This window comes from Musa acuminata, chromosome BXJ3-11 (assembly GCF_036884655.1).
Source record: "Musa acuminata AAA Group cultivar baxijiao chromosome BXJ3-11, Cavendish_Baxijiao_AAA, whole genome shotgun sequence".
NCBI lineage: Eukaryota > Viridiplantae > Streptophyta > Magnoliopsida > Zingiberales > Musaceae > Musa > Musa acuminata.
The window spans coordinates 19,374,266-19,446,354 of NC_088359.1; positions in this window are offsets into that span (position 1 = coordinate 19,374,266).

Here is a 72,089-nt window from a genome sequence, read left to right on the forward strand (position 1 = left end):
GGATAATTTAATAATTATTTTATATTCAATGAAATTATATTAAAAGTTTATGGCTAGGGACCTAAGAGTAAATATTAGAAGTTTGATATAATTTATGAAAGATTCATATTTAAGTTAAAACAAAAAAGAAAAAAAATATAGTGGACATGTGTCACTAGCTAACCTAAAGTTGATGCCACTTATCTTTGCTCTAAAGATGACACCTAGCCCCTTTCATGCATGCATGACACCTTGCAACTTTTGCATTAGCCAAAACCTAAATAATTAGATGAAAGGTTAAAGAAAACAAACCTGAAGAGTTGCAGCCAACGTGAGTTTGAGAGAAGAAGAAGAAGAAGAAGAAGAAGAGGAGCTTGAGGTTTTTCATCAATTTTCTCACATTTGGGATTCAAATAATTTTAAGGCAAGTGTTCTAACCCCATCCCACAGTAACCTTAATCTCTGTTTCTATTTTTATTCTGCAAAATTTGAAAGATTTCAACTGAGAACCAGACCTTCTTTCGTTTTGATATAAAGCTATGAATCTGTAATTTTTTGGTAATCTGACCTCTATGCAATGTTTCGGTCATAACATTTTGTAATAAACTCTGATTTAGACAAGACCTATTCCATTTGAAAGTAGACAAAAAAATCTTTATTTTGATACTAGTATCGAATGATTTAGATTTTAAATACCTACTAAGACTTCTATTTAAATTAACCCTACAGATTCTGCAAAATAGGGACTGAAATTTCTGACCTCTTGTTGCTTAACTACTTATAACTTTCTGCTGTGAACTCAGATTCGTACAAAGTATGATTTATTCGAAGCTAGACTCAAAATTCTTTTTGTATATTCCTGATTTGAAATTTTTGGAGTAAAATTGCTAACTGAAACATCTGCTTTCATCGACCCTATGGATTCTGTAAAACAGAGCTAATATTTTCAGACCTTTCGCTACGAAATTATCTGTAACTCCCTGTTGTAAATTTTAATTCTTGTTAAACTTGATTTGCGTAAAACTAGATTGACAATCCTTTCTAATGACACCTATTTTTGTATAAATTGGAGCATAATTGGTTATCCAAATAGTTCATAAAATGTTCCTATCAAATTCTGCCAGAATCGAGCTTTGGTTGATTTCGGCTTTCCTTGTTTATTCTCTTTGGAAATTGATTTCAGCAAAAACTCTTACTTCAGTTAAGCTTTACATTATTGTCTTAAATTCCTGTATACTTTTGTCCTCTATTTATTTGTACATCTGCAGCTATCATCTAAAGATCATGTTTGCATCGTAATGATTCGGCACATGCATCCCATTGTTCCACATTTGCTTTCGATATGTGCCTCTTCCAATTTCATTTCTTTGGATATTGAATTTATCTAACTTTCTTATTTCAATTGAGCTATATATGATTTCTTGAAAATCCTTGTATGCTCTTGCTTTTGTTTTCTTTCAAATCTGAATACATTTATGAAAGATTATGTTTGTATCGTATTGACTCGAAAGGCATATGTACATTTCGTTGTTCCACATATGCTTCCAATATGTCCCAAATAATACCACATATGAAAGATTATTCATAATACCCTTTTGTACTCTGGTGTTTGTGGGATTATTTGGACCTTTGCTAGAAATGGTAAAGGGTATGTGCTTAGAGCCCGCGATGCTCTATATTATGTTTGGTGGTCATTCAGAAATGGATGGACCATATTATGTTTGGAATCCCACTTCACCTTCTATCTGTTTGATATGAAATTTAGAGCCGACCTAGCACTTGGGTAGGGTGAGAGGGCTCGAGTAGGAAAGGGCTATCCGTGGATGGAATCGAGAACTCATCACGGCGTGGAGCCACCACTGAGTTAAACCTCACATGCACTATGCTAGAGTACGACGTCTGAGATTTTATTTCATATTTGTTCTTTGATATGTTCTGAAATGCTTCTTATGCTTCCAAAATATTTCCATATGCCATTGATATGTTCTAAAGCATTTCATTCACCATTGATATGTTCCGAACTATTTCATATGCCATTGATATCCAAAATGCTCCTTACGTCTTTGTTATGCCTTGAAATTACCATATGTCATCGGTATGCTCTTTATGTCAATGATATGCTCCAATTATCTTTCCTCGATTGTATGAACAAAACGTGCTTCGAACGAAATGACATCATAATTCTGCATTCATGATGTCCAAAATGCTCCTTACGTCTTTGTTATGCCTTGAAATTACCATATGTCATCGATATGCTCCTTATGCCAATGATATACTCCAATTATCTTTCCTCGATTGTATGAACAAAACGTGCTTCGAACGAAATGACATCGTAATTCAGCATTCATGATGTCCAAAATGCTCCTTACGGGGCAAATATTTTGTACTTGATAGATTGATATTGTATAAGTTCTTTTTGGGAGTAATGAAATATCAATGACAAATCTAGATTGATGTATCTGGTAAATATTTGAAAAGTACCTCTTACGTCAGGATTTTGGAAATGTTAAGTCTAAACTGTGGTTTTGTGATTGCATTAATTGTCGCGCTTATGGATTGTAGAGATGAATGACTTGAATATTTTTCTTAGTGACCTCAAATGTGTGATTGGATCCTAGATTGTTTGTTGAATCATAATATTATCAATCTTGAGTTAGGTTCACACCTCCTGAATGAAGATTATATTCGGGGGGGCGTGACACCAACTAGCCAATAATTCCATTTTGGTCCTTCAACCACGGACCAAAATGCTTAATCGGGAGTTAACTTAGTACACTCATCAGGCCCTTATAAGCTAATCTTACGCATTGCCCACTTCCGATGTGGGACTAATGGGATGTTATAGTACCGCCCAGTGTCAGATTGCAGGCGGTGGTACCGCCTGTACCTTGAAATTTCGGTGGTTTGAATTTTGAGCTCTAAATTTGAATCCATTTGAGGCATATAAATACCCTAGCTACTCCTGCATGGATTAGCAAGAAATATTGAGCAAAACCCTATGATTCTAAAGTTATAAACCTTAGAAAGTTAAGTTTCCTCCTCCCAAAGCTTAGAGAGAGTTCTAAGTGAGGTGTGAGAGGGATACCTTGTAAAAGAGGGTTATAAAAGGTTGTCTCCTAAACCTGTGAAAAGGAGAAGAGGGTTGTAAAAGGGCAGTTAGTCTTTGCCCATTGAAAGAAGACCAATAGTGGATGTTGGTGGCCTCGACGGAAGAGGAATCAGTGAAGTGGTTGTAGGTCATTACGATCGAACCACTCTAAAATCTAGTTTGCTTTATCTTTGAGCAATTTACTTTAAACTGCAAACTATTTTACTTGCTTACTACTTTTAGTACTTTTACAAACATGCTTTCAAGTCAAGCATATTTTCGAGATCGGTTTTCCATGAACGAGAAAATTTCAGAACCGATATGATTTTTACTACTGCACTAATTCATCCCCCCTCTTAGTGCCGATTGCTTTCTTAACAATTTGTTGAATCTTAGATTTTGATAATGAAACCAATCAATATATGTTTATGTTTTAATCTATGTTTTGAGTGATGCAGGATGCTTCGATCAGGATGAGACAATTAAAGCAGGAAAAATCATGTTGTGTCGGAGAAAAATATGTCAAAAGATTGGACGTCGGATCGGTGGATCGGTCGACGTATCGACAGAAGGCTTTGGGCCGTGGATTCGGGCATTAGGCTAAGAAGAGTGGATATTGTGCCAAGGATATCGGAGTTGCGGAGTCAACTGGTTGATTGTGCAATAGGCCGCAAGAGAGGATGATGCGCCGAAGAATCGGACGAAGCATCGACGAACCCAATGACGTGCCGAACAACTTGATTAATGCTTAGTATTAATTGTCTCGATCAAAGTGTATTACATGTGCAGAATTAACTATGATAGCAAGTCATATAGCAAAATGAAGTCCTGGAGTCAAGGACGCGATTTCGTTAGGAGTTCGAGAGTTCGTCGGAAGTCCAGACGTTCGTCGGAAGTTCTAGTGGAACCAGCCGAGAAGTCTTGGACCTTGCCAGAGAAGCTCATCGAAACTCACCAAGAAGATTATCGTGAAGTCTAGTAGCTTACCTAGATTCCATCAAAACATTATCGAGAGATCATCGAAAGATCGCCGAAAGAATAGACTTACGAACTTATTTATGTTAGGATCAAGAGCACTAAGAGGGGGTGAATTAGTGTAGAGGAAAACTTTCGTTGGTTAAAAAGACTTTCGTATGAAAACCATTTCGGAAAGAACTTTAACTTGAGAGTAAACGAAAGTATAGATGATGTAAAGTAAATGCAAACCGAGATTTAGAGTGGTTCGGTCAATCTTGACGTACATCTACTTTTGGCTTCCTCCTCCGATGAGGTCACCGACATCCACTAGAGGCCTTCCTTCAATAGGCGAAGGCCAACCACCCTTTTATAGATTTTCTCCTTTTGACGGGCTTAGGAGACAACCCTTACAAGTTTTCACTCCTCTCTTGAATGATCAACACTTAGAAAGAAAGAGGGAGAAGAACTCTATCTTTTACAATACTTTTAAGCTCTCAAATACTCCGAATAAAATCAAGCTTTCGGTTGTCCTTTTATGCGGAAAGGGTGAGGTTTATATAGGCCCCAATTAGTTTGAATTTGGAGCTCAAAAGTATCATCTCTCGGATTTCCGGGGTCCTGGCGGTACCACCACCAGAGCTGGGCGGTACTACCACCTGGCATCTGACACTGAGCGGTACTACCACTCAGTCTGGGTGGTACTACCGCTTGTCATTGCTTGGAGACCGAGCTCAAGCGGTACCATCGCTAGCAGTAATAACTGCCGACGGTACCACCTCCTAACAGGGGCGGTACTACCACCCAGAATTCCTTGGAGACCAAGTCTCCTGGGCGGTGCCACCGTCGGCCAGGAATTCTAGGTCCAAATGGGCTGATCCATTCGGCCCAATTTGGGTCTACCAAGGGCCCAATTGATCCCAAATTAAGTTAATGGGATCACCTCCCAATCCTAACTTAATCTACATGTTAACTATGACAATTAAGACATCAATACTGCAGATCGTGTTCTAGTGCGTCAATCGTTTCTTCCGACGAGCTTCCGGCAAACTTCGGGCGAACATCCGACAAACCCTCGGCGATGCTTCAGCGAACTCCTGGCAAACTTCTAGACTTACGACGATCCTCTTGGTGAGTTCCGATGAGCTTCTTTGGCAAGCTCTTGGACTTCTCAAATTGTTCCCGTAGAACCTCCGACGAACTCTCAAACCCCCAGCGTGATCTTGGTCTTGACTCTGGCTCAACACCTGCTGCATGTCTTACTGCCATCGTAGTTAATCTTGCACACTTATTTCAAAATATGGATTAGATAACCAAATGACAATTGACTTCATTATCAAAATCCGAGATTCAACAATCTCCCTCTTTTTTATGATGACAATCAATTGATGACGGAGTTAACCTTAACTCCCCCTATCTATATGCCATACTTGAGATAAATCATTCTTGAATTCAAGGCCTTTGAATTTAAGAGACATATTGATAAGTTTATTTAAACTTATCAATACTCCCATCATGATTCCTACTATAATGTATCTCTCTGAAAATGATGTCAAGACTTGACATCCATTTTCAAGTCTTACATTTCAAAGTCTTGCTATCCTTCATATTTGTAATGTAAGACTTGAAAATGGATGTCAAGACTTGACATCCATTTTCAAGTCTTGATATCTAATCATAATGCAAATATGGTATTCATAGCAATTCATTCTATCATCAATTTACCACATATTTAATCTTCATCATATAGCAAGTGTATAGCAACTCATTCTATCATCAATTTACCACATATTTCTCCCCCTTTGTCATCAACAAAAAGGAGAACAATTCAAGCGTATTTCAAGAATAGTAATAAGTGTGGTAAAGATTCATGTCATTTTTCAACAAAAAGTGATAAGATACCATTCATACAAAATTTTTAAGCAAACATGACATGGAGATAGCTTTTCATTACTTCTTCCTTATTTGTCATTAATGTTTTGCATTAAGGAGGAAAGTCATTGTGAACTAACTTTGAATGAAGTTAAAAATGATAAAAGATTAAATCATACTTCATTTTTACAAGAATCAAGATATATATGTGAAATTAAATTCTTGCAAGTGTTCATTTTAAAAAAAAGTCTTCCTTCATCAAGAAGGAATTCATTTTATCAAATCCATTTCTCGATTAAAAATCATTTTTCACAAGGTAAATCCATGAGAGATGCATTTGTTAATCAATCATGGAGCATTGATATGAAATAAACTTGATATGACATAGGCTCATGAAAGCTCCATTCAAGAAATACATTTAGTCCGGACGATAAATACAAAATCATGCATTGTTAGGATCAAGAAAATCCGAAAATGAAGTTTAACAAATTCATGCATTCAGACAAAGTTTTGTCATAGCTTTTCAAACATAATCATGAAGGTAAAACATACTTATCATCATGGAAATCAAGACACAATTTCCAACATGTTATTGAAGCATATAGTATTGTAAAATTCATATCATAAGATTTTCAGCATTAAGTGATTGATCATAGAATCAAGAAAGTCCGAAAAACCAATTTAAAAAGTTCAACATTCCTAATTCTCTTCTAATGAAATCAAATTGTTCTTCACTTAAAGGTTTTATAAAAATATTAGCTAGTTTATGTTTAGCATCAATGAATTTTATAATTACATTATGATTACTGACAAGATCTCATATAAACTGATGTCTAATATCAATATGCTTTGTTCTTGAGTGTTGAATGAGATTCTTTGTTAAGCATATTGCACTTGTGTTATCACATTTAATGGGAATATTTTTAAGATAAACTTTATAATCTTCTAAGGTGTTTTTCATCCACACAACTTGTGCATAGCATGCACTAGCTGCAATATACTCAGCTTCGGTTGTTGATAGTGCAACCGAGTTTTGTTTCTTAGATGACTAGGAAACAAGGGCATATCCTGAAAATTGACATGTTCTTGATGTGTTTTTTCTATCTAGTCTACACCTAGCAAAATCCACACCAGTATAAGCAATTAGCTCAAAATTCTTGGATTTTGGATACCATAATCCTAGATTTGTGGCACCTTTAAGATATATAAGTATTCTTTTAACAGCTTTGAGATAAGATATCTTAGGATTCAATTGAAACCTAGCACAAAGTCCTATACTGAACATGATATCCAGTCTAGTTGTAGTGAAGTAAAGTAAACTTCCTATCATACGCCTATAAGTTTTTTGATCGAAGCTTTCTCCACTCTCATCTATTTATAACTTAGTGGAGGTGCTCATAGGAGTGTTGATCGCTTTTGAGCTATCCATATTAAATATTTTTAGCAAATCAAAAGCGTATTTAATTTGACTAATAAAGATGTCATTGCTTAGTTGCTTAATTTGTAAGCCTAAAAAGAAGGTTAATTCTCCCATCAAACTCATTTCAAATTCAAGGCTCATAGCTTTAGCAAAAGATTCACAAAGAGATTCGTTCGTAGAACCGAAGATAATATCATCAACATAAATATGAACAATGAGAAAGTTATTTTCAAAATTTTTGATAAACAATGTAGTATCGACCTTGCCTTTAGAGAAATTATTTTCAATAAAAAAAGAATTAAGTCTCTCATACCAAGCCCTTGGGGCTTGTTTTAAACTATAGAGAGACTATTATTCTCAAATCCGGGAGGTTGTTCAACATAAACTTCTTCGGAAATAAAGCCATTAAGAAAAGCGCTTTTAAAATCTATTTGAAACAACTTAAAATTATCACTACTAGCATAGGCAAGGAGCATCCTTATGGCTTCTAATCGAGCCATAGGAGCGAAGGTTTCTTCGTAATCAATACCTTCTTCTTGGTTGAAACCTTTGGTCACTAATCTAGCCTTGTTTCTAACCACGATACTAGATTTATCTTGCTTGGTTCTAAAGACCCATTTAGTACCAATAACTAAATGGTCATTTGGCCTAGGAACAAGCTTCCACACCTCATTTCTCTCAAATTGATTTAACTCATCTTGCATTGTGATAATCTATGAATCATCTTTCATGGCTTCGTCAATACATTTAGGTTCAATTTGGGAGAGAAAAGCGGCGTTGGCACAAAAATTTTTAAGAGAAGAACGTGTTTGAACCCCATTAGATGTGTCTCCTATGATTAGCTCCTTAGGATGAGCATCTACATACTTCCAATCATTGGGTAAGGATGTTTCGGAAGTGGATGCATCCAAGTTACTAGTTGGAGAAGGGGTTTCAATTAAATTAAAAATATCGAAATTAACATCATCATCAAAATCGTTTTTCTTAATTTCGGAAATCTCATTGAAAACAACATGAATGAATTCTTCTATAATTAAAGTTCTCTTATTGAAGATATAAAATGCTTTAGAAATCAAAGAATAACCAAGAAATATTCCTTCATCGAATTTAGTATCAAATTTTCCTAATGCATCTTTTTCATTCATGATAAAACACTTACACCCAAAAACTTTAAAATATGAAATATTGGGTTTTTTGTTGTTCCACAACTCATAAGGAGTTTTGGTGAGTAAGGGTCTTAGTAGAACTCTATTCATAACATAGCATGCCGTGTTTATGGCTTCGGCCCAAAAATATTTGGGTAGACTATGTTCATTCAATATGGTTCTTATCATTTCTTGTAAACTTCTATTCTTTCTTTCTACTACTTTATTTTGTTGAGGATTTCTTGGAGTAGAGAAGTTGTGATTGTATCCATTAGATTCATAAAATTCTTAGAAATCACGGTTTTAAAATTCACCACCATGATCACTTCGAATTGATGAAATCATAAAACCCTTTTCATTTTGAACAAGTTTACAAAACTTGGTGAAATATCTAAAGCATTCACTTTTGTGTTTCAAGAAATAAGTCCATGTATATCTACTATAATCATCTACAATAACAAAAGCGTATTTGCTACCTCCTAGGCTTGATGTAGAGATTGGTCCGAATAAGTCCATATGGATCAATTGCAAAGGTCTAGAGGTGTTTATTTGATTCTTAGATTTGAAGCTACCCTTTATTTGTTTTCCTAATTGACAAGCATCACACACATTATCTTTGATAAACTTGATATGAGGAATTCCTCTTACAAGTTCTTTGGATGAAATTTGGGTGATTAGTTTCATGCTAGCATGACCTAATCTCCTATGCTAAAGCCAAGCATCATCATTCAAAACCGAAAAACACATTTCATTGCAAAGATCATTAATGTCAATGGTGCAATGGTGTATACATTATTTTGTTTTAATGCAATCATAAATGTGTTGTTGTGTGGTTTTTCAATAATGCAAGCATTAGATTCGAATTTAACAATATATCCTTTATCACACAATTGACTAATGCTTAAGAGGTTATGTTTTAAACCATCAACTAACAAAACATCTTCAATAAAGAAGTTGGATTTGTTACCTATGGTTCTTTTGCTAATGATTTTACCCATGTTTTTGTCTCCGAAGGTGACATAGCCTTTGTCTATGCTAGTGAGCTTAGAGAATTGAGATGGATCTCAGGTAATATGCCTTGAGCATCCACTATCAAGGTACCATCTCTTGCTCCTAGTTTATCGTGATATATGTTTCTATAAAAAAAGATAATTTTTAGGTGCCTCAAAAACCGATCTAAATTGTTTGTAATGTTACATGGAGTTCTTTATGGTTCCTTTTGGAACCCAAATCAATTTGTTAGGACTAATCTTCTTTAATGGACAATGATAAGTTCTATGTCCATTTTTGTAACAAAAGTTGCACTTGTTTTGGTCTGAAACATGCAAGATAGGGCCATTAATGAAAGTGGTTGGATTTTTGTGTGGACTTCTCACAAATCCGATTCTATTTCTTTTAGGAATGTGACCCTTATTTGTAAGGATCATATTAAAAGACTTGCTACTAACTTCAAATTTCTTCAAGGTGTCCTTGAGTAGCAAGTTCCCCTTTTGGAGAATTTCTAAATTATGACATTTCGTACATGGAGCTAAACTATCATTATATTTAATTTTTAATTTATCAAAATTACTAACAAGAATATTATGCTCCTTTTTTAATAATTTATATTTTCTACTAATTGTTTTGCATTCATCAAATAAATCATGAAAAGCATTTAACAATTCATCAAATGATAAATCCGCATCAATTGAATTTGATACCATCTCTCCGATGGCCATAAGTGTGTAATGATCAACTTGCTCGGTGTTGGACTCCTCTTATTCGGATGCACTTGATGTTGAATCTCGGATTTTGATGATGAAGTCAATTGTCATTTGTTATCTAATCTATATGTTGAGATAAGTGTGTAGGATTAACTACGATGAAAATAAGATATGCAGTAGGAGTTGCGCCGGAGTCAAGACAATGATCACGTTGGGAGTTCGAGAGTTCGAAGGAAGTTCGGACAGTCGTCGGAGGTTCTACGGGAACAAATCCGAGAAGTCCATGAGCTTGCCAAAGAAGCTCGTCGGAACTCACCAAGTGGATCGTCGCAAGTCCAGGAGTTTGCCGGAAGTCCGCAGGAGCATCACCGAGGGTTCATCAGATGATCGACGGAAGTTCGCCGGAAGTTCGTCGAAAGAAGCGATTGATGCACCGGAGCAAGTTACAATAAATATCTTAGGAAAAATCGTAGTTAGCACAATGATTAAGTTGGAAATGGGAGGTGATCCCATTAACTTAATCTTGGGGCAATTGGGCCCCTAAAAAAACCCAAATTGGGCCGAATGGATCAACCCATTGGGACCCTGATTTCTGCCAGGCGGTTCAACCACCTCAGTCAGGCGGTGGCACCGCCTAAGCTCAGTCTTCGAGCTCTGGCAGGAGGTGCAACCGCCCCTGACAGAGGTGGCACCGCTTGGGCTCGGTATCCGAGCTCTAGCTGAGCGGTGCAAACGCCTCAGTCAGGTAGTGGCACCGCTTGAGCTTGGTCTTCGAGCTCTAGCAGGAGGTTCAACCGCCCTTGACAGAGGTGGCACCACCCAGAGGCTCAGTCTTCGAGCTCTGCCAGGCGATGCAACTGCCTCAGTCAGGCGGTGCAACCGCTAGATCCCGGAATTCAGGGAATTGATAGTTTTGAGCTCCAAATTCAAACTGGGTTGGGGCCTATAAATACCCCACCCATTCAGCACTGAAAGGCAGCATACATACACCGAAATCCTGATCTTATTCTGTGATTCTTAGAGTTCAAAATTGTTGTAAAGACCAAAAGTTCTTCTCCCTCTTTTCTTCCAAGTTCTAATCTTTAAAGAGAGGAGAGAAAATTCTGAAAGGTTGTCTCCTAAACCTGTCAAAAGGAGTGAAACTGTAAAATGGTGGTTGGCCTTCGCCTATTGAAGGAAGGCCTCTAGTTGACGTCGGTGACCTCGTCGGTGGAGGAAGCCAAAAGTGGAGTAGGTCAAGATTGACCGAACCACTCTAAATCTCAGTTTGCATTTACTTTGAGCATCTTATCCTTACTGCAAATCTCCTCAAAAGCTTACTGCTTTCTGCGCATATACGATCGGGTTTCAATCTTTGCACTTCCGAATCGGCGTTTAGACGTAAATCAGTTTTATCGTACGATCATCATATTTTAGTTTGCGTTTATGTTTTAATTTCTATCATAACTGCAAACTGCCTTTATATCCTTGCTTTAACTGCATCTCGCTTAATCAAGTGATTTACGAATCAACATTTAGACATGAATCAATTTTTTCGTACGAATATCATATTTCAGTTTGCGCCTACTATCTGATTTGAACCATAACTGCAAACTGCACTTATATCTTTGCTGCATCTCACTTAATCAAAAGTTAAAGTGATTTACGAATCGGCTTTCCTACCGAAATCACTTTTATCGAACGAACGTGATTTTTATCGTAGAAGGTTTTCCGCTACACTAATTCACCCCCCCCCCCCTCTTAGTGCTCTTGATCCTAACAATTGGTATCAGAGCGGGGTTAACTCTCAAACGGATTAAAACCCAAGGGAGATGGCATACGCCGGAAACCAAGAGGGCCATTCTATTACACGTCCACCCATGTTTAATGGGACGGACTACACCTATTGGAAGACCCGAATGAGGATCTTTCTTATTTCTATGGATTTTGAACTTTGGAATCTTGTCGAAAATGGATTTTCGAAGTTTTCTCTTCCAATGATCGATTGGAATGAATTGGAGAAGAAGGCTTTCGCTCTTAATGTAAAGGCTATGAATGCCTTATTTTGTGTGCTTGATAAAAATGAGTTCAACCGTGTTTCGATTTGTGAAATCGCATTTGATATTTGGCACACACTTGAAGTGACTCACGAAGGCACAAGTAGAGTGAAAGAGTCAAAAATCAATCTTTTGTTACATTCTTTCGAACTTTTCCGGATGAAACCGAGTGAGACTATTGGCGACATGTTTACCCGTTTCACGGATGTCGTCAACGGTCCAAAAGGACTCAGAAAAAGTTTTTTGGATTTTGAGCTCGTAAATAAGATTCTAAGATCCCTTCCTAAGAGTTGGGATCCTAAAGTCACTGCTATTCAATAGGCGAAAGATCTAAACAACTTCCCTCTTGAAGAACTAATCGGGTCATTAATGACCTACGAGATGACTTGCAAAGCTCATGAAGAGCAAGAAGACATCCTTCCAAAGAACAGGAAGGATATGGCACTTAGAACTTCAGAAGACCACTTGAGAGAAAACTCAAGTGATGAGGACTGTGACGATGACTTGGCACTTCTAACAAGAAAATTTAAAAAATTCATTAAAAGAAATAAGTTTAAGAATGACACAAAAAATAAACTTGAACCCAAGAAGGACCAATTTATTTGCTATGAGTGCAAGAAGCTGGGACACTACAAGAGTGATTGTCCCCAAGTCAAAAAGAAAACATCAAAGAAGAAGGCGTTCAAAGCAACATGGGATGACTCGAGCGCGTCCGTAGAAGAGGAGTCCAACACCGAGCAAGTTGCTCATTACGCCTTAATGGCCATCGGAGAGGAGGTAACGAATTTAATAGATGCAGATTTATCATTTGATGAATTATTAAATGCCTTCCATGACTTATTTGATGAATGCAAGATTATTAGTAGAAAATACAAATTGCTAAAAAACAGCATTATAGTCTTACTTGTAATTTCGATAAGTTAAAGACTGAATATCATGATAGTTTAGGTTCATACATAAAATGCCATGATCTAGAAACTCTCCAAAAGGAAAACTTGCTACTTAAGGACACCTTGAAGAAATTCGAGGTTGGTAGCAAGTCCTTGAACATGATCCTTGCAAACAAGGGTCACGTTCCCAAAAGAAGTGGAATCGGATTTGTGAGAAGTCCTCACCAAAATCCAACCACCTTTATAAAAGGCCCCATTTTACATGTTCGACACCAAAACAAATGCAACTTTTGTTGCAAACTTGGACACAAAACGTATTATTATCCATTCAAGAAAATTAGTCCAAACAAATTAATTTGGGTTCTTAAAGGAATCATGATAAATTCTATGCAACATGATAAACAATGTAGATATATTTTTGAGGCACCCAAAAGCAAATGGGTACCTAAAGATCATCCTTTCTTGTAAAGACATAAAACATCTTAAGCTGGGAGCAAGAAATAATATCCTGCTCTTTGGATTCTCGATATTCATGACCCGAGATCCAAAAAGAACTCGCGATGCTCTCTAGCCTAAATAACATAAGAGGATTAGAAGGTTAAAATTACAAATGTGATATAGATACAATCCTATTTGATCTCTCAGAATTGGAAACCCATGATTCTCACTTCACATATCCTCTAGATTTTCAAACTCATTGATTTCATCTGTTCGTTACTTTCAAATCCAACTATATCATGAACTTACTAAGTTTGTCATGAACTTGCAAGGTTACCAACCTGAACAATCTGTCACAAACATGTACACGACATTTAGAGTATGCACGTCACAAGATCTATCTTGATCATGCAAAATTTCTTATCTTACAATGAAAATTCTTACGTAATTACGTAAGTAAAGTTGATTGCTCTGAATGAAAATTCTTCTCAAGTCAAAAACATTCAAATCAGATCACATTGCGGTCAGATCAATTCTGCCTCTTCTTAACCCGAGCTAGGGCCGACGGTGGAACCGACCCCAACTCACTCCCTTCCCCTCTTTACTCTTCCAAAGCTTCGCCACCTCCATTTCACCCCTCATAGCATCCCAAATACTCCTCATTTTGAAGCAAAAGATCACCAATCTCTCCTTCTATTGAAGTTCTCACTAAGGTATTCTCTAAGAACCCCTTAAATTCTGTTTTTGATTCATTTACTCTTGCTCATTACTATCCTCTTAAATAGCAGTAGTTATGGGGTCTAGAAGATCCTCAAGGGACAAAGGGAAGAGGAGATTAGTGGAAGATTTTGATCTTACCCTTTTCGATTCAAAATATTATGCTGAAAAGTTTTCCTCTTTCGAACTTAGGAGTGTCAATAAGGGAAAATATGTAGATTTAAATGAAATAAGAGACTTAGAGACAATCCAATGGTTTGCAAACTTAGATCTACTCCCTAGTTTACAAATTAGTGAACCCATCTATCCAAGACTTGTTAGATTGTTTTACAATAATATACAAGTAGATGAAGAAGAAAGAATGTTTACCTATCTCTTAGGACAACTGTTAGAACCCTTGCAGATTCTAAACTTGGGGTTGATCTCTTTAGGGGATCGGCCTCCTTGGAACTCTATAGGGGTTCCTCCCTCCAAGTTGCTGCTCAAAGGCTGCAGAAAAGATTCATCTATTGCTTATGAAAAGAGGTGGAATACATGACTATTTATAGGGCTTCTAAACCCTAACTCATAATAGGACTCTTACTTAAGACTCCTACTTCTAAACAACTCCTAATAGGACTCTTACTCAAGACTCCTACTTCTAACCAACTCCTAATAGGACTCCTACTTAAGACTCTTATTCCTTTACAACTCCCTATTCTTCTCTAAGAAATAACCTCCTAACCCTAGCCGACCTCTTCACCTCTTTAATAGGGGTCGGCTTAGGTAGGTTTTACATGAATGTCCCTCTCAATTAGGACTCTCCTAGCTAGAGTCCTAACAGACCCGCCCTCTTCAAATCAGCCTTATCCTCGAGGCTGACGATTCATGAATTTTGGGAATTTGATCTTCAAGTCATCATAGTTCTCCCAAGTGGCATCTTCTGTTAGTAGGTTTGCCCACTGTATTAGCAATTCAGTAGTGGATCATCGTTGTCGAGTCACGATCCGTCGACCAATAATAGCACTTGGCTGAGTCTGAAATTCTCCTTGGGTAGTCATATTTGGTGGGTGGCTTTGGGCTGTCTCCAAGCATCTATTTACAACTTTCGTTTGGTCGTCGGTTTGTGGGTGATATGCCGTACTCCTTTTCAATTTAGTACCCTGCATATAGAATAACTTTGTCCAAAATCTGCTCGTGAAGATGCAAGTAGAATTTATCATAAGCACAATGCGTCCCTTATAGTGTAATTCTTTTGAGTCCCGATTGTAATGAGCCACGGAGCTTGGTGCTTCCTCTAATTTTTTTTGTATCTTACTGGTCTCCGAATCTTCCTGCCATTCCATCTTAATATCCTCAAGGAAGTCGCTGGTTGGAAGTAAAACAATCAAAAATTTAGCTTGCTCAGGTAGCTGCGAAAGCGCATCTGCAACAACATTCTCTTTCCACCTTTTGTAAGTTGTTTCATAATCAAATCCAAGAAATTTTGTTACCCATTTTTGCTACTCGGGGGAAGATATCTTCTGCTCCAAGAGATATTTTAGGCTTTTATGGTCAGTCTTGATTTGAAAGTATCGCCTGATCAAGTACGATCTCCACCTCGTTGTTGCGTGCACAATGGCGAGCATCTCCTTATCATATGTTAACATGTTTTGATAGGGGGGAGATAATGTCTTGCTAATGTATGTGAGTGGTCGACAATCTTGCATGAGAACGTCTCCCATTCTATCTCCAGATGCATCGGCCTTAATGATGAAGGGTCGGTTGAAATCTGGTAGCGCTAGCACCGGCATCATCGTTATGGCTGCCTTAAGTTTGTCGAAGGCAGTGGAGGCTCTGTTCGACCATTGGAAGACATCTTTTTCCAATAAGGAAGTAAGTGGTGCACTGATCTTTCCATAGTTTTTCACGAACTTACGGTAGTAGCCTGTTAAACCCAAAAAGCCATGTAGCAATTTTATGTTCCTCGGGGTAGGCCAGTTTTGCATTGCTTCAATTTTGAAGCGGTCCACCGTCACACCTTCCTTTGATATGATATGCCCAAGATATTTCACCTTTTGTTGAAGAAAGTAAAAATTCGTAGTGGCCGTTGTGTGTTCGAAAGGCGGTTTTCGGTATGACTTCTTCATACACTCGTATTTGATAATACCCGGATCGAAGGTCTAGCTTTGTGAAGATTTGTGCTCCCTTTCATCTAGCAATTCATCTGCTATTGGAATAAGGTATTTGTTCTTGATGGTTATGCCATTGAGAGCTCGGTAATCAACGCATATTCGCCATGTTCCGTCCTTCTTGTGTACAAGTAGCACCAGTGAAAAGTTGAGGTTGCAACTTGGCCGAATAACTCCTGTTTCAAGCATCTCTTTTAAAATCCTTTCTATTTCATCATTCTGGAGATGTGGATACCGATATGGCTGAGTATTTGCTGGAGATTTGATTGGAAAAATCATTATACAATGATCATGCCGACGAGTAAGAGGCAGGTTGTGCGGCTCGTCAAATATATCTGAAAATTCAGCAAGCAAAGGAAATAGGTTTGGATCTTCAAATTCTATTGGCTCTCCTTTAATTTGCTGCTCAAGTTGTATCAAAAAGCCCCTACATGCTTTATGCAAAACCTTCTCCATTTGTTGTGTGCAAATCATCGTTACGTCGCCCTCACGTTTCCCATGCAATATCACCTGTTTCTCCTTACTGTAAAATTTTATAAATAGTTGCATAAAATTCCAAGAAATATCACCTAATGTCATCAACCATTTAATTCTGAGCATGGCCTCATGATCATCAAGAGGGAGGAGGAAGAAATCTGCAATTATCTCTTGGTCCTGCAGCAACAGTTTCACCTGCGGGCACCTATGATCACACTTCAAAATCCATCCGTTGGCGACCTTAACGACAAACCTGTTGCAATTCTCAATAGGTAAGTTCATATGGACAGCAACCTTACTGTTTAGGAAGTAATTAATGCTGCCCGTGTCGATGAGAACAGTGATTGGTTGTTATTTGAGAAGGCCTCCAACTTTCATTGTTTGCGGGTTTGAGTAGCCAACTAGTGTATGTACCGTAACTTCGGTTGGTTGTGGCTCTTCTTCTATATCTTTTTCTTCATGTTTAAGGCTCTCTTTTGAATGTTCAATGACCTCTTCTTCTATCGGTTCAATCATAGGAAGTCCTCCTTTACTACAGCGATGCTCACGGCTCCACGGCTCATCACAATGCCAACATAACCCCTTCGCATATCGCTCCCGAAGCTCTTCTCTTGTTAACCTCTTTGGTGTAGGGACTTGGTCAATAGTAGGGGGGGCTGAGGGCTTCAATATTACTGGTTGAGGAGTGACCCTAATCCTCTGAGCTTCATGGTTCAATTGCTCCTCTTGATGTCGTGCGAAAGAGATGACTGCCATAAGCGTATACGGTTGTCGTGCTTTAACTTCTCCTCGGATCTTCGGCTTCAAGCCCTCAATGAAGGTCCTCAATAGCTGTTTTTGAGACCAATCATGAGTTTGATTAGATAACCTTTCAAACCTGGTTTGGTACTCCTGAATGGTGGAAGTTTATCGGATCTTTGCTAGTTGTCCATCAATATTCTCGTAATCGGTTGGTCTGAAGCGGATCAGCAGTCCTTCTTTAAATTGTTGTCATGAAAGGACTCCATAAGTATGTTCAAACCAGTCAAACCACTGTATAGCATCCCCTTCAAGATGTATAGCTGCAATTTTCACCATAGATGCATCCGCGGTTTTGTGGTACTGAAAATATTGCTCCGCGCACGAGATCCAACCAATCGGGTCTCCTTCTTCCCATCTAGGGAAGTCCACTCTCATGCATGGATAGTTGGGTTCAGTCATAGAGCCTCCCCTCCCTTGGAACTCATCTCTTCGAACCTGGTGCGATTGGGCAAAGCTCTCTCCGTGATATGATTTTTTCGGGCTTAGTGGTCGGCCCAATCTGAGTTTTGTAAAGAGCGTCTGAATCTTATCCTCCATTCGCTCCTCCAAGGCTTCGAATTTAGCATTGATTGCCTCCTTAGATGCCATAGTATATGCCTCCAAATCTATGATGTTAAGATCTCTCTTTTGTTGTCAGGTTAAAGGCATGTATAGTTGAGAGAAGTGATGGTCGAAAGGATTGGTGGATCGATGGATGTAGGCTACGATTTAGGCTTATTTTGTGGCTCTTTTGGGTGCAGTTTGAGGGTGTGGTTTAGTGGAGTTTTAGGGCTATGGATGAAAGTTTTGGATCTGTGGTAGATGGTAGCAAAGGTTTGATAGAAATCAGTGGAAGTTGCAGCAAGTATGTGTTGTCTTGTAAGAGTAGAATTGTCGTCGAAGAAACAATGGTTTCTCGATGTAATTTCTACCAAAAACTTGAGAGAAATGAGGAGGGAATTGATAGCAAAATCATAGTTTATATGACAGCAAGGATGTCTAATTTAATCAAGAGAATTTCGGCAGTATAACAGCAAGGAAATTGGTGCAAGTTGCGATTGCAGAATTCTCGTCGAAAAATTTCAGCGGGTTATGATGAAAATTTGCAGCAACATAAAATCATTTTTAGAGATGAATTTCATAATAGATTAATCTTAGATGGAAGCCAAGATGATCTATGAAGTGTATAAGAAATTTCATTAGAAAAAGATTGCAAATAGATGGGTTAAGGCAACAATATGCGGCTGAAATTTTCTGCAGCATAGATTTTTAGGTATAGCAGACTGGACATAAAAGATCAGTGGTTTATATTGAGAATTTTTTGATGAAACCAAAGGAAAATCCACTGCTAGGAATTGTCAAAGCTATCATAAAAATTTCGTAGTGATTTGGATAGAAACAATGTAGTATCAAGATCAAACAAACAGTGCTATGCGGCTGAAATTTTACAGTGCAGATTTTCAAGTATAGCAGATTTGACGTAAAAGATCAATGGTTTATATTGAGAATTTTTTGAAAAAACCAAAGGAAAATCTGCTGTTAGGAAGTGTCAAAGATGTCATAAAAATTTTATAGAAATTTGGATAGAAAAAGTATAGTAGCAAGATCAAATAGATGGTACTATGCGACTGGAATTCTGCAATATATCTTTCGTCGTAGAGATGAAAACTTTGTGACGAAAGGTTTATGCAGCAATATAGGAACAGTTTTTTTTTTGGATTTTCGAATAAGGATAACTAAATTGCAGCAGCAGTAAGGTAGGAAACCAGAACCTGTTGCAATTCACGGGGAGATCAAAGGATGATCCGCGGTGGTGGAGATGATGGCGGAATTCGGCGACGATCTTTTAAGCAATTGTGGGAATTGCTTTGGGCGGTTGTGGAGGGCTGATGGATGGCAGTGGAAGGGCAGCAAGATGCCAAAAATGTTGCTATGATACCAGGTGATTGAACCCTTGCAGATTCTAAACTTGGGGTTGATCTCTTTAGGGGATCGGCCTCCTTGGAACTCTATAGGGGTTCCTCCCTCCAAGTTGCTGCTCAAAGGCTGCAGAAAAGATTCATCTATTGCTTATGAAAAGATGTGAAATACATGACTATTTATAGGGCTTCTAAACCCTAACTCCTAATATGACTCTTACTTAAGACTCCTACTTCTAAACAACTCCTAATATAACTCCTACTCAAGACTCATACTTCTAACCAACTCCTAATAGGACTCCTACTCAAGACTCCTATTCCTTTACAACTCCCTATTCTTCTCTAAGAAATAACCTCTTAACCCTAGCCGGCCTCTTCACCTCTTTAATAGGGGTCGGCTTAGGTAGGTTTTACATGAATGTCCCTCTCAATTAGGACTCTCCTAGCTAGAGTCCTAACAACAACACATCTCTATTACGGATAAATTCATTTGCGACATGATAGGCATTCCCATAAAAAATAGAGGACTTTACTTTAGAGGATCATGGGATGATGAAACTATTGGGACAATATATGTTGAAGCCTTAGGAACAATTTTCGCCAATCGTAACTTAGCATTTGTTCCTAAAAGTTGTGAACATCTACTGCCACTAAACACAAAGGTACTTCATCATATCCTAACTAGCATCATTCTCCCTAAACAATACCATCATGATGAAGTAAGCCAAATAGAATTACGGACTATGTATTGGATCATGAAAGGACATGACATCTGTCTTGGTTATCTTATCCAGCAAACCATGTTAGAACTTTCTAAGAAAGACATGATGCTTCCATATGGTGATATAATCACTAGAATACTGAAAGTCTACGATATTCCAATACCACCGGAAGAAGAAGTAATAAAAGTAGATAGGTTTAGCATAATAAATAAAAATCTACTTCACCGATTAAGATGTGTTTATAGAAACGGTAAATAGGTTAGAATGCCTAGAAGAACCGATCCCCCTCAACCTGAACTAGAATCGGAAACACCAGTCTTTAGGGGTACTCAATCTCCTCCGATTTGTCCCTTTGAGGAAATACATTCATTTGAGCAAGTGCATACATCATCTGTCGAAGATATTGGGATTCGGATGGACCGATTTGAACAAAGACAAGAACGGCTTGAACATCGGCAAGATCAAATCCTATCTGAGCTGCAGCAAATTCATCGACAATTTGACTCTTTATTTAGGCACTTTAATTTTTCACCTCCGGAATGAGCTTGTATGTGTATATATGAACACAATCACCTATTGTTATTGTAAACTCTTTATGTTACTCATCACAATGCCCTGTGCCTTGATCTTTGATATGGTTACATGATGTATTTGTTTGTGAGCAGAGTTACGAACATCACTCATTGTTTAATCTCGTTACTCACTGTCGGATTTTACATTGAAATTAAATGTTTTGGTTTCCATGATAAATATGATTTGAGAAAATGATATACCAATGCAGTTGATGCGTCATATTGCCATAATATTAAACATCAACTAGCTGATATTTCTACAAAACCTCTAAGTGAAGAACAATTTGATTTCATAAGAAGAGAATTAGGAATGTTGATGTTAAAATTATCTTTCGGACTTTATTGAATGATCAAATCACTTATTGTCATTATATGCCTAAATAACATGTTGGAAATTATGTGTTGAATACAAAAATTTCCATAACAATAAGCATGTTTTGTCTTCATGATTGTATTTGAAAATCAATAGCATAGTCTTGTCTGAATGCATGAAAGTGTTAATTTCATTTCCGGATTCGCTTAACAATTGGTATCCTAACAATCAGATTTTCTCATACACTTATGAAAAATATTTTTCTAAAATGGATTTGCTGAAATGATTCCTGCTTATAAATTTCATCTTGAAATATGGATGATAGTGTTTTTACTTGCAAAGATTTGTTTCACATACATATCTTGATCCTTGTATAAATTAAGCATGATTTAATCTCTCATCGATTTTAACTTCACTCAAAGTAAAATCACAAATAGCCTTCCTCCTTTTTGCAAAAAGATTATAACAAATAAAAAGGAAGAAGTATTCAAAGCAATCTATGTATCATGCTTTCCTTTATATGCTTGGAAAATAACATGTAAAGGCATGAACAACTATCACACTTATGCTCAAAATTCGCTTATTGTTCTCCTGCTATCACAATTACCATGCTTTTTGTTGATGACAAAGGGGGAGAAATATATGAGTATTAATGTCATGCTTGCATCACCAAGAGATATATGAATTGATGCTATGATTGCTATAATTTGCATTATGCCTTGTTTGTATCATGTAATGATATCAAAATCTTACTTCGCAATTTTACATGTTGATATCTTACAATATGATGAATTGCTACTATTACCATCATTCAAACCTGTTATGTAAAATTTGAAAATGAATGTCAAGCCTTGACATCATCTTCAGAGAGAAACATCATGATGGGAATCATGATGGGAGTATTGATAAGTTTAAATGATTTTAACTTATCAAAGTGTCTCTTGAATTCAAAGGTTTTGAATTCAACAATGACTTAACTCAAGTATGGCATATAGATAGGGGGAGTTAAGGTTAACTCCTTTATCAATTGATTGTCATCATCAAAAAGGGGGAGATTGTTGAATCTCGAATTTTGTTGATGAAGTCAATTGTCATTTATTATCTAATCTATATGTTGAGATAAGTGTGCAAGATTAACTACGATGAAAATAAGATATGCAATAGGAGTTGCACCGGAGTCAAGACAATGATCACGTTGGGAGTTCGAGAGTTTGATGGAAGTTCGGACAGTCGTTGGAGGTTATGCAGGAACAAATCCGAGAAGTCCATGAGCTTGCCAAAGAAGCTCGTCGGAACTCGCCAAGTGGATCGTCGCAAGTCCAGGAGTTTGCCGGAAGTCCGCAGGAGCATCACCGAGGGTTCATCGGATGATCGACGGAAGTTCGCCGGAAGCTCGCAGGAAGAAGCGATTGACGCACCGGAGCAAGTTGCAGCAAATATCTTTGGAAAAATCGTAGTTAGCACAATGATTAAGTTGGAAATGGGAGGTGATCCCATTAACTTAATCTTGGGGCAATTGGGCCCCTAAAAAAACCCAAATTGGGCTAAATGGATCAACCCATTCGGACCCTGATTTCTGCCAGGTGGTTCAACCGCCTCAATCAGGCGGTGGCAACGCCTGAGCTCAGTCTTCGAGCTCTGGCAGGAGGTGCAACCGCCCCTGACAGAGGTGGCACCGCCTGGGCTCCGTCTCCGAGCTCTGGCTGAGCGGTGCAACCGCCCCAATCAGACGTTGGCACCGCCTGAGCTCGGTCTTCGAGCTCTGGTAGGAGGTGCAACCGCCCCTGACAGAGGTGGCACCGCCCAGAGGCTCACTCTTCGAGCTCTGCCAGGAGGTGCAACCGCCAGATCCCGGAATTCCGGGAATTGACAGTTTTGAGCTCCAAATTCAAACTGAGTTGGGGCCTATAAATAACCCACCCATTCATCATTAAAAGGCAGCATATATACACCGAAATCCTGATCTTATTCTGTGATTCTTAGAGCTCAAAATTGTTGTAAAGGCCAAATGTTCTTCTCCCTCTTTTCTTCCAAGTTCTGATCTTTAAAGAGAGGAGAGAAAATTCTGTAAGGGTTGTGTCCTAAGCCCGTCAAAAGGAGTGAAACTGTAAAAGGGTGGTTGGCCTTCGCCTATTGAAGGAAGGCCTTTAGTTGACGTCAGTGACCTCGTCGATGGAGGAAGCCAAAAGTGGAGTAGGTCAAGATTGACCGAACCACTCTAAATCTCGGTTTGCATTTACTTTGAGCATCTTATCCTTACTGCAAATCTCCTCAAAATCTTACTGCTTTCTGCGCATATACGATCGGGTTTCAAGCTTTGCACTTTCCGAATCGGCATTTAGATGTAAATCAGTTTTTTCGTACGATCATCATATTTCAGTTTGCGTTTACGTTTTGATTTCTATCATAACTGCAAACTGCCTTTATATCCTTGCTTTAACTACATCTCGCTTAATCAAGTGATTTATGAATCATCATTTAGACGTAAATCAGTTTTTTCGTACGAATATCATATTTTAGTTTGCGCCTACTATCTGATTTGAACCATAACTGCAAACTGCACTTATATCTTTGCTGCATCTCGCTTAATCAAAAGTTAAAGTGATTTATGAATCGGCTTTCCTACCGAAATCACTTTTATCGAACGAACATGATTTTTATCGTAGAAGGTTTTCCGCTGCACTAATTCACCCCCCCCCCCCCCTCTTAGTTATCTTGATCCTAACACTTGAGTCATCCCACGTTGCTTTGAGCACATTCTTCTTTAGTGTTCTCTTCTTGGCTTAGGGACAATCACTTTTATAGTGTCCCGACTTCTTGCATTCTTAGCAAATAACTTGGTCCTTTTTGGGTTCAAATTTATTTTTAGTGTCATTTTAAATTTATTTCTTTTAATGAATTTTTTAAAATTTCTTGTTAGAAGTGTCAAGTCATCATTAAAGTCCTCATCACTTGAGTTTTCTCTCAAGTGATCTTCTTGAGTTCTAAGTGTCATATCCTTCCTGTTCTTTGGTAGGGTGTCCTCATGCTCTTCATGAGCTATACAGGTCATTTCGTAGGTCATTAATGACCCGATTAATTCTTCAAGAGGGAAGTTGTTTAAATCTTTAGCCTCTTGAATAGTAGTGACTTTAGGGTCCCAACTCTTTAGAAGGGATCTTAGAATTTTGTTAACGAGCTCGAAATCTGAAAAACTTTTACCGAGTCCTTTTAGACCATTGACGACATCCGTGAAATGGGTGTACATGTCACCAATGGTCTCGCTCAGTTTCATTTGAAAAAGTTCATAAGAATGTACTAAAAGATTAATTTTTGACTCTTTCACTCTACTTGTGCCTTCGTGAATCATTTCGAGTGTATGCCAAATATCAAATATAGTTTCACAAATCGAAACACGATTGAACTCATTTTTATCAAGTGCACAAAATAAGGCATTCATAGCCTTTGCATTTAGAGCGAAAGTCTTCTTCTCCAATTCATTACAATCGATCATTGGAAGAGAAGACTTTGAAAATCCATTTTTAACAATATTCCAAAGTTTAAAATCCATCGAAATAAGGAAGATCCTCATTCAGGTCTTCCAATAGGTGTAGTCCGTCCCATTGAACATGGGCAGATGTGTAATAGATTGACCCTCTTGGTTTCCGACTTATGTCATCTCTCTTGGGTTTTAATCCAACTGAGAGTGAACCCGCTCTGATACTAATTGTTAGGATCAAGAGCACTAAGAGGGGGGGGGGGGGGTGGGGGGTGAATTAGTGTAGTGAAAAACTTTCGTTAGTTAAAAAGACTTTCGTACGTTCCGGAAAGAACTTTAACTTAAGAGCAAACAGAAGTATAGATGATGTACAGCAACGGAGGTAGTTTGCAGTTAAGATAAAGAGCGAAAAAATGCAAACCGAGATTTAGAGTGGTTCAGTCAATCTTGACCTACATCCACTTTTGGCTTCCTCCTCCGACGAGGTCACTGACGTCCACTAGAAGCCTTCCTTCAATAGGCGAAGGCCAACCACCCTTTTACAGCTTTTCTCCTTTTGACAAGCTTAGGAGACAACCTTTACAAGTTTTCACTCCTCTCTTGAATGATCAACACTTGGAAAGAAAGAGGGAGAAGAACTCTAGCTTTTACAACACTTTTAAGCTCTCAAATACTCAAAATAAAAGCAAGCTTTCAATTGCCATTTCATGCAGAAAGGGTGGGGTTTATATAGGCTCTAATCAGTTTGAATTTGGAGCTCAAAAGTGTCATCTCCCGGATTTCCAAGGTCCTGGTGGTACCACCGCCAAAGATAGGCGGTACTACCGCCTGACATCTGACACTGAGTGGTACTACCACTAAGTCTGTGCAGTACTACCGCCCGACATCGCTCGGAGACCGAGCTCAGGCGGTACCACCGCCTAATAGGGGTGGTACTACCGTTGGCAGTAATAACTGCCGGTGGTACCATCGCCTGATAGGGGTGGTGCTACCGCCTAGAATTCCTAGGAGACCAAGTTTCCTGGGCGGTGCCACCGTCGGCCAGGAATTCTGGGTCCGAATGGGCTGATCCATTCAGCCCAATTGAATGGGATCACCTCTCAATCCTAACTTAATCTACATGCTAACTACAATAATTAAGACATCAATACTGCAGATCGTGTTTCATGCGTCAATCGCTTCTTCTGGTGAGCTTCTGGCAAACTTCCGACGAACATCTGACGAACTCTCAATGATGCTCCGGCGGACTCCTAGCAAACTCTTGGACTTGTGACAAACCTCTTGGCGAGTTCTGACAAGCTTCTTTGGCAAGCTCCTGGACTTCTCGGATTGTTCCCACAAAACCTCTGATGACTATTCGGACTTCCGACGAACTCACAAACCCCTAGCATGATCTTGGTCTTGACTCCGGCTCAACACCTACTGCATGTCTTACCGCCATCGTAGTTAATCCTGCACACTTATCTGAACATATGGATTAGATAACCAAATGACAATTGACTTCATCATCAAAATCCGAGATTCAATAGTTTAGCTCAGATTATGCCTTAGATTTCATAGTTAGCACGTAATTGGGTTTGGATTTGGGCCAACCCAATTAGGGGCCAGCTAGGCCCATGTAAGGACTGTGTTAGGCCCAATAAGAGACCCAAACTATGCCCCAAGAAGTCTCACCGTCGTGGCATAGTCTTTGAGACTGTGTCAAGCGGTGTTACCGCCAGTCTGGGCGGTTGTACCTGTTAGGATCAAGAGCACTAAGACGGGGGGGTGAATTAGTGCAGCGGAAATTTTTCAGCGATTAAAACCGAAAGCTGCGTTCGTTTGACAAAAAATGATTTCAATGTAAAAGCAGATTCTAAGATTACTTAAGATTAAGCGAGATGACGTTAAAGTAAATCTACAAAAGCAGTTTGCAGTTTATGATGAAAATCAGAATGCAAGCGCAAACTGAAATGCGACATTCGTACGATAAAACCAGTTTACGTATAAATGACAATTTTGAAGATACGGAACTTTGAGATATATTTTATACATGCGCAGAAGGCAGTTGCACCTCCTGCTAGAGCTCGAAGACCGAGCTCAGGCGGTGCTACCTCCTGACTGGGGCGGTTGCACCGCCTGCTAGAGCTCGAAGACCGAGCTCAGGCGGTGCTACCTCCTGTCAGGAGAGGTTGCACCGCCCAGTCTCGCTTGGAGACTGAGCCCAGGCAGTTGCACCTCCAGGCTGGGGCGGTTGCACCGCCTAGTCTCCCTGGGAGACTTAGCCCAAGCGGTGCTACCTCCTGGCTTGGGCGGTTGCACCTCCCATAGCAATCAGGGTCCGAATGGGTAGATCCATTCGGCCTAATTTGAGTTTTTTCAGGGGCCCAATTGCCCCAAGATTAAGCTAATGGGATCACCTCCCATTACCAACTTAATCATTGTGTTAACTACGATAAATCCTAAGACAATTTCTGTAGCTTGCTCCGGTGCGTCAATCGCTTCTTCCGGCGAGTTTCCGGCGAACTTCCGTCGATCATCCGATGAACCCTCGGTGATTCTCCTGCGGACTTCCGGCAAACTCCTGGACTTGCGACGATCCACTTGGCGAGTTCCGACGAGCTTCTTTGGCAAGCTTATGGACTTCTCGGATTTGTTCCCACAGAACCTCCGACGACTGTCCGTACTTCCGTCGAGCTCTCGAACTCCCAACGTGATCATTGTCATGACTCCGGCGCAACTTCTGCTGCATGTCTTACTTTCATCATAGTTAATCCTGCACACTTATCTCAACATATAGGTTAGACAACAAATGACAATTGACTTCATCATCCAAATCCGAGATTCAACAATCTCCCCCTTTTTGATGATGACAATCAATTGATAATGGAGTTAACCTTAACTCCCCCTGTCTACATGCCATACTTGAGATCAGTCATTCTTGAATTCAAGACCTAAGAATTCAAGTGACATTTCTGAAGATGATGTCAAGGCTTGATATTCATTCTTATATAATAATTTTGAATGATGGTAATTGAAGCAATTCATCATATTGTAAGATATCAACATGTAAAGCTGTGAAGTAAGATTTTGATATCATTACATGATGTACACATTTCAAATATTTTAGCAAGTGTTGCATTTCTATATATAGCATATGTTCATATATCTCTTGATGATGCAAGCATGGCATAATCATAGCATCAGTGTTTATAGCATCAAATCAATTCATATATTTCTCCCCCTTTGTCATCAACAAAAAGCATGGTAGATGTGATACCAGGAGAACAATATAAGCAAGTTATCAAGCATATAAAGGAAGGCATGATACGTATAATGCTTTGAATACTTCTTCTCCTTGTATGTTATAATTCTTTGTGCATGAAGGAGGAAAGTCATTTTATCAAATCCATTTCGAAAAAAAATATTTTTCATAAGAGTGTATTTGATTTTTGTCATTCCAACTGTGAAGCGAGTCCGAAAATGAGATGAATTCTTTCATGCATTCGGACAAGATTATGCTACAGTTTTTCAAAAATCAAAACATTTCAACACATGGCAATCAAGTGATTTGATCATTCAATAAAGTCCAAAAAGTAATTTTAACTAGTTTAAGTATTCAGACACATCAACATTCCTAATTCTCTTCTTATAAAATCAAATTGTTCTTCACTTAGAGGTTTTGTAAAAATATCGGCTAGTTGATGTTTAGTATCAATGACAATGACTTATCAACTGCATTGGTATATCACTTTTTCAAACTATATTTATCATGGAAATCAAAGCATAAGGTTTTCAAAACTTTTAGTTTCAATATAAAATCCGAGATAACCATTTAGTTTATATTTACCACAAGGCACAGGGCATATATTTACCACGATAGATGTTTACAACTCTACATATGCTCAAAATAAATCAGGTAACCATATCAAGGATCAAGTCAAAGCACATCATGGTGAGTATCATAAGGAGTTTACAATAACAACAGATGATTGTATTCATACAAGCTCATTCATGAGGTGGAAAATTAAAGTGCCTAAACAAGGAGTCAAATTGACGATGAATTTGCTGCAGCTCAGATAGGATTTGATCTTGTCGTTGTTCAAGTCGTTCTTGTCTTTGTTCGAATCGGTCCATCCGAATCCCAATATCTTCGACAGATGATGTATGAGTTTGCTCAAATGGATGTGTTTCCTCAAAGGGACAGATCGGAGGAGATTGGGTACCCCTAAATACTGGTGTTTCCGGTTCTGGTTCAGGTTGAGGGGGATCAGTTCTTCTTGGCATTCTAACCCAGTTACCGTTTCTATAAAAACATCTTAATCGGTGAAGTAGATTTTTATTAATTATGCTAAATCTATCTACTTTTATTACTTCTTCTTCTGGTGGTATTAGAATATCGTAGGCTTTCATTATTCTAGTTATTATTCCACCATATGGGAGCATCATGTCTTTCTTAGATAGTTCTAACATGTTTTGTTGGATAAGATAACCAAGACAGATGTCATGTCCTTTCATGATCAAATACATAGTTCCTAATTCTAATTGGCTCACTTCATCATGATGGTATTGTTTAGGGAGAATGATGCTAGTTAGGATATGATGAAGTACCTTAGTGTTTAGAGGCAGTAGAAGTTCACAACTTTTAGGAACAAATGCTAAGTTGGGATTGGCAAAAATTGTTCCTAGGGCTTCAACGTATGTTGTTCCAACAGTTTCATCATCCCATGATCCTCTAAAGTAAAGTCCTCTACTTTTCATAGGAATGCCTATCATGTCGCAAATGAATCTATCCGTAATTGAGATGTGTTGTCCTAAAAGATAGGTGGACATTCTTTCTTCTTCATCTACTTGTATGTTGTTGTAAAACAATCTAACAAGTCTTGGATAGATGGGTTCGTTAATTTACAAAATTGGAAGTAGATCTAAGTTAGCAAACCATTGGATTGTCTCTAAGTCTCTTAGTTCATTTAAGTCTACGTATTTTCCCTTATTGATACTCCTAAGTTCGAAAGAGAAAAATTTTTCAGCATGGTGTTTTGAATAAAAAAGGGTGAGATCAAATTCTTCTACTAATCTCCTCTTTCCTTTGTCCCTTGAGGATCTTCTAGATCTCATAACTACTGCTGTTTAGAACAATAGTGATAAGCAAGAGTAAATAAATCAAAAAAAAAAAAAACAGAGTTTAAGGGCTTCTTAGAGAGTACCTTAGTGAGATCTTCAAGAGAGGGAAGGATTGTTGATGCTTTGCTTCGAAATGAGGGTTATTTGGGGTGCTAAGATGGGAGAAATGTGGATGGAGGAGGCTTGGAAGAGCAAAGGAGGGAAGGGAGTGAGTTGGGGTCGGTTTCACCGCCGGCCCTAGCTTGGGTTAAAAAGGGGCAGAGTTGCGGGCGGTTGCACCTCTGGCTGGAGCGGTGCAACCGCTTGCAACACGTGACAGCTGGAGGTGCTACCTCCAGTTGGGGCGGTGCCATTGCCTGCAGGCGGTGAGCACTTGTTCTGATCAGTGTGATCTGATCTGAGAGTTTTTCTGTCTTGAGGAGAATTTTCATTCTGAGCAATCAATTTTACTTACGTAATTACGTAAGAATTTTCATTTTAAGACAAGGACTTTTGCACGATCCAGATAGATTTTTAACGTGCATACTCTCAATGTCGTACACATGTTTGTGATAGTTTCTTCAAGTTGGTAAGTCTTGCAAGTTCATGACAGACTTAGTCACTTCATGATACAGAGTTAGATTCGAAGGTTATGAACGGATGAAATTGATGGGTTCGAAAATCCAGGGGATATGTGAATTTTGGGAATCATACGTTTCTAATTCTGAAAAGTCAAATAAGGTTGTATCTAAGTCGCATTTGTGATTTTAAATTTATAATCTCCGTCTGTAATTTAGGCTAGAGAGCATTACGAGTTCCTTTTTGGATCTTGGGTTATGAATATCGAGAATCAAGGAACAGAATATTATTTTTTGCTCCAGCCAAAAATTTTTATATTTTTAATGTTTTTACAGGAAGGGATAATTTTTAGGTACCCATTTGCTTTTGAGTGCCTCAAAGATCGATCTACATTGTCTATCATGTTGCATAGAGTTTATCATGGTTCCTTTAGGAACCCAAATCAATTTGTTTGGACTAATTTTCTTGAATGGACAATAATGCGTCTTGTGTCCAAATTTGCAACAAAAGTTGCATTTGTTTTGGTGTCGAACATGTAGGATGGGGCCTTTTATGAAGGTGGTTGGATTTTGGTGAGGACTTCTCACAAATCCAATTCCACTTCTTTTGGGAACGTGACCCTTGTTTGCAAGGATCATGTTCAGTGACTTGCTACCAACCTCAAATTTCTTTAAGGTGTCCTTTAGTAGCAAGTTTTCCATTTGGAAAGTTTCTAGATCATGGCATTTGATGCATGAATTTAAACTATCATGATATTCAGTTTTTAACTTATCAAAATCACAAGTAAGACTATCATGCTCCTTTTTTAGCAATTTATATTTTCTATCAATAATTTTGCATTCATCAAATAAGTCATTGAAGGCATTTCATAATTCATCGAAAGATATATCTGCATCTATTAAATTCGTTACCTCTTCTCCGATGGCCATTAAGGCGTAATGAGCAACTTGCTCGGTGTTGGACTCCTCTTCTTCGGACGCGCTCGAATCATCCCATGTTGCTTTGAGCGCCTTCTTCTTTGTTGTTCTCTTTTTGACTTGGGGACAATCACTCTTGTAGTGTCCCGGCTTTTTGCACTCATAGCAAATAACTTGATCCTTCTTGGGTTCAAGTTTATTTTTAGTGTCATTCTTAAACTTGTTTATTTTAATGAATTTTTAAAATTTTCTTGTTAGAAGTGCCAAGTCATCGTCACAGTCCTCATCACTTGAGTTTTCTTTCAAGTGGTCTTCCAAAGTTCTAAGTGCCATATCCTTCCTGTTCTTTGGAAGGATGTCTTCTTGCTCTTCATGAGCTTTGCAAGTCATCTCGTAGGTCATTAATGACCCAATTAGTTCTTCAAGAGGGAAGTTGTTTAGATCTTTCGCCTCTTGAATAGCAGTGACTTTAGGATCCCAACTCTTAGGAAGGGATCTTAGAATCTTATTTACGAGCTCAAAATCCGAAAAACTTTTTCCGAGTCCTTTTAGACCATTGACGACATCCGTGAAACGGGTAAACATGTTGCTAATAGTCTCACTCGGTTTCATCCGGAAAAGTTCAAAAGAGTGTAACAAAAGATTGATTTTTGACTCTTTCACTCTACTTGTGCCTTCATGAGTCACTTCGAGTGTGTGCCAAATATCAAATGCGGTTTCACAAATCGAAACACGAGTAAACTCGTTTTTATCAAGTGCACAAAATAAGGCATTCATAGCCTTTGCATCAAGAGCAAAAGCCTTCTTCTCCAAATCATTCCAATCGATCATTGGAAGAGAGGACTTCGAAAAACCATTTTCGACAAGATTCCAAAGTTCAAAATCCATAGAAATAAGAAAGATCCTCATTCGGGTCTTTCAATAGGTGTAGTCCGTCCCATTAAATATGGGTGGACGTGTAATAGAATGGCCCTCTTGATTTCCGGCATAAGCCATCTCTAGGGTTTTAATTCGTTTGAGAGTTAACCCCGCTCTGATACCAATTGTTAGGATCAAGAGCACTAAGAGGGGGGGGGGGTGAATTAGTGCAACGGAAATTTTTCAGCGATTAAAATCGAAAGCTGCGTTCGTTTGACAAAAAACGATTTCAATGTAAAAGCCGATTCTAAGATTACTTAAGATTAAGCGAGATGACGTTAAAGTAAATCTACAAAGGCAGTTTGCAGTTTATGATGAAAATCAGAATGCAAGCGCAAACTGAAATGCGACGTTCGTACGATAAAACCAGTTTACATCTAAATGACAATTTTGAAGATACTGAACTTTGAGATATGTTTTATACATGCGCAAAAGGCAGTTTGCAGTTATGATTGAAATCAAGACATAAACGTAAACTGAAATATAATGATCGTACGAAAAAGCCGATTTACGTCTAAACGCAGATTCGAAAAGTTCTGAACTTAGAAATTCGTTCGTAAAAGCGCAGAAGGCAGTAGCTATTTAGGAGGTTTGCAGTAAAGTTAAAATGCTCAAAGTAAATGCAAACCGAGATTTAGAGTGGCTCGGTCAATCTTGACCTACTCCACTTTTGGCTTCCTCCACCGACGAGGTCACCGACGTCAACTAAAGGCCTTCCTTCAATAGGCGAAGGCCAACCACCCATTTACAGTTTCACTCCTTTTGACGGGCTTAGGAGACAACCCTTACAGAAATTTTCTCTCCTCTCTTTACAACTCAAAACTTTGAAGAACAGAGGGAGGAGAACTTTTGGCCTTTACAACAATTTTGAGCTCTAAGAATCATAGAAAGATATCAAGATTTCGAGTGTAAGTTGCTACCTTTCAGTGCTGAATGGGTGGGGTATTTATAGGCCCCAACCCAGTTCAAATTTGGAGCTCAAAACTGTCAATTCTCGAAATTCCGGGATTAGGCGATTGCACCTCCTGACTGGGGCGGTTGCATCGCCTGGCAGAGCTCGAAGACTGAGCCTCTGCGCGGTGCTACCTCCTGTCAGGGGCAGTTGCACCTCTCTGCCAGAGCTCGAAGACCGAGCTCAGGCGGTTGCACCTCCTGACTGGGGCGGTTGCACCGCTTGCCAGAGCTCGAAGACCGAGCTCAAGCGGTGCTACCTCCTATCAGGAGAGGTTGCACCGCCCAGTCTCGCTTGGAGACTGAGCCCAGGCGGTTGCACCTCCTGGCTGGGGCGGTTGCACCGCCCAATCTCCTTGGGAGACTTAGCCCAGGCGGTGCTACCTCCTGGCTTGGGCGGTTGCACCTCCCACAACAATCAAGGTCCGAATGGGTAGATCCATTCAGCCCAATTTGAGTTTTTTCAGGGGCCCAATTGCTCCAAGATTAAGCTAATGGGATCACCTCCCATTACCAACTTAATCATTGTGCTAACTACTATTAATCCTAAGACAATTTCTGCAGCTTGCTCCGGTGCGTCAGTCGCTTCTTCCGGCGAGTTTCCGGCGAACTTCCGTCGATCATCCGATGAACCCTCGGTGATTCTCCTGCGGACTTCCGGCAAACTCCTGGACTTGCGACGATCCACTTGGCGAGTTCCGACTAGCTTCTTTGGCAAGCTTATGGACTTCTCGGATTTGTTCCCGCAGAGCCTCCGACGGCTGTCCGAACTTCCGTCGAGCTCTAGAACTCCCAACGTGATCATTGTCATGACTCCGGCGCAACTCCTGCTGCATGTCTTACTTTCATCGTAGTTAATCCTGCACACTTATCTCAACATATAGGTTAGACAACAAATGACAATTGACTTCATCATCAAAATCCGAGATTCAACAGTACCACCCTTGGCAGGGTGCCAGACAGTGGTACCACTAGTCTAGGTGATGGTACCGTCCAGTATTGCTCCCCAAGCGGTGGTACTGCTAGTCCTGGGTGGTGGTACTGCCCAGGATAGTGTTAGTATCGACTGACACTAGGTGTTGGTACCGCCCAACGCAGGCGATAGTACCGCCCCTATCCGGGGAACTAGGGATGGGAAAGTTTTAGGCTTCAAGTTTGAATCAACTTGAAGCCTATAAATACTCCTCTCATCTCTGGTTAAAACACACAAGCACAGAGAGTTCAAATGTAGAAAAACACTATAAAAATCCCTTGTTAGAATCCTCCTCTAGTCTAAGTGTTAGAATTATGTAAGAGGAGAGTGAGTGCTTGTAAGGGTTTTCTCCTAAAGCTGGTAAAAGGAGAAGAGGGGTGTAAGAAGAAGGTTGATCTTCGCCTATAAAGGAAGATCGTTAGCGGATGCCGGTGGCCTCGACGGAAGAGGAATCAGCGGAATGGATGTAGGTCACGACGATCGAACCACTATAAAATTGGCGTGCTCTCTGGTTTGCATTTACTTATTGCTATTTACCTTACTGCAAACCTCCATACATACTTTACTTCTTCATTACTTTTGTTGCACACCTTTACGAACATGCTTTCAAGTTAAGCACTTCCGAGTTCGGTTTTTATCGTACGAAAGATTTTTCAAAATCGATATTTTTATCCGCTGCACTAATTCACCCTCCCTCTTAGTGCCAACCTTTTAATTCTAACAATTGGTATCAGAGCCTCATTATTTCTCACTTGGATTAACACCCAAGAGAAATGGCTCTTTTCGGCTTTCAAGAGGGTCACTCTCTCATTCGTTCTCCCTTTTTCAATGGGATGGACTACACTTATTGGAAAACTTGAATAAGAGTTTTCTTGCTTTCATTAAATTTTAATTTATGCACACAGTCGAAAACGGATTTGAAATGTCTTCTCTTCCAATAAACAATTGGAATGATTGGGAGAAGAAGACGTTTTCTCTAAATGTAAAGGCTATGAATGCCTTATTTTGTGCCTTAGACAAAAACGAGTTTAATCAGGTTTCTATATGCAAAATGACTTTCGACATTTGGCATACTCTTGAAATCACACATGAAGGCACTAGCAAAGTTAAGGATTCTAAAATTAATTTTTTAATGCATGATTTTGAACTGTTTCAAATGAAGCCGAGCAAAACTATTGTGTACATGTACACCCGCTTTACGGATATCGTCAATAGTTTAAAAGCTCCTAGCAAATGCTTTTCGAATTTTGAACTCGTTAACAAGATTTTACGATCGCTTTCTAAAAATTGGGATTCGAAAATAACGGGAATACAAGAATCAAAGAACTTAAACCATTTTTCGATTGAAGAACTAATTGGTTCATTGATCATATATAAAATGATGTGCAATACACGTGAAGAACTTGAGAACCACCTTCCAAAGAACAGGAAGGATTTGGGACATAGAACAATTGAAGACCACTCGATAATAAGCTTAAGTGATGGTGAACTTAAACCACAAATAAAATTTAAAAAGTTCATGAAACAAAAATTAAAAAATAAAAAGAACGGAGCTACTTGCTTTGAATGCAAGAAGAAAAACACGAATTGGGATGAATCGAGCTCCTCCGAAAATGATGAAAAAATCAACAAAGGCAAGGTGGCAAACTACGCCTTAACGGCTTTCGACGTTGAGGTAATCAAAATGCCTTTAGTTTATTTTAAAATTACATAATGCTTCTCATGACTTATTTTTAATTTAGTTTTAATTTATTTTAAGAAAATTATTATTTTTTAATTATATGTTTAATGAAAATGTAAAAATAAAATTGGATCATGCTTACCATTCCAATGATTTTAAAAAATAATCATAAAAAATGCATATTTTATGATAAACAAACAAAATAATTTTGATTGGAAATATGAAATCATGCTTGATAATTTAATGCATAATGAGCATGTTTACTGAGTTTATCTTTTAAAATGATGCATGATTATTTTTGAGATTTATGGATTATCGATTTTTACGTTAATGAATGCGGCATTTTCAACTTTAAACTATGATATATGTTTTCATACAAAAACTTGAGCATATTGATTTGAAAGTATGTTTAATGGTTTTATAATTCATGATGAATCTTGCGATTTATGGATTATCGATCTTTACCATAATGAAAGTGCTTTATTGATCTTTGTCGTAATAAATCTTGCACTTTCGGTTTTAAAAATGATACATGTTTTTATTTGACATAAATAAAATAAAATCATATAAATTGAGACAACTAATTAGAGGATAACATTTTTTGAAAATTATTTTTCTCTACCTTATTGATTTTGATGAATCCATTTGTATCATTTTTACGAATCTCTTAGACTTTGAAAATGATTTTGATGATTTAAATTTGAATAAATTTTTATCCAAATCATGATCTTGATTCCTTGATATTTACAGATTAAGATTTATTATGAATCATGATTTTTTATTAATCATTCTCCTACAATTCTTCTTGATATTTCATTTAAGAGGGGATTTAATATATGAATCATGTCTTTTGGTATTTACATGATCTTATTTCTCATGATATGATTTATTTTTGTATAATTCCTTGTATTCATCATCCAATTAATTTTTCTTGATGAGATAAAATGAACGTGATGAAATAAAAATATGCCTGAAATATGGGATACAATATAATTTGACATTTAGATACCATCATGATTTAAAATGCTATGATTTGTTGCTAAAATGATGTATGTTTGGTATCATGAATACTTTAAATGATGAATGTTTGGTATAATGATCAAAATGTTGATAAATGCTTAAAAATTTTAATGTCATATATGATATGATCATAATAATGATTGATTTTTTTATCATGCATGAAAAATGAAATGTATGGTTTTGAAATTGTGCATGTTTTAATTTAAAAATATAATAATGCACAAATAAGATTGTTACTTACTCTTGTCATGATGTAGAAATTGATATAAAGGGTCTTCCCTTCTTTTTGACAATGACAAAGGGGGAGAAATATTACTAGCTCAAGATGCAAAATATGCTAACTTGCACTTTGCAACGGAAGCAAAATTGCTAGCTCAAACATTGCAAAGGAAGCAAAAATTTGCTAGCTTGCAACTTGCATATTTCAAGCAAGAGTTGCTTTCTTGAACATCTCTAATTTGCTAACCTGTATGATGTAGAACTTGCTATCTTGAACATTACAAAGAAGTGTTATCTTGCCTATCTTAAGAAGCAAATATGCCAATTTGCACATTTTTAAATTTGCTAGCTTGTATGTTGTAAAACTTGGCATATCTACAACTTGATAGCTTGAATGTTCTAAGTATGATGTAACACTTGCTAAATTTTCTAGCTTCAAATTACATGATGATAAAACTTGATATTATGTTTTTCATGCAATAAGTTGAATTAATATCACAAACACATGAGAATTGGACTTCTCCTTTTTGTTGATGACAAAGGGGGAGAAGTATGTTGATGTCATGCATGATTTGATCATGACATGTTGCTTGGATTTTTGAATCCAAGAGTTTCTATCAATATGGCAAATAGATAGGGAGAGTTTGTTTAAACTCCGGGAGTTAAGGTTAACTCCATCGTCGATTAGTTGTCATCATCAAAAAGGGGGAGATTGTTGAATCTTGGATTTTGATAATGAAACCAATCGATATGTGTTTATGTTTTAATCTATGTTTTGAGTGACATAGGATGCTTCGATCAGGATGAGACAATTAAAGTAGGAAAATTCATGTTATGCCGGAGAAAAACATGTTAGAAGATTGGATGTCGAACCGGTGGATCGATCGACGTATCGATAGAAGGGTTCAGGTCATGGATTCGGGCATCGGGCTAAGAAGAGTGGATATTGGGCCAAGGATATCGGAGTTGCGGAGTCAACTTGCCGATTGGGCAATAGGCCGCAAGAGAGGACGATGCGCCGAAGAATCGGATGAAGCGTCGAGGGACCAATGACATGCTGAACAACTTGATTAATGCTTAGTATTAATTGTCTAGATCGAAGTATGTTATATATGCAGGATTAACTATAATAGCAAGGCATGTAGCAAAATGAAGTCCTAGAGTCAAGGATGCGATTTCGTTGAGAGTTTGAGAGTTCATCGGAAGTCCGGACGTTCGTCGGAAGTTTTGGCGGAACCAGCCGAGAAGTCTTGGAACTTGCCAGAGAAACTCATCGGAACTCACCAAGAAGATCATCGTGAAGTCTAGGAGCTTGTCGGGAGTCCGCCGGAACATTACCGAGAGACCGTCAGAAGTTTGCCGGAAGATCGCTAGAAGCTCGTTGGAAGAATAGACTTACGGACTTGTTTAGCTCAAAATATGTTTTAGATTTCGTAGTTAGCACGTAATTAGGTTTGGATTTGGGCCAACCTAATTAGGGGCTAGCTAGGCCCATATAAGGACTGTGTTGGGCCCAATAAGAGGCCCAAATAGTGCCCCAAGAAGTCTCACCATCATGGTACAGTCTTCGAGACTATGTGATAGAACCCTTGCAGATTCTAAACTTGGGGTTGATCTCTTTAGGGGATCGGCCTCCTTGGAACTCTATAGGGGTTCCTCCCTCCAAGTTGCTGCTCAAAGGCTGCAGAAAAGATTCATCTATTGCTTGAGAAAAGAGGAGGAATACATGGCTATTTATAGGGCTTCTAAACCCTAACTCCTAATAGGACTCCTACTTAAGACTCTTACTTCTAACCAACTCCTAATAGGACTCCTACTCAAGACTCATATTCCCTTACAACTCCTAATTCTTCTCTAAGAAAAAACCTCCTACATGAATGTCCCTCTCAATTAGGACTCTCCTAACTAGAGTCCTAACAGAATGTCCCTCTCAATTAGGACTCTCCTAGCTAGAGTCCTAATAGAATGTCCCTCTCAATTAGGACTCTCCTAACTAAAGTCCTAACAGTTTTACATGAATGTCCCTCTAAATTAGGACTCTCCTAGCTAGAGTTCTAACAAACCCACCCTCTTCAAATCAGCCTTGTCCTCGAGGCTGACGATTCATGAATTTTGGGAATTTGATCTTCAAGTCATCATAGTTCTCCAAAGTGGCATCTTCTGTTAGTATGTTTGCCCACTATATTAGCAATTCAGTAGTGGATCGTCGTCGTCGAGTCATAATCCATCGATTAATAATGGCACTTGGCTGAGTCTAAAGTCCTCCTTGGGTAGTCATATTTGGTGGGTGGCTTTGGGCTATCTCCAAGCACCTATTTACAACTTCTGTTTGGCCGTCGGTTTGTGAGTGATATGCCATACTCCTTTTCAATTTAGTACTCTTATAGTGTAATTCTTTTGAGTCCCAATTGTAATGAGCTACGGAGCTTGGTGCTTCCTCCAATTTTTTTTATAATCTTGCTAGTCTCTGAATCTTCCTGCCATTCCATCTTAATATCCTCAAGGAAGTCGCTAGTCGGAAGTGAAATGGCCGAAACTTCAGCTTGCTCGGGTAGCTGCGAAAGCGCATCTGCAAGAACATTCTCTTTCCCCTTTTTGTAAGTTATTTCATAATCAAATCCAATAAGTTTTGTTACCTAGTTTTGCTGCTCGGGGGAAGATATCTTCTGCTCCAAGAGATATTTTAGGCTTTTATGGTCGGTCTTGATTTGAAAGTATCGCCTGATCAAGTACAATCTCCACCTCGTTGCTGCGCACACAATGGCAAGCATCTCCTTATCATATGTTGACATATTTTGATCGGAGGGAGATAATGCCTTGCTAGTGTATGCGAGTGGTCGACCATCTTGCATGAGAATGGCTCCAATTCTGACTCCAGATGTGTCGGCCTCAATAATGAAGGGTCGGTTGAAATCTGGTAGTGTTAGCACCGGCGTCATCGTCATGGCTGCCTTAAGTTTGTCGAAGGCAGCGGAGGCTCTGTCCAACCATTGGAAGACATCTTTTTCTAGTAAGGAAGTAAGTGGTGCACTGATCTTTCCATAGTTTTTCACGAACTTGCGGTAGCAGCCTATTAAACCCAGAAAGCCATGTAGCAATTTTATGTTTCTCGAGGTCGGCCAGTTTTGCATTGCTCCAATTTTGAAGGGGTCCACTGGCACACCTTCCTCTGATATGATATGCCCAAGATATTCCACCTTTTATTGAAGAAAGCAAAAAATCGTGGTTGTTGTGTGTTCAAAAGGTGGTTTTCCGTATGTCTTCTTCGCATGCTCGTATTTGATGATACCCGGATCAATGGTCCAGCTTTGTAAAGATTTGTGCTCCCTTTCATCTAGCAATTCATCTACTATTGGAATAAAGTATTTGTCCTTGATGATTATGCCATTGAGAGCTCGGTAATCAACACATATTCGCCTTATTCCGTCCTTCTTGCGTACAAGTAGCACTGGCGAAGAGTAGAGGTTGCAACTTGGCCGAATAACTCCTGTTTCGAGCATCTCTTTTATAATCCTTTCTATTTCATCCTTTTGGAGATGTGGATACTGATATGGCTGAGCATTTGCTGAAGATTTGTCTGGAAGAATCATTATACAATGATCATGTCGACAGGTAAGAGGTAGGTTGCGCGGTTCGTCAAATATATTTGAAAATTCAGCAAGCAAAGGAAGTAGATTTGGATCTTCAAATTTTGTTGGCTCTCCCTTAGTTTGCTGCTCAAGTTGTACCAAAAAGCCGCTGCATGCTTTATGCAAAACATTCTCCATTTGTTGTGTGCAAATCGTTGTTATGTCGCCCCCACGTTTCCCGTGCAATGTCACCTGTTTCTCCTTACTGTAAAATTTCATAATTAGTTTCATAAAATTCCAAGAAATATCACCTAATGTCGTCAACCATTTAATTCTGAGCATGGCCTCATGATTGTTAAGAGGGAGAAGGAAGAAATCTGCAATTATCTCTTGGTCCTGCAGCAATAGTTTCTCCTGCAAGCGCCTATGATCACAATTCAAAATCCGTCCGTCGGTGACCTTAACATCAAACCTGCAGCGATTCTCGATAGGTAATGATATCCGAACAGCAAGCTTACTATTTAGGAAGTTAGTAGTACTGCCCGTGTCGATGAGAACAGTGATTGGTTGTTGTTTGAGAAGGCCTCCAATTTTCATCGTTTGCGGGTTTGAGTAGCTAGCTAGTGTATGTACCGTAACTTCGGTCGGTTGTGGCTCTTCTTCTGCATCTTCTTCTTCATGTTCAAGGCTCTCTTTTGGATGTTCAATGACCTCTTCTTCTATCGGTTCAATCATAAGAAGTCCCCCTTTACTACAGCGATGCTCACGGCTCCACGGCTCGTCACAATGCCAACATAACCCCTTCGCATATTGCTCCCGAAGCTCTTCTCTTGTTAACCTATTTAGTATAGGGACTTGGTCGACAGTAGGGGGGGCTAAGGGCTTCAATATTACTGGTTGAGGAGAGACCCTAGTCCTCCGAGCTTCATGGTTCAATTGCTCCTCTTGATGTCGTGCGAAAGAGATGGCTGCCATAAGCGTATACGGTTGTCGCGCTTTAACTTCTCCTTGGATCTCCGGCTTCAAGCCCTCAATAAAGGTCCACAATAGCTGTTTTTGAGACCAATCATGAGTTTGATTAGATAACCTTTCAAACTTGGTTTGGTACTCCTAAATGGTGGAGGTTTGTTGGATCTTTGCTAGTTGTTCGTCAATATTCTCGTAATCGGTTGGTCTGAAGCGAATCAGCAGTCCTTCTTTGAATTGTCGCCACGAAAGGACTTGATAAGTATGTTCAAACCAGTCAAACCACTGTATAGCATCCCCTTCAAGATGTATAGCTGCAATTTTCACCATAGATACATCCGCGGTTTTGTGGTACCGAAAATATCGCTCCGCGCGCGAGATCCAACCAATCGGGTCTCCTTCTTCCCATCTAGGGAAGTCCACTCTCATGCATGGATAGTTGGGATCGATCATAGAGCCTCCCCTCCCTTGGAACTCATCTCTTCAGGCCTGGTGCGATTGGGCAAAGCTCTCTCTGTGATATGATTTTTTTGGGCTTAGTAGTCGGCCCAATCTGAGTTCGGTAAAGAGCGTCTGAATCTTATCCTCCATTCGCGCCTCCAAGGCTTCGAATTTAGCATTGATTGCCTCCTTAGATGCCATAGTATATGCCTCCAAATCTATGATGTTAAGATCTCTCTTTTGTTGTCAGGTTAAAGACATGTATAGGTTGAGAGAAGTGATGGTCGAAAGGGTTGGTGGATCGGTGGATGTAGGCTACGATTTAGGCTTGTGTTGTGGCTGTTTTGGGTGCAGTTTGAGGGTGTGGTTTGGTGGAGTTTTAGGGCTGTGGATGAAAGTTTTGGATCTGTGGTACATGGCAGCAAAGGTTTGAGAGAAATCAGTGGAAGTTGCAGCAAGTATGTGCTGTCTTGTAAGAGCAGAATTGTCGTTGAAGAAACAGCAGTTTCTCGATGTAATTTCCACCAAAAACTTGAGAGAATTGAGGAGGGAATTGATAGCAAACTCACAGTTTATATGACAGTAAGGATGACTAATTTAATCAAGAAAATTTCGGCAGTATAACAGCAAGAAAATTGGTGCAAGTTGCGATAGCAGAATTCTCATCGAAAAATTTCAGCAGTTTACGATGAAAATTTATAGCAACACAAAAATCTGTTTTAGAGATGAATTCTTCAATAGATAAATCTTAGATGGAAGCCAAGATGATCTATGAAGTGTATAAAAAATTTCATTCAAAAAAGATTGCAAATAGATGGGTTAAGGCAACGAAATGCAGCTGAAATTATCTGCAGCATAGATTTTCAAGTGCAGCAGATTGGACATAAAAGATCAGTAGTTTATATTGAGAATTTTTCGATGAAACCAAAGGGAAATCTACTGTTAGGAAGTGTCAAAGATGTCATAAAAATTTCGTAGAAATTTGGATAGAAAAAGCACAGTAGCAAGATCAAACAGATGGTGCTATGCGGCTTGAATTCTGCAATTCAAGTGCAGCAGATTGGACATAAAAGATCAATAGTTTATATTGAGAGTTTTTTGATGAAACCAAAGGAAAATCCACTATTAGGAAGTGTCAAAGCTATCATAAAAATTTCGTAGTGATTTGGATAAAAACAACGTAGTAACAAGATCAAACAATCAGTGCTATACGGTTGGAATTCTGCAATGTATCTTTCGTCGTAGAGATGAAAACTTTGTAACGAAAAGTTTATGCAGCAATATAGGAACGATTTTTTTTTTTTTTTTGGATTTTCGAATAAGGATAAATAAATTGCAGTAGCAGTAAGGTAGGAAACCAAAACCTGTTGCAATTCACGGGGAGATCAAAGGATGATCCGTGGTGGTGGAGATGATGACGGAATTCGGTGACGATATTTTAAGCAATTGTGGGAATTGCTTTGGATTGTTGTAGAGGGTTGATGGATGGCTGTGGAAGGGCAGCGAGACGCCAAGAACGCTGCTCTGATACCAGGTGATAGAACCCTTGCAGATTCTAAACTTGGGGTTGATCTCTTTAGGGGATCGGCCTCCTTGGAACTCTATAGGGGTTCCTCCCTCTAAGTTGCTGCTCAAAGGCTGCAGAAAAGATTCATCTATTGCTTGAGAAAAGAGGAGGAATACATGGCTATTTATAGGGCTTCTAAACCCTAACTCCTAATAGGACTCCTACTTAAGACTCTTACTTCTAACCAACTCCTAATAGGACTCCTACTCAAGACTCCTATTCCCTTACAACTCCTAATTCTTCTCTAAGAAAAAACCTCCTACATGAATGTCCCTCTCAATTAGGACTCTCCTAACTAGAGTCCTAACAGAATGTCCCTCTCAATTAGGACTCTCCTAGCTAGAGTCCTAACAGAATGTTCCTCTCAATTAGGACTCTCCTAACTAAAGTCCTAACAGTTTTACATGAATGTCCCTCTAAATTAGGACTCTCCTAGCTAGAGTTCTAACACTATGTCAGGCAGTGGTACCGCCAGTCTGGGCTATGGTACTGTCCAACACTGCCCCCAAGGCGGTAGTACCACCAGACCTAGGCGGTGGTACCGCTTAGGACAGTGTCAGTGTCGACTAACACTAGGCGGTAATACCGCCCGTGCTTAGGGAACCCGGGATGGGAAAATTTTAGGCTCCAAGTTTGAATCAATTTAAAGCCTATAAATACCCCTCTTATCCCTGGTTAAAACACATAAGCACAGAGAGTTCAAAAGTAGAAAAATACTGTACAAATCCCTTATGAGAATTCTCCTCTAGTATAAGTGTTAGAATTCTATAAGAGGAGAGTGAGTGCTTGTAAGGGTTGTCTCCTAAACCCGGTAAAATGAGAAGAGGGTTGTAAGAAGGAGGTTGATCTTCGCCTATAAAGGAAGATCGTTAGTGGATGCTGGTAGCCTCGACGGAAGAGGAATCGATGGAGTGGATGTAGGTCATGATGACCGAACCATTATAAAATTGGCGTGCTCTATGGTTTGCATTTACTTATTGCTATTTACCTTACTACAAACCTCCATACGTGCTTTACTTCCTCATTACTTTTGCTGCACACCATTACGAACACGCTTTCTATTGAATAATTGTGTTTATGTTTTAATCTGCGTTTTGAGTGACGTAGATACTTCGATCAGGATGAGACAATTAAAGCTGGAAAAATCATGTTGTGCTAGAGGAACATGTCAGAAGATTAGACGTCGGGCCGGTTGATCGGTCGACATATCGACAGAAGGCTTCGGGCCATGGACTCGGGCATCGGGCCAAGAAGAGAGGGTATTGTGACAAGGATATCGAAGTTGTGGAGTCAACTGGCCGATTGGGCAATAGGCCACAGGAGAGGACGATGCGCTGAATATTCGGACGAAGCGTCGAGGGACCAATGACATGCCGGACAACTTGGTTAATTACTTAGGATTAATTGTCTCGATCGAAGTTTTGTTTTACATGTGTTGGACGGTCGTCGGAGGTTCTGCGGGAACAAATCCGAGAAGTCCAGGAGCTTGCCAAAGAAGCTCATCGGAACTCACCAAGTGGATCGTTGCAAGTCCAGGAGTTTGCCGGAAGTCCACCGGAGCATCGCCGAAGGTTCGTCAGATGTTCGTCGGAAGTTTGTCGGAAGCTCGCCAGAAGAAGCGATTGATGCACCGAAGCAAGTTGTAGTAAATGTCTTAAGAAATATCGTAGTTAGCATGTAGATTAAGTTAGGAATGGGAAGTGATACCATTAACTTAATCTGGGGGCAATTGGGCTCTTGATAGACCGAAATTGGGCCGAATGGATCAACCCATTTGGACCAGAATTCCTGTCAAGCGGTGGCACTGCCCAGGAGATGGTCTCCCAGGAAAGCTAGGCGGTGCAACCGCCCAGGTCTGGCGGTGGCATCACCTGGGCTCAGTCTCCGAGCGAGACTAGGCGGTGCAACCACCTAGTCAGGTGGTGGCACCGCTTGGGCTCAGTCTCCGAGCGAGACTGGGTGGTGCAACTACCCCTATCAGACGGTGGCACCGCCCAAAGGCTTAGTCTCCAAGCTGCCAAGCGGTTGTACCACCCTAGTTTGGCGGTAGTACCGCCAGGACCCCGGAAATCTGGGAGGTGACATTTTTTAGCTCCAAATTCAAACCAGTTTGGGGCCTATATATACCCTACCCTTTCCTGCATGAAAGGGCACCGAAAGCTTGATCTTACTTTGTGATTTTAGAGCTCAAAAGTGTTGTAAAGACTAGAAGTTCTCCTCCCTCTTTTCTTCCATGTTTTGATCTTTCAAGAGAGGAAAGAAAATTCTGTAAGGGTTGTCTCCTAAGCCCGTCAAAAGGAGTGAAACTGTAAAAGGGTGGTTGGCTTTCGCCTATTGAAGGAAGGCCACTAGTGGACGTCGGTGATCTCGTCGGAGGTGGAAGCCGAAAGTGGATGTAGGTCACGTTTAACCGTACCACTCTAAAATCTGGTTTGCATTTCCTTTATGCTATTTATCTTAACTGCAAACTGCCTTCCTTACTTTACTTCAAATATGTTTCCGTAAGCTTTTAAAGTTATTATCTGCATGAAACAACTTTTACGTTAGAATCGGATTTCAACGTATGAACGCAGTTTCAATCGTCGAAAGTTTTCCACTGCACTAATTCACCCCCCCCCCCCCCCCCTCTTAATGCTCTTGATCCTATAACTTTCAAGTTAAGCACTTCTGAGTTCAGTTTTTTTCGTACGAAAGATTTTCCGTAATCGATATTTTTATCCGCTGCACTAATTCACCCCCCCCTTAGTGCCGACCTTTTGATTCTAGCACAATTGGTATCATAGCCTCGTTTTCTAATTTGGTTTAATACCCAAGTAGAAATGTCTCTTTTCGGCTTTCAAGAGGGTCACTCTCTCATTTGTCCTCTCTTTTTCAATGGAACGGACTACACTTATTAGAAAACTCGAATGAGAGTTTTCTTGCTTTCTTTGGATTTGAACTTATGAAACATTGTTGAATCTGATTTTAAAAGGTCTTCTCTTCCAATGAAAGATTGGAATGATTTGGAGAAGAAGACGTTTTCTTTAAATGCTAGAGTTGTAAATCCTCTATTTTGCACCTTAGATAAAAATGAATTTAATCGGGTTTCTTTGTGCGAAACGGTTTTTGATATTTGGCACATTCTTGAAACCACACATGAAGGCACAAGTAGTGTAAAGGATTCAAAAGTTAATTTTTTGATCCACGATTTTGAACTGTTTCATATGAAACCAAGCGAAACCATTGGAGACATATACACCCGTTTTACGGATGTCGTCAATGGTTTAAAATCACTTGGTAAAAGTTTTTCAGATTTTAAAATTATAAACAAGATTTTACGACCGCTTTCTAAAAGTTGGGACTCTAAAGTAACGGCCATACAAGAGGCTAAAAACCTAAACAATCTTTCACTCGAAGAACTAATTGGGTCTTTAATGACCTACGAAATGAACAATGTGGCAAAAAGGGAATTCGAGAACAACCTTCCAAAGAACAGGAAGGATTTCGGACTTAAAACAATTGAAGACCACTCAAGCATAAGCTCAAGTGATGGTGAACTTGAACTACTCATAAAATTTAAAAAGTTTATTAAACAAAAATTGAAGAGCAAAAAGAATGAAACTACTTGCTATGAACGCAAGAAGAAGAACACAAATTGGGATGAATCGAGCTCCTCCGAAGACAAGGAGAAAATCAACAAAGGCGAGGTGGTAAACTACGCCTTAACGGCTTTCGACGATGAGGTAACCAAAATACATTTAGTTTATTTGGAAATTACATAATGCTTCTCATGACTTATTTTTAATTTAGTTTAAGAAAATTAAATATTTTTTTGAATTACATGTTTAATGAAAATGCAAAAATAAAATTTGATCATAATTAACTTTCTAATGATTTTAAAAATAATCATGAAAAATACATATTTATGATGAACAAACAAAATGATTTTGATTGAAAATATGAAATCATGCTTGATGAAATAATATAATTTGAAATCATGCTTAATAAATTTATATTTTGAAATTATGCATGATTATTCTTGAGATTTATAGATTTTCGACTTTTACGGTAATGAAAGTGACTTTTTCGGTTTTAAAGTTGATGCATGTTTTTATTTGGCATAAAAAAAAAACCAAAGGCATGCTTGTATGAAACAAACAACTTCAAATGAAACATATAAAAAGGAAAATATATTATCATTGGAATTAAAAGAATGAATCTATTTATTTTATGAATTTTGTGAACCATTAAATTGATTTGATGATTTAAAATTAAATATTTTTTTATCCAAATCATGATCTTGATTCCTTTATATTTACAAATTAAGATTTATTATGAATCAAGATTTTTCATTAATCGTTCTCCTACGACTCTACTTGGTATTTTCTTAAGAGGTGATTTTCTTAATGAATCATGAATTTTCTTATGAGTTCTTGGATTTAGTTTTTGAAATTTCTTTTAATCAAGATCTCTTCTTTGTACTCCTACAATTTTCTTTTGATTATTTAAGAGGAGATTTGTTAAAATGAATCATGCCTTCTCTTGAATTCTCAAAATTTTAACTTGAAAATTCTTTCTATTAGTCAAGATTGTCTACTATGATTCTTTCTTTTCGCTATTTGAGTTATTAAAAAAGAATCATAATATATCTATTGATACTCATGATTTATCTTCACGATCTTTGATATTTTATTTCTCATGATATGATTTTTATGTACAATTCCTTGTATTCATGAAGTATATCTCATCACCAAAATTTCTCTTGTTATTCTTTATGTGATGATTTAAAAATTGATGAAAAGAGAAATAAATTGCACCATTATATTTTTATTCCCCTCTCTTTGCCTATGACAAAGGGGGAGAAAATAATGATGAATATTTTAAAAATAAATGTTTGTATCATATTAGATGATTTGACATTTTGTGCATGATGAGTTATAGTGATTATTGAAATAATGGTTGAAATAATATGAATGATGATTTGGAATCATGCATATAATGATGATCTTATATATTTTGAAAAAATATATGATGATTTGGTATGATGCATGCAATACTTATGCTTTTTATTATGATGATATGATGCGTATCATAAATGCTTTAAATGATGAATGTTTGGTATCATGATCAAAATATTGATAAATGCTTAAAAATTTTAATATTTTAGTATCATGTATGATATGCTTATAATGATGATTGATTTATTTTTCGGTATTGTACATGACAAATGAAATATATGGTTTTGAAATTATGTATGTTTTAATTTGAAAATATAATGATGCACAAATAAGATTGATACTTACCTTTGTTTTGATTTAAAAATTGATGTAAAGGGATAAGGAGATACAAAATTGTATTTTTCCCTTTTTTTTTATAATAACAAAGGGGGGGCAAAACTTGCTAGAAAGCAAATCTACTAGCTTGCATAATTCAAGAAGAGTTCAAATATATGCTAGCTTGCTCATCACAAAAGAGAAGCAAAGATGTGCTATCTTGCCTATCTTAAGAAGCAAAAAATGTTAACCTACACATCTAGCAAAATTTACAAACTTATATATTTCAAGAAGCAAGAGTTGCTTTCTTGAACATCTCAAATTTGCTAGCTTGTATGTTGTAGAATTTGCTATCTTACTATCTTGCATATCTATGAAGATAGAAAAATTGCATGATGATAAAACTGGAGATTATGTTTTTTTTATAAGTACTGGAGATTATGTTAATTATGTAATGATTTGAACTTCTATGTCCAAACACATGAGAATTGAACTTCTCCTTTTTGTTGATGATAAAGGGAGAGAAATATGATCATGTTATGCATAATGACGTATTGCAAATATTCATGATGAATATTGCAATGACTTAAATTCAGTTTGAATTCAAGGTTCTATCAATATGGCATATTGATAGGGGGAGTTTGTTTTAACTCCATCATCAATTGGTTATCATCATAAAATAGGGGAAGATTGTTGAATTTCAGATTTTGATGATGAAACCAATTGATAAGTGTTTATGTTTGATGCTTCGATTAGGATGAGACAATTAAAGTAGGAAGAATCATATTATGCCGGAGGAAAACATGTCAGAAGATTGGACGTCGAGCCGGTGGATCGGTCGATATATCGATAGAAGACTTTGGGCCATGGATTCGGGCATCAAGCCAAGAATAGCGTATATTGCGCCAAGGATATCGTAGTTGCAGAGTCAACTGGCTAATTGGGCAATAGGTCGTAAGAGAGGACGATGCGCCGAAGAATCGGACGAAGCATCGAGGGACCAATGACATGCCGGACAACATGATTAATGCTTAACATTAATTGTTTAGATTGAAGTGTATTTTTACATATGCAGGATTAACTATGATAGCAAGACATAAAGCAAAATGAAGTCCCGGAGTCAAGAACATGATTTCATTGGGAGTTCGAGAGTTCGTCGGAAGTCTGGACGTTCGTCGGATGTTCTATTGGAATTGACCGAGAAGTCCTAAAGATTGCCAAAGAAGCTCATCAAAACTCACCAAGAAGATTGTCGTGAAGTCCAGGAGCTTTTCGGGAGTCTGCTGGAACATTGCCGAGAGATCGTCGGAAGTTCGCCAAAAGATCACAGGAAGCTCACTGGAAGAAAACTTGACTTATAGACTCTATTTAGCTTAGTAAATGCCTTAAAATTCATAGTTAGTATATAATTGAGATTAGAATTGGGCAAACCTAATTAGGGGATAGTTAGGCCCAATTTTGGGCTGGTTGGGCCAAGAGAAAGGCCCAAACAGTGACCAAACAGGTGAAACCATCGTGACACAGTCTCCGAGATTGTGTCAGGCGGTGGTACCACCAGTCTGGGCAGTGGTACCACCCAGCAGAGTCTTCTAGGTGTTGGTACCATCAGACTAGGCGGTAGTACTGCCCAGTGTCAGACTGTAGGCGGTGGTACCGCCAATACCCTAAAATTTTAAGGGTTTAAATTTTGGGCTCCAAATTTGAATCCATTTGGGGCCTATAAATACCCCAACTATTCCTACATGGATTAGCTAGAAATATTGAGCAAAACCCTATGATTCTAAAGTTGTAAACCTTAGAAAGTTGAGTTCCCTCCTCCCAAAGCTTAGAGAGAGTTCTAAGGAAGGTGTGAGAGGGATACCTTATAAACGAGGGCTATAAAAGGTTGTCTTCTAAACCTGAGAAAAGGAGAAGAGGGGTGTAAAAGGGTAGTTGGTCATCGCCCATTGAAAGAAGACCGATAGTAGATGCCGGTGGCCTCGATGGAAGAGGAATCGGGTCACGATGACCGAACCACTCTAAATTCTGGTTTGTTTTTTCTTCGAGTAATTTACTTTAAACTATAAACCATTTTACTTGCTTACTACTTTCAATACTTTTATGAACTTGCTTTCAAGTCAAGCATATTTTCAAGATCAATTTTCAACGAACGAGAAAATTTCAGAACCGAAGTGATTTTTACCACTACACTAATTCACCCTCCCTCTTAGTGCCGATTGCCTTCCTAACATGTTTTTTAAGAAGAAATAATGTGTATCTTGATGATTTCTAATTTTGATTGAAACCATGCTTGATGTCTTAATAAAAATGTAATGATGATTTGAGATCATGCTTAATTAGTTTATCCTTCCAAATTATGCTTGATGATTCTTGCGATTTATGGATTATCGATTTTTACCATAATGAAAGTGGCTTTTTCAGTTTAAAAATGATGCATATTATTATTTGGTATAAATGACAAAGGCACGCTCATATGAAATAAATCAGAATTGAAACAAATATAAAGAGTAAAATATTTTTCTCGAAATTTTTTTTTCTCTATCTTTTCAAGTTTTGAATAAGAGATTGATAAATCTATTTATATTTTTGAATCTTTTAAACTATGAAAGTGATTTTGATGATTTGATGATTTAAATTTGAATAATTTTTTATCCAAATCATGATTTTGATTCCTTGATATTTACAAATTAAGATTTATTATGAATCAAGATTTTTTTATTAATCGTTCTCCTACGATTCTACTTGGTATTTTCTTAAGAGGAGATTTTCTAAATAAATCATGATTTTTCTTGTGAGTTCTTGGATTTATTACTTGATTTTTTTTTAATCAAGATCTCTTTGTTATACTCCTATATATTTTTTTCAGAATTTTATTTAAGAGGAGATTTACTATATGAATCATGTCTTTTGGCATTCACATGATCTTATCCTTCATGATATGATTTTTATGTATAATTTCTTGTATTCATGAAGTGTTTATCTCATCACCCAATTAATTTTCCTTGATATTCTTCATGTGATGATATGAAATTATGTATGAAATACTCATGATATTATGTTGATGCATACAAATGAGAATTTAGGATTTGTATATCGCGTGATATGATTGAATCATTATTGTAAAAAAAAGGGGGAGATTGTTAGCTTGCACATTGCAAAAGAGAACAAAAAATATATATATGCTAGCTTCAATGATAAAACATATGTTTATATTGTAAATTTATTATTCTCATGATGTGAAGTTTGATAAAAATGAAAAAGAATTACAACATTGTATTCTTCCTTTCTATTTGACAATGACATAGGGGGAGCAAATTTTGCTAGCTTGCATACTTCAAGAAGCAAAAGGTTTGCTCATCTCAAAAGATGCAAAGATCTTGCCAACATTCATGTGTAAAATTTGCTAGCTCACAAATTGTATGGAGAAAAACTTGCTAGCTTGCTTGCACATCTAAATGTTACGATCAAGAGCACTAAGAGGGGGGGGGGGTGAATTAGTGCAGCGGAAATCTTTCGACGATAAAAATGTTCGAACGATAAAAACGATTTCGGTGTGAAAGCTGATTCTAAGATTACTTTAACATAAGATCAAGCGAGATGACGTTAAAGTCAGTCTTTGAAGGCAGTTTGCAGTTATGATGAAAACCAGAATATGAGCGCAAACTGAAATATGACGTTCGTACGAAGAAACTGATTTACGTCTAAATGTTGATTCGTAAATCACTTGATTAGGTGAGATGCAGCTTAGGCAAGGATATTAAGGCAGTTTGCAGTTAAGATAGAAATCAAAATGTAAACGCAAACTGAAATATGATGATCGTACGAAAAAGCAGATTTACGTCTAAACGCTGATTCGGAAAGTGCAAAGCTTGAAACCCGATCGTATATGCGCAGAAAGCAGTAAGCTTTAGAGGAGGTTTACAGTAAAGATAAAATGCTAAAAGTAAATGCAAATCGAGATTTAGAGTGGTTCGGTCAATCTTGACCTACTCCACTTTTGGCTTCCTCCACCGACGAGGTCACCGACGTCAAGTAGAGGCCTTCCTTCAATAGGCGAAGGCCAAGCAACCTTTTACAGTTTCACTCCTTTTGACGGGCTTAGGAGACAACCCTTACAGAATTTTCTCTCCTCTCTTTACAACTCAGAACTTGGAAGAAAAGAGGGAGAAGAACTTTTGGCCTTTACAACAATTTTGAGCTCTAAAAATCACAGAACAAGATCAAGATTTCGGTGTGTATTCAGTGCCCTTTCAGTGCTGAATGGGTGGGGTATTTATAGGCCCCAACCCAGTTCAAATTTGGAGCTTAAAACTGTCAATTCCCGGAATTCCGGGATCAGGCGGTTGCACCTCCTAACTGGAGCGGTTGCACCGCTTGGCAGAGCTCGAAGACTGAGCCTCTAGGCGGTGCCACCTCCTGTTAGGGGCGGTTGCACCTCCTGCCAGAGCTCGAAAACCGAGCTCAGGCGGTGCAACCTCCTGACTGAGGCGGTTGCACCGCTAAGCCAATGCTCGGAGATCGAGCCCAGGCGGTGCCACCTCCTGTCAGGGGAGGTTGCACCGCCTAATCTCGCTCGGAGACTAAGCCCAGGCGGTGCCACCACTTGGCTGGAGCGGTTGCACCTCCCAGTCTCGCTCGGAGACTGAGCCCATGCGGTGCAACCGCCTGCCTTGGGCGGTTCAAACGCCTGGCAGAAATCAGGGTCCGAATGGGTTGATCCATTCGGCCCAATTTGGGTTTTTCAGGGGCCCAATTGCTCCAAGATAAGTTAATGGGATCACCTCCCATTTCCAACTTAATCATTGTGCTAACTACGATATTCCCTAAGACATTTACTGCAACTTGCTCCGATGCGTCAATCGCTTCTTCCGGCGAACTTCCGTCGATCATCCGATGAACCCTCGGTGATGCTCCTGCGGACTTCCGGCAAACTCTTGGACTTGCGACGATCCACTTGGCGAGTTCCGATGAGCTTCTTTGGCAAGCTCATGGACTTCTCGGATTTGTTCCTACAGAACCTCCGACGTTTGTCCGAACTTCCGTCGAACTCTCGAACTCCCAACGTGATCATTGTCTTGACTCCGGTGCAACTCCTGCTGCATGTCTTACTTTCATCGTAGTTAATCCTGCACACTTATCTCAACATATAAATTAGATAACAAATGACAATTGACTTCATCATCAAAATTCGAGATTCAACAATCTCCCCCTTTTTTATGATGACAATCAATTGATAATGGAGTTAACCTTTACTCCCCCTATCTATATGCCATACTTGAGATAAGTCTTTCTTGAATTCAAAACCTTTGAATTCAAGAGACATATTGATAAGTTCAAATCATTTAAACTTATCAATACTCCCATCATAATTCCCATCTTGATGTATCTCTCTGAAGATGATGTCAAGGCTTGACATTCATTTTCAAATTTTACATTACATGTTTGAATGATGGTAATAGTAGCAATTCATCATATTGTAAGATATCAACATGTAAAACTGCGAAGTAAGATTTTGAAATCATTACATGATGCACACATTTTAAATGTTTTAGCAATTATTGCATTTCATCACATGGTAAGATATCAATACGTAAAATTACGATGCAAGTTTTTTGTTTGATATCTTGACCTGATACAACCAAGGCATAATGCAAATTATAGCAATCATAGCATCTCTTGGTGATGCAAGCATGGCATTAATACTCATATATTTCTCCCCCTTTGTCATCAACAAAAAGCATGGTAATTGTGATACCAGGGGAACAATATAAGCAAATTTTGAGCATAAGTGTGATAGTTGTTCATGCCTTTACTAGGTTCAAGTTATTTTCCAATAGTAAGTGATAGGAAATCAATTGTACAAGCATGATATGTAGATCACTTTGAATACTTTTTCCTTTGTATTTGTTATAATCTTTTTGCATGAAGGAGGAAGGTCATTTTTTATACCAACTATTTATGAGTTTACACTGAGTGAAGTTAAAACCAATGAGAGATTAAATCATGCTTCAGGTATCAAGATATGTATGTGAAGCAAATCTTTGCAAGTAAAAACACTATCATTCATATTTCAAGATGGAATTCATAAGCAGGAATCATTTCATCAAATCCATTTCAGAAAAATATTTTTCACATATAAGTGTATGAGAAAATCTGATTTTTAGGATACCAATTGTTAAGCGAATCCAAACATGAAATGAACACTTTCATGCATTCAGACAAGACTATGCTACAGATTTTCAAATACAATCATGAAGACAAAACATGCTTATTGTTATGGAAATTTTTGTATTCAACACATAATTTCCAACATGTTATTTTGGCATGTAATGGCAATCAAGTGATTTGATCATTCAATAAAGTCCGAAGGATAATTATAACTAGTTTATGTACTCGGACACATCAACATTCCTAATTCTCTTCTTATGAAATCAAATTGTTCTTCACTTAGAGGTTTTGTAAAAATATCAGCTAGTTGATGTTTAGTATCAATGAATTCTATGATTACATCATGATTAGTAATATGATCTCGTATAAAGTGATGTCTAATATCAATATGTTTTGTTCTTGAGTGTTGTATAGGATTTTTCGTTAAGCATATTGCACTTGTGTTATCACATTTAATAGGAATATTTTTAAGATGAATTTTATAATCTTCTAAGGTGTTTTTCATCCATACAACTTGTGCACAGCATGCACTTGCTGCTATATATTCAGCTTCGATTGTTGAAAGTGCAACCGAGTTTTATTTCTTAGATGACCAGGAAACAAGGGCATGTCCTAAAAATTGACATGTTCCTGATGTGCTTTTTCTATCTAGTCTACAGCCAACAAAGTCCGCATCAGCATAAGCAATTAACTCAAGATTCTCTGATTTTGGGTACCATAATCCTAGATTTGTGGTACCATTAAGATATCTAAGTATTCTTTTAATTGCTTTGAGATGAGATATCTTAGGGTTTGATTGAAATCTAGCATAAAGTCCTACACTGAACATGATATCTGGTCCAGTTGTAGTGAGGTAAAGTAAACTTCCTATCATACCCCTATAAGTTTTTTTATCGAAGCTTTCTCCACTTTTATCAATATCTAACTTAGTGGAGGTGCTCATAGGAGTGTTAATAGCTTTTGAGTTATTCATATTAAACTTTTTTAGCAAATTTATAGCATATTTAGTTTGACTAATAAAGATGCCATTGCTTAGTTGTTTGATTTGTAAGCCTAAGAAGAATGTTAATTCTCCCATTAAACTCATTTCGAATTTAGGACTCATAGTTTTAGCAAAAGATTCACAAAGAGATTCATTCATAGAACCAAAGATAATATCATCAACATAAATCTGAACAATGAGAAAATTATTTTCAAAATTCTTGTTGAACAATGTAGTATCAACCTTGCCTTTTGTGAAATTATTTTCAATAAGAAAAGAACTAAGTCTCTCATACCAAGCCCTTGGAGCTTGTTTTAAACCATAGAGAGCTTTAGTTAATCTAAACACATGATTAAGGATGCTATTATTTTCAAATCCAGGAGGTTGTTCAACATAGACTTCTTCGGAAATAAAGCCATTAAGAAAAGCGCTTTTAACATCCATTTGAAACAACTTAAAATTATTACTACTAGCTTAGGCAAGGAGCATCCTTATGGCTTCTAATCGAGCCACAGGAGCGAAGGTTTCTTCGTAATCGATACATTCTTCTTGGTTGAAACCTTTGGCCACTAATCTAGCCTTGTTTCTAACCACGATACCATATTCATCTTGCTTGTTTCTAAAAACCCATTTAGTACCAATAACAAAATGGTCATTTGGCCTAGGAACAAGCTTCCACACCTCATTTCTCTCAAATTGATTTAATTCATCTTGCATTGTGATAATCCATGAATCATCTTTCATGGCTTCATCAACACATTTGGGTTCAATTTGGGAGAGAAAAGAGGCGTTAGAACAAAAAATTTTTAGAGAAGAACGTGTTTGAACCCTCTTTGATGTGTCTCCTAAGATTAGCTCCTTAGGATGAGCATCTACATACTTCCAATCCTTGGGTAAAGATGTTTCGGAAGTGGATGCATCCAAGTTGCTAGTTGGAGACGGGGTTTCATTTAAATTCAAGGAATAAAAAATTAACATCATCATCAAAATCGTTTTTCCTGATTTCGGAAATCTCATTGAAGACAACATGAATGGATTCTTCAATAATTAAAGTTCTTTTATTGAAGATACGAAAAGCTTTAGAGACCGAAGAATAACCAAGAAAGATTCCTTCATCGGATTTAGCATCAAATTTTCCTAAGTTATCTATTTCATTCCAGATAAAACACTTACACCCAAAGACTTTAAAATATGAAACATTGGGTTTTTTGTTGTTCCATAACTCATAGGGAGTTTTGGTGAGTAAGGGTCTTACTAGAACTCTATTCAAAATATAGCATGCAGTATTTACGGCTTCGGCCCAAAAATATTTGGGTAGGCTATGTTCATTCAACATGGTTCTTGCCATTTCTTGTAGATTTCAATTTTTTCTTTCTACTACTCCATTTTGTTGAGGATTTCTAGGAGTAGAGAAATTATGGTTGTATCCATTGAGTTCACAAAATTCTTGGAAATCATGGTTTTGAAATTCACCACCATGATCACTTTTAATTGACGAAATCATAGAACCCTTCTCATTTTGAACAAGTTTACAAAACTTGGTAAAATATCTAAAGCATTCATTTTTCTGTTTTAAGAAGTAAGTCCATGTGTATCTGCTATAGTCATCCACAATGACGAAGGCGTATTTGCTACCTCCTAGGCTTGATGTAGAGATTGGTCCGAACAAGTCCATATGGATCAATTGTAAGGGCCTAGAGGTGCTTATTTGATTCTTAGATTTGAAACTGCCTTTAATTTGTTTACCTAATTGGCAAGCATCACATACATTATCTTTGATGAACTTGATATGAGGAATACCTCTTACAAGTTCTTTAGATGATATTTGAGTGATTAGTTTCATGCTAGCATGACCTAATCTTCTATGCCATAGCCAAGCATCCTCATTCAAAACCGAAAAACATATTTCATTACACAAATCATTGATGTCAATAGTGTATACGTTATTTTGTTTTAATGCAATCATAGACGTGTTCTTGTGTGGGTTTTCAATGATGCAAGTATTAGACTCGAATCTGACAATATATCCTTTATCACATAATTGACTGATGCTCAAGAGGTTATGTTTTAAACCATCAACTAACAAAACATCTTCGATAAAGAAGTTGGATTTGTTACCTATGGTTCCTTTGCCAATGATTTTACCCTTGTTGTTGTCTCCGAAGGTGACATAGCCTTCGTCTATGCTAGTGAGCTTAGAGAATTGAGATGGATCTCCGGTCATATGCCTTGAGCATCCACTATCAAGGTACCATCTCTTGCTCCTAGCTTGCGACGGTATAGATTTCTACAAGAAAGGATGATTTTTAGGTACCCATTTGCTTTTGGGTGCCTCAAAAATAGATCTACATTGTTTATCATGTTGCATAGAATTTATCATGGTTCCTTTAGGAACCCAAATTAATTTGTTTGGACTAATTTTCTTGAATGGACAATAATACGTTTTGTGTCCAAGTTTTGCAACAAAAGTTGCATTTGCTTTGGTGTCGAACATGTAAGATGGGGCCTTTTTTGAAGGTGGTTGGATTTTGGTGAGGACTTCTCACAAATCCGATTCCACTTCTTTTGGGAACGTGACCCTTGTTTGCAAGGATCATGTTCAATGACTTGCTACCAACCTCGAATTTCTTCAAGGTGTCCTTAAGTAGCAAGTTTTCCTTTCGGAGAGTTTCTAGATCATGGCATTTTATGCATGAACTTAAACTATCATGATATTCAGTTTTTAACTTATCAAAATTACAAGTAAGACTATCATGCTCCTTTTTTAGCAATTTATATTTCCTACTAATAATCTTACATTCATCAAATAAGTCATGGAAGACATTTAATAATTCATCAAATGATAAATCTGCATCTATTAAATTCGTTACCTTCTCTCCGATGGCCATTAAGGCGTAATAAGCAACTTGCTCGGTGTTGGACTCCTCTTCTTCGGACGCGCTTGAGTCATCCCATGTTGCTTTGAGCGCCTTCTTCTTTGATGTTCTCTTCTTGACTTGGGGACAATCACTCTTGTAGTGTCCCGGCTTCTTGCACTCATAGCAAAAAACTTGGTCCTTCTTGGGTTCAAATTTATTTTTTGTTTCATTCTTAAACTTGTTTCTTTTAATGAATTTTTTAAATTTTCTTGTTAGAAGTGCCAAGTCATCGTCACAGTCCTCATCACTTGAGTTTTCTCTCAAGTGGTCTTCTGAAATTTTAAGTTTCATATCCTTCCTGTTCTTTAGAAGGATGTCTTCTTGCTCTTCATGAGCTTTGCAAGTCATCTCGTAGGTCATTAATAACCCGATTAGTTCTTCAAGAGGGAAGTTATTTCGATCTTTCGCCTCTTGAATAGCAGTGACTTTAGGATCCCAACTCTTAGGAAGGGATCTTAGAATCTTATTTACGAGCTCAAAATCCGAAAAACTTTTTTCGAGTCCTTTTAGACCATTGACGACATCCGTGAAACGGGTAACCATGTCGCCAATAGTCTCACTCGATTTCATCCGGAAAAGTTCGAAAGAGTGTAACAAAAGGTTGATTTTTGACTCTTTCACTCTACTTGTGCCTTCATGAGTCACTTCGAGTGTGTGCCAAATATCAAATGCGGTTTCACAAACCGAAACACGGTTGAACTCGTTTTTATCAAGTGCACAGAATAAGGCATTCATAGCCTTTGCATTAAGAGCGAAAGCCTTCTTCTCCAATTCATTCCAATCGATCATTGGAAGAGAAGACTTCGAAAATCTATTTTCGACAAGATTCCAAAGTTCAAAATCTATAGAAATAAGAAAGATCCTCATTCGGGTCTTCCAATAGGTGTAGTCCGTCCCATTGAATAAGGGTGGACGTGTAATAGAGTGGCCTTCTTGCTTTCCGACGTATGCCATCTCTCTTGGGTTTTAATCCGTTTGAGAGTTAATCCCGCTCTGATACCAATTGTTAGGATCAAGAGCACTAAGAGGGGGGGGGGGTGAATTAGTGCAGCGAAAATCTTTCGACGATAAAAACGTTCGAAAGATAAAAATGATTTCGGTTTGAAAGCTGATTCTAAGATTACTTTAACTTAAGATCAAGCGAGATGACGTTAAAGTCAGTCTATGAAGGCAGTTTGCAGTTATAATAAAAACCAGAATATGAGCGCAAACTGAAATATGACGTTCGTACGAAGAAACAGATTTACGTCTAAATGCTAATTCGTAAATCACTTGATTAGGTGAGATGCAGCTTAGGCAAGAATATTAAGGCAGTTTGCAGTTAAGATAGAAATCAAAATGTAAACGCAAACTGAAATATGATGATCATACGAAAAAGCAGATTTACGTCTAAACGCTGATTCGGAAAGTGCAAAGCTTGAAACCCGATCGTATATGCGCAGAAAGCAGTAAGCTTTGGAGGAGGTTTGCAGTAAAGATAAAATGCTCAAAGTAAATGCAAACCGAGATTTAGAGTGGTTCGGTCAATTTGACCTACTCCACTTTTGGCTTCCTCCACCGACGAGGTCACCGATGTCAACTAGAGGCCTTCCTTCAATAGGCGAAGGCCAACCACCCTTTTACAGTTTCACTCCTTTTGACGGGCTTAGGAGACAACCCTTACAGAATTTTCTCTCCTCTCTTTACAGCTCAGAACTTGGAAGAAAAGAGGGAGAAGAACTTTTGGCCTTTACAACAATTTTGAGCTCTAAAAATCACAGAACAAGATCAAGATTTCGGTGTGTATTATGTGTCCTTTCAGTGCAGAATGGGTGGGGTATTTATATGCCCCAACCCAGTTCAAATTTGGAACTCAAAACTGTCAATTCCCGGAATTCTGGGATCAGGCGGTTGCACCTCCTGACTGGAGCGGTTGCACCGCCTGGCAGTGCTTGAAGACTAAGCCTTTGGGCGGTGCCACCTCTTGTCAGGGGCGGTTGCACCTCCTGCCATAGCTCGAAGACCGAGCTCAAGCGGTGCAACCTCCTAACTGAGGCGGTTGCACCGCTCAGCCAGTGCTCGGAGACCGAGCCCAGGCGGTGCCACCTCCTGTCAGGGGAGGTTGCACCGCCCAGTCTCGCTCGGAGACTAAGCCCAGGTGGTGCCACTGCCTGGCTGGAGCGGTTGCACCTCCCAGTCTCGCTCGGAGACTGAGCCCAGGCAGTGCAACCTCCTGCCTTGGGCGGTTCAACCGCCTGGCAGAAATCAGGGTCCAAATGGGTTGATCCATTCAGCCCAATTTGGGTTTTTCAGGGGCCCAATTGCCCCAAGATTAAGTTAATGGGATCAACTCCCATTTCCAATTTAATCATTGTGCTAACTACGATATTTCCTAAGACATTTACTGCAACTTGCTTCGGTGCGTCAATCGCTTCTTCCGGCGAGCTTCCGGCGAACTTCCGTCGATCATCCGATGAACCCTCGGTGATGCTCCTACGGACTTCCAGCAAACTCCTGGACTTGCGACGATCCACTTGGTGAGTTCCGATGAGCTTCTTTGGCAAGCTCATTGACTTCTCGGATTTGTTCCTACAGAACCTCCGACGATTGTCCGAACTTCCGTCGAACTCTCAAACTCCCAATGTGATCATTGTCTTGACTCCGGCGCAACTCCTGCTGCATGTCTTACTTTCATCGTAGTTAATCCTACACACTTATCTCAACATATAGATTAGATAACAAATGACAATTGACTTCATCATCAAAATCCGAGATTCAACACTAAAGAGAAGCAAAAATTGTAAATATATATCACAAAGAGAGGCCAAACTTATTAGTTTACTCATCTCAGAAGCAAGAAAGCTATCTTGCACTTGCTTTCGAAATATTGCTAGCTTACACTTTCTAAAATAATGAAAAAACTTTTTGCTAGCTTGGATGTTGTAGAACTTGCTATCTTACTACCTTGCATATCTAAAACATGATAGCTTGCATGTTCTAATATGATGTAGCACTTGCCAAATTTTTGCTAGCTTGAATAAAACCGAAGATTATATTTATTATGCAATGATTTGAACTAATATCTCAAACACTTGATAGTTGCACTTCTCCTTTTTGTTGATGACAAAGGGGAGAAGTATGATGATGTTATGTATAAGTTTATGATAGCATGTTGCTTGGATTTTTGTATCCAAGAATTCTATCAATATGGCATATTGATAGGGGGAGTTTATTTAAACTCCTGGAGTTAAGGTTAACTCCGTCATCAATTGGTTGTCATCGTCAAAAAGGGAAAGATTATTGAATCTCGAATTTTGATGATGAAACCAATTGATAGTGTTTATGATTTAATCTATATTTTGAGTGATGTAGGATGCTTCGATTAGGGAGAGATAATTAAAGTAAGAAAAATCATGTTGGGTTAGAGAAAAATATGTCAGAAGATTGGACGTCTAGCCGAATGATCGGTCGACGTATCGACAGAAAGCTTCAGGCCATGAGTTCAGGTATCGGGCCAAGAAGAGCGGATATTGCACGAAGGAAATCGGAGTTGTGGAGGTCAACTGGCCAATTGAGCAATAGGCCATAAGAAAGGAAGATGCGCCGAACAATCGGATGTGGCGTCGATGAACCAATGACATACCGGACAATATTTGATTAGCTTAGTATTAATTATCAAGATCGAAGTAGATTTTATGTTTGCAGGATTAACTATGATAGCAAAGCATAAAGCAAAATGAAGTCTCAGAGTCAAGGATGCGATTTCGTTGGGAGTTCGAGAGTTCATCGGAAGTCCAAACATTTGTTGAAAGTTCTATCAGAATTAACCGAATCCAGGAGCTTGCCAAAGAAGCTTATCGAAACTCACCAAGAAGATTGTCGTGAAGTCTAGGAGCTTACCAGGAGTCTGCTGGAACATTGCCAAGAGATCATCGAAAGTTCGTCGAAAGATCGCCGGAAACTCATCGGAAAGAAACCTAGACTTACGGACTTATTTAGCTTAGTAAATGTCTTAAAATTCATAGTTAGCATATAATTGGGATTAGAATTGGGCTAACCCAATTAGGGGATATTTGGGGTTCAAGTTTGGGCAGTGTTGGGCCAAGAGAAAGGCCCAAACAATGACCAAACTAGTGAAACCGTCATGGCACAATCTCCGAGACTATGTCAGGCGGTGGTACCACTAGTCTAGGCAGTGGTACCACCTAGACATAGTCTTTTAGGTGGTGGTACCACTAGACTCGGCGGTGGTACCGCCCAGTATCAGACTACAGGCAATGGTACCGCCCGTACCGTGAAATTTCGCGGGATTTAAATTTTGGCTCTAGTTTTTAAGTCATTTAGGGTCTATAAATAACCTAGCTATTCCTACATGGAGAAGCAAGAAAAGTAAACAAAAATTCTATGTTTGTAGAGTTGAAAGCCCTTGTAAAGTATAGAGTCCCTCATCCTAAAGTTTAGAAATCATTCTAAGGGAGAGTGTGAGGGAAGCTTTGTAAAAAGAGGGTGTAAAGGTTCTCTCCTAAGCTTGTAAAAGGAGAATAGAGTTTAAGGAGGTTGATCTTTGCCTATTAAAGAAAGATCGTTAGTGGATGCTTGGCCTCGACGAAAGGGAAATCGGCGGAGTGGATGTAGGTCATAGCGATTGAACCACTATAAAAACTTAATTTGCATTTCTATTCTTGCTATTTACCTTCACTATAAATTACTTACTTACTATACTTCCATTACGCTTACAAATACAATATTAAAATTAACATCTCTTTGAAATGGTTTTCGTTGAAATCGGTTTTAATCGAACGAAGATTTTTAAATCGATGTAATCTTTCCGCTGCACTAATTCACCCCCCCTCTTAGTGTCGACTCGTTCCTAACATTTAGAACTATGGATGAGACCATCGCTAAGCAATTCACCTAACTGCTTTCTGAGCTCTGCCAACTCTGAAGGGGACATACGGTAGGGTGGTCTTGCTGGAGACTTCATTCCTGGCTTTAGCTCGATATGATGATCCATGCCTCTACATGGCGGTAGAGTCTTCGGCAACTCGAGTGGCATAACGTTTGTGAACTCCTTCAGAACGTTCGCCACCATAGCAATTTCATGAATGGACTTCTCGTCGAGTGGCTCTAGCTTCATAGCAGCCACAAATGTTAATTCACCTTTTTGTATCCTTTCTTTAGTTGTAATGTCGATATCTGTTGGGGGTCCTTGGTTCCTCTCCGAGAGATGGGAACCACACAAGGGTCACCACTTCCCATCATACATAGGGAGATTAGGAGTAGCATTGGCACTATCTTTGCTACGTACATAAACTCCATTCCAAGAATCACTTGGAAGTCATCTAGTGGTACCGCCATCATGTTTATGCTCCCGCTCCATATTCCGATCTTGATGAGAACTCCCTTTGCCAACTTGGAGATTCGCTTGGCCTCTGAGTTCATTGCCTTCATTTGACTTGGGTTCTTCTCCAAGATTAGCCCAAGTCGCTTTGCTTCTCGATCGACAATAAAGTTGTAGGTAGTTGTCACACCCCTAAAAAAATATCGATAATATTAAAATTTTCATCACAAACCAATCTAGGATCCAAACTTACATTTGAGGACACTGAAAAACATTCTATCAAATTCACATCTATGAAACCTATGCATTTTATAATCATATATCACATCACTCGATAATTCACATTTATGTCAACCCAAGCCAACTTAACAAACATGAACAACATTTATAAATCCACAAGCTAAGTAATTTATACAATCAGAACTCCAACCATTTACCACAAGTTCATATTATCATAAACTAGACTTTATATTTCGAAATTCTAAATAAGAGAGATCGCCTAACACTTTTACAAGGTATATCCATTTCGATTCATCGACAACATTTCATTACATACAAAATATGCTTATACAACAATAACATAATTACCAACAAGACTTGCCCATAATTCTGAATAGCTCTCCACTACCTCAGCCCAATTCAAACATCTCAAAGAGTGATAAGCTGACCTGAAAGATTTATATAATAACGGAGTGAGCTAAAAACAGCTCAGCAAGTGACAAAGCATATCTAGCAAGAGAAGGGATAGTTTCAAACAAACAAGATATCACAATGCAAGACAGAATCCAAAAGATTCAAGGATATCATCTCATTAGATACAGAATCGTAAATATAATTTCATTCATAACATATTTGGTTCATAACAAATGAAGCATAGAGTAATTGGAGCATATTAATAGCATTTGAGATGTTCCGGAGCATATCAATTGCAAATAGGACATTTCAGAACATATCAGTTCATAGCAAATGGAGCACAGAGTAATTGGAGCATATCAATAGCGTATGAAATATTCTGGAGCATATCAATGACATATGGAACATTTCGAAGCGTAATAATAATAGATGAAACAGATAGAAGGTGTAGTGGGATTCCAAACATAATATGGTCCATCCATTTCTGAATGACCACCAAACATAATCTAGAGCATCGCAGGCTCTAAGCACATACCCTTTACCATTTCTAGCAAAGGTCCAAATAATCCCACAAACACCAGAGTACAAAAGGGTATTGTGAACAATAAATTGGGACAGTAGTAGATGAAACATTTCGGAGCATATCAATGGCATATGAAATGTTTCGGAGCATATTAATGACAAATGAAATATTTCAGAATATATCAATGGTATGTAAAGCATTTTGAAGTATATCAATGGCATAGGAAACATTTTGGAGCATATCAATACAAAATATGAAACAGAAACTCAGACGTCGTACCCTAGCATAGTGCATGTGAGGTTTAACTCGGTGGTGGCTCCACGCCGTGATGAGTTCTCGACTCCATCCATGGGTAGCCCTTTCCTACTTGAGCCCTCTCACCCTGCCCAAGTGCTAAGTTGGCTCTGAATTTCATATCAAACAGATAGAGGGTGATGTGGGATTCCAAACATAATATGGTCCATCCATTTCTGAATGACCACCAAACATAATCTAGAGCATCGCGGGCTCTAAGCACATACCCTTTACCATTTCTGGCAAAGATCCAAATAATCCTACAAACACCATAGTACAAAAGGGTATTGTGAACAATAAATTGGGACATATCGAAAGCACATGCAGAACAACGAAATGTACATATGCCTTTATGAGTCAATACAATACAAACATAATCCTTCATAAATGTATTCAGATTTGAAAGGAAATGAAAGCAAGAGCATACAAGGATTCCAAGCAATCACATATAGCTCAATTCAAATAAGAAGGTTAGATGAAATCAATTTCCAAAGGAATGAAACCAGAATATGCGAAATCGACCAAAGCTCGATTTCTAGCAGTATTCAAGAGGCACATTGAATAAATGATTCAAACTATCAATCGTGCTCCAATTTTACTCAAAAAATATATCATTGGAAACATATTTCAATATAGTTTCTGATGAAATAAGTTTCGTACGAATTAAGGTTTCCAACAAAGAGTTACCATTGATTTAGTAACCAAAGGTCAAAAACAAAATTACTGTTTTGCAGAATCTGTAGGCTCATTTGAAACAGAAGTTTGGGCAAACAAACTTACTCCAAATTCTTAAAATAAGATATCAAAAGAAAGGTTTATGATTCTATATTCTGATCAAATAAGTTTTGTCTAAATCAGAGGTCAATACATGAAGTTATAACTATAACAAGGTAGAAAGGTCAGAATCTCAGAAGTTGCACAGATTCGAATCGTTACGTCTAAACAAGAGATATATCAAATGCAAGGCTAGAACAATTCAAATTTCCTCATATTCAAAGCAAATGTAGAGATAAAATTATAGTAAGGAAAGATCAGGACACTTGCAATAGGAAAGATTAGAAAGCTTGTAATAGGAATGATCAAAACACTTACAATAGGAAGGATCAAAACACTTGCAATAGGAAAGATTAGAAAGCTTGCAATAGGAAGGATCAGAACACTTGCAATAGGAAAGATTAGAAAGCTTGCAATAGGAAGGATCGGAACACTTGCAATAGGAAAGATCAGAAAGCTTGCAATATGAAGGATTGGAATACTTGCAATAGAAAGGATCGAAACACTTGCAATAGAAAGGATCGGAACACATGCAATAGGAAAGATTAAAAAGCTTACAAGAGGAAGGATCGGAACACTTGCAATAGGAAAGATTAGAAAGCTTGCAATAGGAAGGATCGGAATACTTGCAATAGAAAGGATCGAAACACTTGCAATAGAAAGGATCGAAACACTTGCAATAGGAAAGATTAGAAAGCTTGCAAGAGGAAGGATCGGAACACTTGCAATAGGAAAGATTAGAAAGCTTGCAATAGGAAGGATCGGAATACTTGCCTTTCAAAGATTTTGATCCGAAGATCCAAAGAAGGTGTCAGCCCAAATCTTTCTACTTTTCCTCCGTGTCCTCTCCCTGTTTCGTTTTCTACATATGTCTTCTCTTTTTCATCCACAACTATAGCTCATGCAAAATATAGAGGCATAATCACCTGCTCTCTCTTACTCTCATTCCTTCTTTTTTTCTTTCTTTCTCAAATGCAGCTGCCGCAGCCACCACCGCTACCGTTACCACAGCCGCAGCCCCTTCCACCGCATTGTCTTCTTCCTCCTCTGCTCTGTTTCCTCTCCTTCTCTTCCAGCTGCAGCTGCCACTGCCTCAGCTGCCTCCCCTTCTCCTCTTCCTCTCTTCTTCCCTTTTCCTTTCTCTTCTTCTTCCTTTCCTTCTCTTCTTTCCCAGCTGCACTGCTGCAGTCGCAGCCTCAGCCACGGCCGCAGCCTCTTCTTCCTCCCTTGCTCATCTTCCTCTCCTTCTTCACTTCCAACTGCAGTTGCTATCACCGTAGCTGCAGCCCCTTCTTCCCCTTCTCTTCTTCCTCTCCTTCCCTTCTTCCTTCCTCTCCCTCTTTCCCTGCCACAACTGCAGCTGCCACAGCCGCAGCCACAGCCGCAGCTACTTCTTTCCCTTCTCCTCTTCCTTCTCCTTCCTTTCTTCTTCTTGTCTTCTTCTCCTTCCTCCCCTTCTTCTCCCCGACGAACAGCACCTCCTCTCCTCTGTTTCCTCCTGCAGGAAACAGAGGTGCCGCCTCTTCACTCGCTTCTACTTATTCTCTTCCTCTTCTTCTTCTCCTTCTTCTCCTTCTTGTCCTCTTCTTCCCTTCTCCTACCCGACACCCCACACCTTCTCACTGCAGCCCATGCCGCAGCCATCCTTCTTTTTTTTCTTTTTCTCTTCTTCTTTTTCCTCTTCTTCTTCTTCTCCTCCCCAACGCCCCACACCTCGTCTCCTCTGTTTCCGCCTGCAAGAAACAGAGGTGCTGCAGCCCTAGCTGCTGCCACCTCTCGCTCCTCTCCCACTTCCTTCTCTTTTTTTTCTTCTTCTATTCTTCTCTTCTCCCTCTTCTCCCTCCTCTCTTCTTTTCCCTCTTCTTCTTCTTTTCTTCTTCTCCTCTTCTTCCTTTCTCCTCCCCAACGCCCCACAGCTCCTCGCTGCAGCCCTTGCCGCAACCACCTCCTCTTTTCTTCTTCTTCTTCTTCTTCTTCTTCTTCTTCTTCTTCTTATTCTACTTCTCTTCTTCTCCTCCCCGACGCCCCACACATGAACTCCTCTGTTTCCTCCTACATGAAACAGAGGTGCTGCAGCCCTAGCTGCTGTAGCTATCTCTCTTTCCTCTCCCTCTTCCCTCTCTTCTTCTTCTTCTTCTTTTCTTCTCTTCTCCCTCTACTTCTCTTCTTCTTCTCCCCACGCCCCACCGCTCCTCTCTCTGTTTCTCAAGAAGTAGAGAGCATGGGAGGCAGTGGGATAAAACCGAAATTTTTGATTTTTTTTTTTAACTTAAGAGTTTAGTCCTTGAAATTTTTATATTTACATATAGGTCCTCTGATTTATAAATAAATCTTTTTTAATAATTTTTAAAAGTGAGGGATATTATAGTAGCTCCCGTGTCCACTATTGCACGGGTTGTTTGGCCATTGAGCTTAAAGTCCACATACATTAGCTAACTATCCCCTGCTTTCAATGGCTTTGCCTTCATGTTCTCCCTCATTTGACACCGCAATGCATTTAACAAACACATTGCTCCTATTCGGGGCTGCGACTCTTCATCATCACTACTAGATTCTGAACTGCTTGAACTAAGGGAGATGGCTTTGTCCTTGTCTGATTTGGGGGGATGGATGGAAGCTGTTAAAGCTTTGAGTATCTGTTTCCGCGGGCACTCCCTCACCATGTGTGGCCCTCTACACAAGAAGCATCCGCTAGGTTTCGGGGCCTTGCATTTTAAGCTTGGCCCTTTGTAGGAACTCTTCTTCCTTTGTTCGCCTTTGGGCTTCTTCCCTTGAGAATATTTTGGAAGGCGATTTCTTGAAGATGGTTTCCTTTTTCCTGGGTCCTCAAAGGAAACAAACTTGGTGAGCCTTTCTGCGACAGCAATTGCCCCGATCACCAATTGCCCCGATCACATCGGTGACATTCTTTCGATGCAATTCTTGTTGAGCCCATGGCTTTAAACAATCGAGGAAGTTGAGTAGCTTTTCCTTCTCGGACATATCCTATATGTCTAGTATTAGCGCAGAAAATTACTTCACGTAGTCTTGGATGAAAGTACTTTGGCAGAGTTGTATCAACTTTCTCCTTGCGACGAACTCTGTGTTCTCAGGTAGAAACTGAGTTCTCAACTCTCGCTTTTAAGTCCTCCCATATGTTCACCTGACACCGACCTTATTGGATCTCCTCCTAATGGGTTCACCACCAAATTTTTGCATCCACATTCAAATACATGGTTGCTATCGAAACTTTGGTTTCTTTAGAATCAGGCCTTGTAGCTCAAAAGTATTGTCCCATGTCGAACAGGAAATTCTCGAGCTCTTTAGCATCTCAGGCACCTCCATAACAATACGGCTCGGTGCCATCAAGTTTTGTGGTGGCGTAATACGGGTGTTGCTTCCTCCCACATCCAGTACCCTTGTGAGCATGGTCACTCTAGAAGTGAGTTCTGCCACGACTTCCTGCAGATATTGTATGGAGTCTTTGGTGTCTTCCGATAGTCGATCGACTAGGGCCTCGACCTTGTCGATTCAGGATTCAACTTCTTCTTGTAAGCTCTCTACCCCAAGAAGCCTTTGCTTGCCTTGGTAGAGTTCCTCTAAGCTCGCTTCAAGAACATCCAAGCGGGTTTCCACCGTTGTGAGTCTCTCCTTATGGCTCTTCTTCCCGATTAGCACTCTAGATTATGCTTCCTCTGCTCGCGGAGAGTAGCCAATTTTTCACTCATCATGTTCGCTGCCATGATCCTCCAAAGCGGTTCCAACGACATGAGAGCGAGTTTGCACTTGCAACCCACCAGGGGCTGCTTGGGGCAAAGGTCCGGCTTGCCCCACCTTGCTTGATTCGCCACGATGCTTTACCATGGCGAAATTGCGAAGTTCCTTCGCTACTTTCTTGAATTGTTGCTTTCTCTGATACCACAATATCACAGACTTAGCTAGAATTGCCTAAGCCATGAGGCACCCTTACGGCAAAGACGCAAACTTAGCTTGAGTTGCCTAAGTTGCAATGCACCCTTGCACCAACTTCTTGGACTTAGCTAGGATTACCTAAGTCATGAGGTGCCCTTGCGACATATGCATCCGTAAAGGTTCAGCCTAGTTGCAACCTCGTACAGGTTCGGAAGGACTTGTAAAATAGAAAGTTGATTAGATTGAAAACGAGCAACAGACAAGTTCTTGTGTCTCGCGAAGAGGGAAGCTTTACAAGCAATTCAGCAAGCACCTTGAATGCATAAGATAAAAGCAAGAAAGGAGGAAAACAAAGACTTTGGAAGGTTGAACGAACAATTGCAAGTCCATAAACAGCTGCTCACCGGGTGCCGGGCGCGAAGGTAAGTTCCCGTCAAGTCAACGTGCGAACTTGTAAAGAATTTTCAATGCTTGATAATATACCAAAGCCCCATCCAACCCTATGCCACCTGGCTGGTTCTAGGGTGCTGAGATGGCTAACGTTTTAGGCACTGCAGTAGGTTACAGAAAACAGCCCATCGGCAAACGAAAATAGAGCCATTTTGGGGCTTTTGGCCCAGCGCAATGAGCGATCGCACTATAGCACTACAACCTATTTGAACATGTATTTTTACAAGCAAAACACACAAAACTAAGGCAAAATAGGGTGCCATGTCTCTGTTCAAGCATGCAAAAGTAACGAACGGTTCGTTGAACGAAGTTGTTGTGAGTGTGTGACGACTTTTCGTGACAGTTCGCCAAAAGCATGTCGAAAGTTTATCGGAAGTTCGTCGAGACTTAGCCGGAAGAACTATTGACATACCAGATGAAGATTGCTTAGTTAATACCTTAATTGTTATGGTTAGAACTTAGATTGAGTTAGGATTGGGAAGTAATCCCACTAACTTAGTTAGGGGCCAACTAGGCATAAAACAGGACTAAGTTGGGTCGAATGGAAGGCCCACTCGGTCACTTGGAGTCTTGCCAGGTGGAGTCATCACCTAGGGTGGACAGTGGAACCGTTTGAATCTCAGCCTCCCAGGTGGTCTGGGCAGTAGTACTGCCTAGACTGGGTGGTGGTACTGTCGGCAGTTAATGTTGCCAAGCGATGGTACCATCCTATCAGGCAGTGGTACTGCCAGAGCCTAGTCTCCAAGGCTTTGTCAGGTGGTAGTACCACCAAACTAGGCGGTGGTACCGCCCAGTATTGAGTGTCAGGCGGTGGTATCGCCCACTACTGGCAGTGGTATCGCCAGTACCCCAGAAATCCTGGATGAGACACTTTTTAGCTCCAATTCTAAGACCTTTGGGGCCTATAAATACCCCACTCCTTTCTGCATGAAAGGATAACAAAAAGAGTAGAAAAGTGTGAAAAAATCTTTAAGTGTTGAGTATAAAAGTGTTGTAAAAGTGCTAAGTGTCCTCCTCTTTCTTCAGCTTTGTAATCATTAGAGAAGAGGTGTGAGGCTTGTAAGAGTTGTCTCCTAAACCCGTGAAAATGAGAAAGCTTTGTAAGAAGGTGGTTGGTCTTTGCCTACTAAAGGAAGACCATTAGTGGACGCCGGTGACCTCAACGGAGGTGGAATCGGAAGTGGACGTAGGTCACAATGACCAAACCACTATAAATTTAGTGTGTTCTTTCCTTACTGCTTTCCTTCATTACTTAGCTTCACTCTACACTTTATATTTACTTTAAGTCATTACTTTTCGATATAGGCTTTGTAGAAATGATTTTGTCGAACAAAACATTTCAAATCAA